Source organism: Phyllobates terribilis, unplaced genomic scaffold (assembly GCF_046119375.1).
Source record: "Phyllobates terribilis strain yellow unplaced genomic scaffold, ASM4611937v1 Scaffold_11__3_contigs__length_659146591, whole genome shotgun sequence".
Lineage (NCBI taxonomy): Eukaryota > Metazoa > Chordata > Amphibia > Anura > Dendrobatidae > Phyllobates > Phyllobates terribilis.
Genome location: NW_027362771.1, coordinates 620827162 through 620899250, shown reverse-complemented (window position 1 = coordinate 620899250; position 72089 = coordinate 620827162). Strand labels below are relative to the sequence as shown.

Sequence of the window (72089 nt, the reverse complement as noted above, 5' to 3'; positions counted from 1 at the left end):
ATAAAAGGGGACAAACTTATGGTGTGACCCCCATGCTCCGCTGACCTCTATCCCATTCAGAACCTCTGGAGCATCATCAAAAGGAGTGTCTATAATGGCGGGAGGCAGTTCACATCTAAGCAACAGCTCTGGGAGGGTATTCTGTCCTCATGCAAAACAATTGAAGCAGAAACCATCCAAAACCTGACAAATTCAATGGACGAGAGAGTTCAGAAGCTCCTTTCGATCAAGGCGTCCTATGTGCAAATGTAACATCACCTAGAATAAAGTTTTGAGTTGAAAACTGTTTGATTTCAGTTTCTAATAACCTGCTAATTAGTGTTGAGCCACCCCCGTAGTGTTCGAGTTGGGTTCGGTTCGTCGAACACCCGTGTGTTCGCCGAACTGTTCGTCGAACACCTTCGAACACCGTTAAAACCAATGGCAGGCAAACAAAAACACATAGAAACACATAGAAAACACCTTCAAAGGTGTCCAAAAGCTGACAAACTGCTCAGAAGACATAACTAACACATGGAAAAGTGACAAGTACATATAGTCATGCGAAAATAAAAGAGGTGGAGGAGTAAAAGGAGGGGGAGACACAGATATAGGCATGTCATGCCCTTCTAAAATCCAAAAAGTGAGAAGCCGACACGGCCAGTCCGCTCCTGCCCGTGCCACCTCCGTGTCGCCGGGTTTGTGCCAGAGCCGCGGTGAACCCTGATTGCCAGCCCCCCTCTCCCAATACTGGTGCCTGTCCGCTGGTGGGTCGAGCGAGCCCCCCTGTGGTGGAGGCAGCTCTAAGCTTTTTAATTTAAATTGTCTCTCTAATTTGAATGAATACACTTTAAATCCATTTACAAGGATCTATTGGAGGGCAAGTCTCATGCCAGCAGCCGCGTAATTCCAGCTCCAGTAGCGTCCACTAAAGCTGCTGCAGTTAAAAAGCTTTTATAAGGATCGAGCTCGGCTGTCCACCGCAAGGCATCCTACTGCCAGTCCCAGCCCCTATGCCTTGGGGTGCCTCCTGATGCTCTTCACTAAGTATCCCATGGTCCCGAAGCATTTCCTTTGAAAAAATTAAGTGTCTAAACTACAGGTGGTGTAGCTTGCTTAACAGCCGGGATAATCCGCTGACTAGCAGACACTGCTACTAGGCACAAAGTATTTCCTGGGCTAGATGCAGTTAAAAATTTGTAATTACATACTCTCGTTGGATGCTGAGAAAGCATTCCATAGAGTCTCCTGGCACGCCATATATGATTCTCTTAAAAAGCTTGGGGTAGGGGTCTAGGGGACCCTTTTATAGCCAAAATCACGGCCCTGTATCACAATGCGTCACCTAGGCTGAAGATAAATGGAACTGTAGCACCCTGAGGGCTCGGTTGCTACAGACGTATTGCACCTCACCCAGAGGTGTGATATCTCACTCTCAGGTAAGGATGGAGTGTGGATCAGGACCCGACACCTGCATGCATTACACCACATTGCCGTGGGGCAGGGCGACCAATATGCCCCTGAGATGGGCACGACAGTCCCTGTCCCTGGCTGGAGTGGTGGGAGGGAACACTGAGGAAGGGGAACCCTGTAGTGCAGGAGCAGGGAGGAAGCAGTTCCTGGGTGCATTGAGAAGGGAGTATAAAAGGTGGGCACCATCTTAGTTCAGTGCAGAGAAGTCTGAGCAGAAGTGGCAGGGAGCAGGGGCTCTGCATGAGCTCTGCTCCGGAGGCGGGCCTAGTAACAGAGGCCCAGGCCTGGAAGAGGGAGAAGGAAGGAAGAGGAGCGGAGAAGGCTCCAGGAACGAGGAATGAAGGGATCCCAGGGGTGCGGACGGGCGAGTCGCCACCGCACGCCCGAATCCACCTGCGTGGAGGGGTCAGGCCAAAGGGGGAGACCGGTCCCCGAACTAGTGGAGGCAGGAAATGACCCTCAGCTAGAAACCGGAGGCTCTGACATTTTATGTGGCGCAGCCCCTCGCTACACCCGCTAGGAAGGCACCACATAGGGTCAGGGAAACTGGCGCCAAGTTTACCAAGAGGAGGCCCGAGGCAGCAAGACAGAAGTGTTGGTAAGAAAGGCCAGACAAAGGACACACAAAGGGGGTCCTGTGAAGTGCTCCAAAGTTATCTGGGAGTTGTCTGAGCCCCTCACCTGGTGAGCACAGTACGACGTGGGCAGCCGTTACCTGCAGACGTGGTCTGGATAATAAGAACTGTGAGTAAAGGCCCTGAACTGCATCACTGACTCCGTGTCGTTACTGCTACTGCCCTGCACCATCACCCCCATCCTCCGCATACACTGCCCTGAGGCTATACTCCTCCCGTGGGGAGTTATGCTATGCTCTGCTGCACCCACAACACCAGCCTCAGCGGTCTGCCCTGTAGCGGCGGTTCACTCTGACCGCAATCCACGGGTGGCGTAGTCGTACATTTAAACATCAAAACCACATAAATAGTTCCGCCACTGATTTGACCGCCCTGAGCCACGGAACCGGGTCGCCGCCACGAAGACTACAACAACCAGCATCCACCAAAAAGGGTCCGGCTCCGGGTGTCCCAAGGCCCAGGGGGTGCGTCAGAACATTTTCATCACCTTTCACAATCACCAATGGGACAAGGCAGGGATGTCCTCTGTCCCCTCTCTTATACATCCTAGTGACGGAGCACCTGCTCTCATCAATTCGCCATAACCCCAATATTAGGTGGATTGAGGTGGGAGGCACCGAGTACAAGTGCTCTCTATTTGCTGATGATGTCCTAGTATATATCACTCAATCACATATATCCATCAATGCTGTTATGGCTGAAATAGATCACTTTGTTACATGGTCAAATTTTAAAATCAATGCAGCGAAGTCTGAGGCCCTCGATGTCTCCCTCCCCAAATCCATATAGGATTCCATCCAGTCCAACTTTCCCTTTGCCTGGCCCTCACAGGGTATCAAATACTTAGGAATTCCTATTCATAGAGACCTCTCCCATCTATGTTATCTTAATTTTGGGCCCTTTATTGAACAACTCCATACAGACCACGGTTGGCAAGTTAGAACTGTAAGATTCACTACGTGAACCGCTGGTGTTTTGTGGAAAAGCACATGTACACTGCGTTCCAAATTATTATGCAAAAAGTGTTTAGGAGTGATAAGGGAAGAATTTGTTTGTTTGTCAGTTAAACTCATTGATGGTGATGTGTGTCAGGGCTCTTTATATCACTGTAAGCAATTGCAGACACCTGTGCTAATTAGTTTGGCAGGTGTGTCCAATGAAAGGCAAGACTACTTAAGAAGGCTCTCTCACATTATTAAGCAGCCTACATTTTCTGCCAAAATGGGAAAGAAAAAGGATGTGTCGGCTGCTGAGAAGCAACAAATTGTGGTGTGTTTAGGTCAAGGCATGACTACAATCAACATTGTGCGATGATCAGGATGAAGTGTCTTGGCAATCAAGAAGTATGTAGCTGATTCACAGTACACACGTGTGCGTGCTGATAAGGGCAAATTGAGGACTCTTTCCTACAGGCAATTACGTCAGGTTGAAAGAGCAGCGGCAAAAAAGCCTTGTCATAGCAGCAGACAAGTTTTTGAAGCTGCTTGTGCCTCCAACGTCCCCCAAACAACAAGATGCAGGGTCCTTCAGAGGTTTGCAGCTGTGCATACGCCATCCTGTCGACCTCCTCTATCCACTTCACACAAGCAGAAACGGCTCCAGTGGGCCAAACATTACATGAAGACTGATTTCAAAACAGTTTTGTTCACGGATGAGTGCCGTGCAGCGCTCGATGGTCCAGATGGATGGAGTGGAGGATGGCTGGTTGATGGACACCCCACGCAAACACGGCTACAGCGCCAACAAGGAGGAGGTGGAGTAATGTTTTGGGCTGGAATCATGGGGAGAGAGATTGTCGGCCCCTTTAGGATCCCTGAAGGCGCTAAAGATGAACTCCATTATGTATGTGGATTTTCTCAAACAGCACTTCCTGCCATGGTTCAAGAAGAAGAACCGTGTATTTCACAGCAAGATCATTTTTCTGCATGATAATGCACCATCTCATGCTGCACATAAAACATCTGCATCTCTGGCTGATATGGGCATAAAAGGGGACAAACTTATGGTGTGACCCCCATGCTCCCCTGACCTCTACCCCATTCAGAACCTTTGGAGCATCATTAAAAGGAGTGTCTATGATGGCGGGAGGCAGTTCACATCTAAGCAACAGCTCTGGGAGGGTATTCTGTCCTCATGCAAAACAATTGAAGCAGAAACCATCCAAAACCTGACAAATTCAATGGACGAGAGAGTTCAGAAGCTCCTTTCGAACAAGGGGTCCTATGTGAAAATGTAACATCACCTAGAATAAAGTTTTGAGTTGAAAACTGTTTGATTTCAGTTTCTAACAACCTGCTAATGCTTATAATTTCAAAAATGACCATTTTTTTGGTCTTTATTAAAATGAAAAGGTTGATCGAAAAGTTTGGGGGATCTAAGAGTGTGGCAACCCAGTAGTCATGATTACTTCGAATTCTGACAATATGAGGGTCATGCTGCAGGTAGTGCAGCAAGAAGGCACTTATGTGCCTTGCGCATCTCGGAGCCCCAAAATTATTTTCTGGGCTAGATGCAGCTAAAAATTATTTTTAATTTTAAATCTGGTGAAGCTTTAGTATAGATGGCCTAATAGGATCAGTGCTGCACACTGCTACAAAGCCCAAATTATTTTCCAGTCAAGATACAGATAAACATGATTAGTAATTTGAAAGCTTAAAACGGTTGGTAGGGTGATTTTAACCAATCATCAAGCTTTTACTCTCCCCAGGATGACACAGGGGTAGAAAAGTCGTTTCGGATCCATGATTTGTTCATCTTTATGAACGTGAGTCTGTCTACATTATCAGTGGAGAGCCGTGTGCGCTTATCTGTCAGCACACCACCAGCAGCGCTGAACACACGTTCAGACAGAACGCTGGCTGCGGGGCATGACAAGATCTCCAAGGCGTAAGTGGCTAGCTCCGGCCATTTATCCAGATTGGAAGCCCAAAAAGAGCAAGGGTCCAGTGACACAGTCGTGGCTTCAATGTTTACTTGGAGATACTCCTGTACCATCGTCTCTAGGCGTTGACTATGTGTCAGACTTCTTGTCTCCTGTGGCCTTGCAAAGGATGGGCTAAAAAAGTGGTGAAATGATTCCGCAAAATTGATGTTACCAGCAGATACTGTGGTTCTGTTACGGTTTGAGTGCTGAATACTTGACGGTCCCACGGTTGGCAAGTTGGAACTGTGAGATTCACTACGTGCACCACTGGTATTTTGTGGAAAAGCACATGTAAGATTCTGCAACAGTCTCTGCTGATACTCCTGCATGCGTGCATCCCTTTCTATGGCAGGAATAATTTCTGCAAATTTACTTTTGTACCGGGGATCTAACAGTGTGGCAACCCAGTAGTCAGGATTATTTCTAATTCTCACAATTCGAGGGTCATGTTGCAGGTAGTGCAGCAAGAAGGCACTCATGTGTGTTGCGCATCCAGGAGCACCAAGTCCCTGTTGTGTTGGTGGCGAGGTAACAATCATGCTTCCTTCCTCTGTCCTCTCCCCCCAACCTCGCACAACAGAAATGTGATCAAGGTCTCCCTCATCTGATGAGTCTTCCATCAGTTCGTCCTCCACTTCTTCCTGGGCTTCTGCACCTTCCTCACTAGTTTGGCTGCTACCATGCGCCCTGGTAAAACCATCTCCCCCACCCTCACATGCCTGCCGCCTTGGTGTTGCCGACCGTCTGGACCTTGCAGATGTTAGCCCTTCCGCATACAACTCCTCCTCCTCTACTTCCTCCACCGCCTCTTGTGCCACCACCTGACTCCGAATTCTGTTTAACATGTGCTCCAGCATGTAAATCACCGGAATAGTCATGCTGATAATGGCATCGTCAGCACTAAACATCTTCGTCGCCATTTCAAAACTGTGCAGAAGGGTGCATAGGTCCCTGATCTGAGATCACTCCTCCAGCGTGATTTGCCCCACCTCTGAATCTCGTTGGCCCAGGCTATACGTCAGAACGTATTGCACCAGGGCTTGTCAGTGCTGCCACAGTCGCTGCAACATGTGCAGAGTTGAATTCCACCGGGTAGGCACATCGCATTTTAGCCGGTGAAGTGGCAGGCCCAACGATTTCTGTAGAGATGTAAGTCGCTGAGCTGCGGGATGCGAACGGCGGAAGTGAGCACACAGCGACCGTGCCCTCTGCAGAAGGCCATCTAGTCTGGGATAGTGGGCTAAAAATTGCTGGACAACCAGGTTCAACACGTGAGCCATACAAGGCACGTGTGTGACATTGCCCCGGCGAAGGGCCGCACCCAGGTTTGCAGCATTGTCGCACACGGCCTTCCCTGGTTTCAGGTCCAGTGGAGACAACCATTCATGAAATTGGTTCTAGAGAGCTGACCACAACTCCTCAGCTGTGTGACTCACATTTCCCAGACATTTCAATGTAAAAACCGCCTGATGACGTTGAGCCCTACTGCCAGCATAGTAAGGAGGTGTGCAGGATCCCTTCTGCGCAGTTAGAAAGCTTGTGGCATGACCAGACAGGCTTTGGGTGCAGGTGGAAGACCGAGAGGAGGTTGAGGAGGCAGATGCAGTGGAGGAACTTTGACATAAAGAGGATTGACGCACAACTCGTGGGGACGGCAAGACTTGGACAGCAGCCCCTTGTCCTGCTGTCACCATAGTTACCCAGTGCCCAGTCAGCGACATGTAACGCCCCTGTCCATGCCTACTCGTCCAAGTGTCTGTGGTGAAATGCACCCTGTCACACACAGAGTTTCTCAAAGAAGCGGTGATGTTGTGTGCGACATGCTGGTGGAGCGCAGGCACACCTTTCTTTGAGAAGTAGTGCCGACTGGGCATCTGGTACTGGGGCACTGCGACGGACATAAGGTCTCGAAAATCCTCTGTGTCCACCAGGCGGAAAGGCAGCATTTCTGTAGCCAAGAGCTTGCAGATGGTGAAATTCAACCTCTTAGCTTTCTCATGGCTAGGAGGAAATGGTCTTTTACTTGTCCACATCTGAGGGACCGAGGGCTGGCTATTGTGCTTAGACGGGGTTGATAAGGGTGTCCCCGGCAAACTGCCGGTCTGTGAGGAAGATGCAGGCGGACATGTTAGGTTGCCTTGATCCAAAGGTGGTGCTATCGATGTCGGACAGCGCTCAACACCAGCTGGTGTTCCCACCTCCAAAGAAAATGATGACCTGCCAATCATGCTGGCTGTTGCGGGTAAAGAGGTGGCAGATCTGCGCCCCAAAACAGGTGTCACTGCTGTCCCCCCAGTCACAGAGGATGAAGAGGCCGCGGATGCACAAGATATGGCAGACGGTGGTTGGCCCGGCCGGCTAGGCCGCATTGTAGCACACTGAGCTTCCCACTGCAACTTATGCTTCATGTCCATGTGCCGGTTCATGCATGAAGTACTCAAACTATGTATTTTTTGGCCTCTACTTAGCTTTTGCTGACAAATGTTACAGATAACACGAGTTGGGACATCTTTATCGATCTGAAAAAATGCCCAGGCTATGCAAGGCTTAGCACCCATGCGACCTGAAGAGCCACCACGACTTGTGGTGAGAGGCAGAGTTGTGTTTGAGGATGCAGTTGTTGACGTGCTTCCAGTACTACGTCTCTGTCCAGGAAGGCGCAACCTGACCTCGTCATCACTAGCATCTTCCTCCACCTCCTCTGCTGACCTCATCTCTTGGCTGACTGTGGGTTGACAGTAAGTGGGATCTCCAACCTCATCATCATCACGCTGTGCGTTATCACACCCATCGTCCTCAGAGCCAACCTGTTCCTGCCCTGACAAAAAACTAAAGTTGTCGCTCCAATCAGGTATTTGAGTCTTATCATCGTCTTCCTTATTGTCTCCACCAACAGGAGTTACAGTTTGGGAATGAGGGTCTACATTATGGTCAGAACCTTCTGCGTCTGGTCCTGGATCCGACTCATAAAGATTCTGGGCATCAGTGCAGATCATTTCCTCGTCTGGATTCACAGAAGCGCTGGAGTCGACCTCTGATTCCCAGGCTATAGTATGAGTAAACAGCTCTGCAGACTCAACCATCTGTTCTACCTCATACTCAGACGGGCAGCTGGAGATTTGGGAGCTGTGAGGAAGCAAGTGCGATTGGGGTGACACCTTTGAGGACTGGAGTATTTGTGATGTTGAAGTTGATGTGGAGGAGAGACCACTTAAAGGAGCACTTGATATCCGTTGAAGCACCTGCTGTTTTTGTGCCTCATCTGGAATTTGTAGCGATTTGCGTGGCCGTAAGAAAGGGATCTTATCACATTGTCCGCTAAAAGAAGTAGACATTTTAGTTTGGCTGGAAGATGGTCTTTCTTCTGCAGATGTTACTGTTGCTTTAACACCTACCCCACGGACACAACCTTTTTTCCCCTTCCCAACACGCCTATTCCCCTTTCCACCAGCAGCAGGCCTTTTTCCACTCATTTTGGTGGTTAACTAATTCACAACTCTGGAGTTGTTTGCACAAAAAAACAATGGATGGTGTAACATACCTGGCGGCGTCCTTGCATAGTGGTCCATCTCCCACTGTACAAGAGCGCGCACTTGATCTCCAGTCCAGGGTGTCTCTCTGGCTTCCCTCCATGCTGTCTGTTTGCTTCTGTGTCTGCTGCTTATGGGCGGCGCCCGATCACTTCCTGCTTTTTGTACCTGCTGCAGGCACACCCTTTGTGCGTCCTCAGCCTATTGCTGTCTGTCACCTGGTATTTAAACCAGCTGCCCCATTAACCCATGCCTGAGCATCTTGCTCTGTCAGTTGGCTTTTGTCTCTGACATGCCAGGTCCTGTCTATGTTACCTGTCTTGCAGTATCTGTTCCCATGTCTGTACTGTGTCCTATCTGTGTACCTTAACCTGCAGTTTGTACTCGTTCCTTGCCTGTTCGTTCTGCCTTCCTGGAGGCTGTATTTCCAGGCCAGTCTGAACACGCTCCTTGCCTGTTCCTCCCGCCTCTCTGGGGGCCGTATTCCCAGACCCGCTCCTGTATCCCGCTGCAGTGTCGGTCTCCTCCGTACACTCAGTTCCAGTCTGAACTCTCTCCCATCTTTTACCTGTTTTTTCTCTATGTCCGTTCCTTTCCTTTTTCTACAGAGTCTGAACTCGTACCTACTCCTGCTCGTTGTCACTGTACTTCCGTTTGTGAGTTTGTGGTCCACTCGCTACTTCTCTGCAAGTACCCTGTGGGTATCTGGTTCTGCCTTTCCCTTCAAGTCTGTTCCGTGTGAACAGAGCCCTGTTCCTTCCGCGTCTGCGGTTTTCGCTTTGCTCTGCTCTGTCCACCGCATCTGCGGTTTTCGCTTTGCTCAGCTCTGTCCGCCGCGTCTGCGGTTTTCGCTTTGCTCAGCTCTGTCCGCCGCGTCTGCGGTTTTCGCCTTGCTCAGCTCTGTCCGCCGCGTCTGCGGTTTTTGCTTTGCTCAGCTCTGTCCGCCGCGTCTGCGGTTTTCGCTTTGCTCAGCTCTGTCCACCGCATTTGCAGTTTTTGCTGTGCTCAGCTCTGTCCACCGCGTCTGCGGTTTTCGCTTTGCTCAGCTCTGTCCACCGCGTCTGCGGTTTTCGCTTTGCTCAGCTCTGTCCACCGCATCTGCGGTTTTCGCTTTGCTCAGCTCTGTCCACCGCATCTGCGGTTTTCGCTTTGCTCAGCTCTGTCCACCGCGTCTGCGGTTTTCGCTTTGCTCAGCTCTGTCCACCGCGTCTGCGGTTTTCGCTTTGCTCAGCTCTGTCCACCGCGTCTGCGGTTTTCGCTTTGCTCAGCTCTGTCCACCGCGTCTGCGGTTTTCGCTTTGCTCAGCTCTGTCCACCGCGTCTGCGGTTTTCGCTTTGCTCAGCTCTGTCCACCGCGTCTGCGGATTTCGCTTTGCTCAGCTCTGTCCACCGCGTCTGCGGTTTTCGTTTGCTCAGCTCTGTCCACCGCGTCTGCGGTTTTCGCTTTGCTCAGCTCTGTCCACCGCGTCTGCGGTTTTCGCTTTGCTCAGCTCTGTCCACCGCGTCTGCGGTTTTCGCTTTGCTCAGCTCTGTCCACCGCGTCTGCGGTTTTCGCTTTGCTCAGCTCTGTCCACCGCGTGTGCAGTTTTCGCTTTGCTCAGCTCTGTCCACCGCGTCTGCGGTTTTTGCTTTGCTCAGCTCTGTCCACCGCGTCTGCGGTTTTCGCTTTGCTCAGCTCTGTCTACCGCGTCTGCGGTTTTGAATTTGTCTCCCAGTCTGTACTGTATCCTACCCAGCTTGTGCTCTAGTCTGCCTGTTCCTGTATTCCCCGGTGTGGGTCAACAGCCGTGTCCGGAGTCTGACCTGGAGTAGACCCTGGTTCCTCTGCTTGGTTCCTCCCTGGTACACTGGCGTCATATGCCGTCGTGCGACCTTGGTCGGATCGGGCAGATACTTAGTTACGCCCCTCCAGGCACTCTCCGGTTCATGGCACAGTGGAATCACTACATAAACACGCACACGCCAGTCAGTCCGGGCGTGTGCATTACAGCATGCTCAGGCCATTGTTCCCGTTGAGCCCCACGGCCTTCGCTCTCTGAGAAGTTTTCCAGCGAATACATGCATTAAAATAAATAAGTAAAAATTTTTTTTTTTCCCTTTAGCTGAGTTCCAGGCGAATTGCGCACCCGTCCAGATGGATCTATCTGCTCTCGTTCCTGCGGATCCGCTACGTTATTATGGGGATCCAAGACAAAGTCGTGCATTTGTGGAGCAATGCATGCTACACTTCAAGTTCTACCCTCTATGTTTTCCCACCGATCGGGTTAAGGTGGCATTCATTATGTCTTACCTGGCGGGTGATGCCTTGGAATGGATCAACCCCCTATATGAAACACAGGATCCGATCCTCCTGGACCTAATGGCCTTCCTGGTGGCCTTTCTAATGGTCTTCGATGATCCTAACCCGGAGGCTCCTGCTGAAGCTTCACTTCCCAATATCCCGGAGCAGCCCCAATGGGTAATGTGTGTGGGTAGCGCAATAGTCCTCCAGCCCAATGAGACTACTGCCCACCCAGAATCCTCACAGGGTGACTACGCTTTCCGGAATACTTCTCCCAACCTCAAGAGGCAGTCCAGACGTGCTAGACGTAGAGGAAAGCCGTCACGCCAGGGTCTGTCCTCCCTGAGACCTCCTGACCCCAACCTTGAAGTCCCTACTGAAGCTTCATCTCCCTGTATCCCGGAGAAGCCCCAATGGGTAATGTGCGTGGGTAGTGCACCAGTTCTCCTGCCCGAAGAGACTTCTGCCCATCCAGACTCCACACAGGAAAACTTCCTGCACCCGGCATCAGATGCTTCACCCACTTTAACCGGTGTGCATGTCCAAGGATGCTCCAAAGCTGTGGTTACCTCAGAGTCTGTGCACCTCTACTACCTGGCGGAGGACCCCCTGTTGCCTCCTGAATCCTCCGGGATACCACTCGATGACAAATGGAGAGAGACTTCTCTACACCCGGTACTCGATACTTTGTCCGCTTCGTCCTGTGAGCCTGACAATGGGTACCCCAAAGTGGTAGTTACCTCCGAGTCTCTACACCCCTTCGACCAGGCGGAGGACCTCCAGTTGTCTCCAGAACCCTTCGGGGTGCTACCTGGTAGCGAAAGGACAGAGACTCTCCTATACTCTGTACCTGATACCTCGCTCGCTTCGTCCAGTGAGTCCAACCTAGTGTACTCCGAAGCAGAGGTTACTCCCGAGTCTCTACACCCCTCCGACCAGGCGGAGGACCTCCAGTTGTCTCCAGAACCCTTCGGGGTGCCACCTGGTGGTGAATGGATAGAGACTTTCCTATATCCTGGATCTGATACCTTGCTTGCTTCATCCAGTGAGTCCGACCTAGTGTACTCTGAAGCAGAGGTTACCCATGAGTCTCTTCACCCCTCCGACCTGGCGGAGGACCTCCAGTTGTCTCCTGAGCCCTTCGGGGTGCTACCTGGTAGCGAAAGGACAGAGACTCTCCTATACTCTGTACCTGATACCTTGCTCGCTTCGTCCAGTGAGTCCCACCTAGTGTACTCCGAAGCAGAGGTTACTCCCGAGTCTCTACATCCCTCCGACCAGGCGGAGGACCTCCAGTTGTCTCTAGAACCCTTCGGGGTGTCACCTGGTGGTGAATAGACAGAGACTTTCCTATATCCTGGATCTGATACCTCGCTTGCTTCGTCCAGTGAGTCCGACCTAGTGTACTCTGAAGCAGAGGTTACCCCCGAGTCTCTGCACTCCTTCAACCCGGCGGAGGACTTCCAGTTGTCTCCTGAACCCTCTGGGGTGCTACCTGATAATAAGTGGAGAGAGACTTCCCTGTGTGCTGTTCCTGGTACTCCACCTGTTTCGTCTGTTGCTGAGGATGGCTGGATAGGAGGTAGCATCCTAGCTACCCAGATGAGACCAGTTTCTCCAGTGGACAGTGGAAGTGATCTCCTTGAAGTAAAGGATTGGCCTTTGAATTCCCTGCGGAACATTCTGGCAGGCCTGAAGAAGAGGGGGCGTAAGGGGGGGGTACTGTAACATACCTGGCGGCGTCCTTGCATAGTGGTCCATCTCCCACTGTGCAAGAGCGCGCACTTGATCTCCAGTCCAGGGTGTCTCTCTGGCTTCCCTCCATGCTGTCTGTTTGCTTCTGTGTCTGCTGCTTATGGGCGGTGCCCGATCACTTCCTGCTTTTTGTACCTGCTGCAGGCACACCCTTTGTGCGTCCTCAGCCTATTGCTGTCTGTCACCTGGTATTTAAACCAGCTGCCCCATTAACCCATGCCTGAGCATCTTGCTCTGTCAGTTGGCTTTTGTCTCTGACATGCCAGGTCCTGTCTATGTTACCTGTCTTGCAGTATCTGTTCCCATGTCTGTACTGTGTCCTATCTGTGTACCTTAACCTGCAGTCTGTACTCGTTCCTTGCCTGTTCGTTCTGCCTTCCTGGAGGCTGTATTTCCAGGCCAGTCTGAACACGCTCCTTGCCTGTTCGTCCCGCCTCTCTGGGGGCCGTATTCCCAGACCCGCTCCTGTATCCCGCTGCAGTGTCGGTCTCCTCCGTACACTCAGTTCCAGTCTGAACTCTCTCCTATCTTTTACCTGTTTTTTCTCTATGTCCGTTCCTTTCCTTTTTCTGCAGAGTCTGAACTCGTACCTACTCCTGCTCGTTGTCACTGTACTTCCGTTTGTGAGTTTGTGGTCCACTCGCTACTTCTCTGCAAGTACCCTGTGGGTATCTGGTTCTGCCTTTCCCTTCTAGTCTGTTCCGTGTGAACAGAGCCCTGTTCCTTCCGCGTCTGCGGTTTTCGCTTTGCTCAGCTCTGTCCACCGCGTCTGCGGTTTTCGCTTTGCTCAGCTCTGTCCACCGCGTCTGCGGTTTTCGCTTTGCTCAGCTCTGTCCACCGCATCTGCGGTTTTCGCTTTGCTCAGCTCTGTCCACCGCGTCTGCGGTTTTCGCTTTGCTCAGCTCTGTCCACCGCGTCTGCGGTTTTCGCTTTGCTCAGCTCTGTCCACCGCGTCTGCGGTTTTCGCTTTGCTCAGCTCTGTCCACCGCGTCTGCGGTTTTCGCTTTGCTCAGCTCTGTCCACCGCGTCTGCGGTTTTCGCTTTACTCAGCACTGTCCACCGCGTCTGCGGTTTTCGCTTTGCTCAGCTCTGTCCACCGCGTCTGCGGTTTTCGCTTTGCTCAGCTCTGTCCACCGCGTCTGCGGTTTTCGCTTTGCTCAGCTCTGTCCACCGCGTCTGCGGTTTTCGCTTTGCTCAGCTCTGTCCACCGCGTCTGCGGTTTTCGCTTTGCTCAGCTCTGTCCACCGCGTCTGCGGTTTTCGCTTTGCTCAGCTCTGTCCACCGCGTCTGCGGTTTTCGCTTTGCTCAGCTCTGTCCACCGCGTCTGCGGTTTCGAATTTGTATCCCAGTCTGTACTGGACCCTACCCAGCTTGTGCTCTAGTCTGCCTGTTCCTGTATTCCCCAGTGTGGGTAAACAGCCGTGTCCGGAGTCTGACCTGGAGTAGACCCTGATTCCTCTGCTCGGTTCCTCCCTGTTGCACTGGCGTCGTATGCCGTCGTGCGACCTTGGTCGGATCGGGCAGATACTTAGTTACGCCCCTCCAGGCACTCTCCGGTTCATGGCACAGTGGAATCACTACATAAACACGCACACGCCAGTCAGTCCGGGCGTGTGCATTACAGATGGTAACCGAGCAGAGCTAAGTGGCCAAACTGTGGTATTAGGCCAAAACTATTGGCTGGGTTAGATGCAGAAAAAAATTATATTCAATTTGCAACCTGATGGAGGTCAGTATAGATGGACTAATACAACAAGTCCCACACACAGCTAGAAGCCCAATATTTTTTCAGAGTTCGATGCAGAAAAAAATATATTCAGTTTGCAACCTGATGGAGGTCAGTATAGATGGACTAATACAAGTCCCACACACAGCTAGAAGCCCAATATTTTTTCAGAGGTAGATGCAGAAAAAAATATATTCAGTTTGCAACCTGATGGAGGTCAGTATAGATGGACTAATACAACAAGTCCCACACACAGCTAGAAGCCCAATATTTTTTCAGAGGTAGATGCAGAAAAAAATATATTCAGTTTGCAACCTGATGGAGGTCAGTATAGATGGACTAACAGAGAAAGTCCCACACACTGCTAGAAGGCCAAATATTTTTTCAGAGCTAGATGCATACAAAAAATTATTTTGAATTTGCAACCTGATCGAGGTCAGTATAGGTGGACTAATAGAACAAGTCCCACACACTGCTCGAAGGCCAAATATTTTTTCAGAGCTAGATGCAGAAAAAAATTATATTCAGTTTGCAACCTGATGGAGGTCTGTATAGATGGATTAATAGAACAAGACCCACACACAGCTAGAAGCCCAATATTTTTTCAGAGGTAGATGCAGAAAAAAATATATTCAGTTTGCAACCTGATGGAGGTCAGTATAGATGGACTAATACAACAAGTCCCACACACAGCTAGAAGCCCAAATATTTTTTCAGAGGTACTGTAGATGCAGATAAAAATTATTTTTAATTTGCAACCTGATGGAGGTCAGTATAGATGGACTAATAGAGAAAGTCCGACACACTGCTAGAAGGCCAAATATTTTTTCAGAGCTAGATGCAGAAAAAAATGATATTCAGTTTGCAACCTGATGGAGGTCTGTATAGATGGATTAATAGAACAAGACCCACACACAGCTAGAAGCCCAATATTTTTTCAGAGGTAGATGCAGAAAAAAATATATTCAGTTTGCAACCTGATGGAGGTCAGTATAGATGGACTAATACAACAAGTCCCACACACAGCTAGAAGCCCAATATTTTTTCAGAAGTAGATGCAGAAAAAAATATATTCAGTTTGCAACCTGATGGAGGTCAGTATAGATGGACTAATACAACAAGTCCCACACACAGCTAGAAGCCCATTATTTTTTCAGAGGTAGATGCAGAAAAAAATATATTCAGTTTGCAACCTGATGGAGGTCAGTATAGATGGACTAATACAACAAGTCCCACACACAGCTAGAAGCCCAAATATTTTTTCAGAGGTACTGTAGATGCAGATAAAAATTATTTTTAATTTGCAACCTGATGGATGTCAGTATAGATGGACTAATAGAGAAAGTCCGACACACTGCTAGAAGGCCAAATATTTTTTCAGAGCTAGATGCAGAAAAAAATTATATTCAGTTTGCAACCTGATGGAGGTCAGTATAGATGGACTAATAGAATGATGCTATGCCCAAAAGATTTTACTTCACTAGGTGCAGTAAAAAAATTGGTATTCTATACACAGGTGGTATATCTTGCAACACAGATAGGCTACTCCACTGACTAACACACTCTGCAATAGGCCAAAAAGGATTAGCTTTGCTAGATTCAGCCAAATGCTGTGAAAAAAAACTTGCACAGCACTGGCACAGACCTGCCTGGCAAAAACTGATAGGAACTGATGTAACCTAGTCCTGAAAAGGACTCCAATTACAATTAGTCTTTACTCCCACAATCTATCTATTTAAGAGCACAGACCTCCCTGATAAAAGTCGTAGGAAATGCTGTAACCTAGTCCTTAAAAGAACTGCAATCACAACTATTCCCTACTCCCAAGCTATCTGTATATTTGTGCGAAAATTGGCTTGAAATTAACAAGGTATAGCGCACACAGCAACAGCGGTGCCGTCTAACACGCAGCTGCAGCAGTGAGAAAATGGTGGCGACGGGGAAAATGGCTTGGTCTTATAGGGCAAGGACATGTGACATACACTGCCAATGACACATGCCCTTGCTTGTGTGAAAAAAAGCACTTCGCTCCGTGTGTGCGCTGCTGATAGGCTGACAGATTGCACCTCCCCACTGCAAATGCGGGAAAGAGAAAAAAAAATGGAGATCTTCATTGTTCCTGCAGAGATCCATCCCCTGCCCCTCCCCCCACCCCGCTGTACACTCAAACTGCGTATTAACATTAATTTTCATCATTACTGAGAAAAAATCCAGTTATGATTTTGGTGCACGAACAGTTATCGAACATAACCTCGAACAGCCGAATTTTTCTCAAATTGTTCGTGTTCGCCGAACGGCTCGAACACCGCCCAAAACAGCTCGAATTTGAGATTGGCGAACAGTTCGAGTAGAACAACGCTCATCTCTACTGCTAATGCTTATAATTTCAAAAATGACCATTTTTTTGGTCTTTATTAAAATGAAAAGGTTGATCGAAGAGTGTGGGTGATCTAAGAGTGTGGCAACCCAGTAGTCAGGATTACTTCGAATTCTGACAATGTGAGGGTCATGTTGCAGGTAGTGCAGCAAGAAGGCAATTATGTGTCTTGAACATCTCGGAGCCACAAAATTATTTTCCGGGCTAGATGCAGCTAAAAAATTATTATTAATTTTAAATCATATGGAGCTTAGTATAGATGGCCTAATAGAATCAGTACTGCACACTGCTACAAAGCCTATATTATTTTCCAGCCAAGATACAGAAAAACAAGATTAGTAATTTTAAATCTGGTGGAGCTTAGAATAGATGGCCTAATAGAATCAGTGCTGCACACTGCTACAAAGCCCAAATTATTTTCCAGCCAAGATACAGATAAACATGATTAGTAATTTTAAATCTGGTGGAGCTTAGTATAGATGGCCTAATAGAATCAGTACTGCACACTGCTACAAAGCCCAAATTCTTTTCCAGCCAAGATACAGATAAACATGATTAGTAATTTGAAAGCTTAAAACGGTTGGTGAGGTGATTTTAACCAATCATCAAGCTTTTACTCTCCCCAGGATGACACAGGGGTAGAAAAGTCGTTTCGGATCCATGATTTGTTCATCTTTATGAACGTGAGTCTGTCTACATTATCAGTGGAGAGCCGCGTGCGCTTATCTGTCAGCACACCACCAGCAGCGCTGAACACACGTTCAGACAGAACGCTGGCTGCGGGGCATGACAAGATCTCCAAGGCGTAAGTGGCTAGCTCCGGCCATTTATCCAGATTGGAAGCCCAAAAAGAGCAAGGGTCCAGTGACACAGTCATGGCTTCAATGTTTACTTGGAGATACTCCTGTACCATCGTCTCTAGGCGTTGACTATGTGTCAGACTTCTTGTCTCCTGTGGCCTTGAAAAGGATGGGCTAAAAAAGTGGTGAAATGATTCCATAAAATTGATGTTACCAGCAGATACTGTGTTTCTGTTACGGTTTGAGTGATGAACACTCGACGGTCCCACGGTTGGCAAGTTGGAACTGTGAGATTCACTACGTGCACCACTGGTGTTTTGTGGAAAAGCACATGTAAGATTCTGCAACAGTCTCTGCCGATACTCCTGCATGCATGCATCCCTTTCTATGGCAGGAATAATTTCTGCAAATTTACTTTTGTACCAGGGATCTAACAGTGTGGCAACCCAGTAGTCAAGATTATTTCTAATTCTCACAATTCGAGGGTCTTGTTGCAGGTAGTGCAGCAAGAAGGCACTCATGTGTCTTGCGCATCCAGGAGCACCAAGTCCCTTTCGTGTTGTTGGCGAGGTAACAATCATGCTTCCTTCCTCTGCCCTCTCCCCCCAACCTCGCACAACAGAAATGTGATCAAGGTCTCCCTCATCTGCTGAGTCTTCCATCAGTTCGTCCTCCACTTCTTCCTGGGCTCCTGCACCTTCCTCACTAGTTTGGCTGCTACCATGCACCCTGGTAAAACCATCTCCACCTCCCTCACATGCCTGTTGCCTTGGTGCTGCCGACCGTCTGGACGTTGCAGATGTTAGCCCTTCCGCATACAACTCCTCCTCCTCTACTTCCTCCACCTCCTCTTGTGCCACCACCTGACTCCGAATTCTGTTTAACATGTGCTCCAGCATGTAAATCACCGGAATAGTCATGCTGATAATGGCATCGTCAGCACTAAACATCTTCGTCGCCATTTCAAAACTGTGCAGAAGGGTGCATAGGTCTCTGATCTGAGACCACTCCTCCAGCGTGATTTGCCCCACCTCTGGATCTCGTTGGCCCAGGCTATACGTCAAAACGTATTGCACCAGGGCTTGTTGGTGCTGCCACAGTCGCTGCAACATGTGCAGAGTTGAATTCCACCGGGTAGGCACATCGCATTTTAGCCGGTGAAGTGGCAGGCCCAACGACTTCTGTAGAGATGTAAGACACTGAGCTGCAGGAGGCGAACAGCGGAAGTGAGCACACAGCGACCGTGCCCTCTGCAGAAGGCCATCTAGTCCGGGATAGTGGGCTAAAAATTGCTGGACAACCAGGTTCAACATGTGAGCCATACAAGGCACGTGTGTGACATTGCCCCGGCGAAGGGCCGCACCCAGGTTTGCAGCATTGTCGCACACGGCCTTCCCTGGTTGCAGGTCCAGTGGAGACAACCATTCATGAAATTGGTTCTCCAGAGCTGACCACAACTCCTCAGCTGTGTGACTCACATTTCCCAGACATTTCAAAGTAAAAACCGCCTCATGACATTGAGCCCTACTGCCAGCATAGTAAGGAGGTGTGCAGGATCCCTTCTGCGCAGTTAGAAAGCTTGTGGCATGACCAGACAGGCTTTGGGTGCAGGTGGAGGACCGAGAGGAGGTTGAGGAGGCAGAAGCAGTGGAGGAACTTTGAGATAAAGAGGATTGACGCACAACTCGTGGGGACGGCATGACTTGGACAGCAGCCCCTTGTCCTGCTGTCACCATAGTTACAGAGTTCCCAGTCAGCGACATGTAACGCCCCTGTCCATGCCTACTCGTCCAAGTGTCTGTGGTGAAATGCACCCTGTCACACACAGAGTTTCTCAAAGAAGCGAAGATGTTGTGTGCGACATGCTGGTGGAGCGCAGGCACACCTTTGTTTGAGAAGTAGTGCCGACTGGGCACCTGGTACTGGGGAACTGTGACGGACATAAGGGCTCAAAAATCCTCTGTGTCCACCAGTCGGAAATGCAGCATTTCTGTAGCCAAGAGCTTGCAGATGGTGAAATTCAACCTCTTAGCTTTCTCATGGCTAGGAGGAAATGGTCTTTTACTTGTCCACATCTGAGGGACCGAGGGCTGGCTGTTGTGCTTAGACGGGGTTGATAAGGGTGTCCCCGGCAAACTGCCGGTCTGTGAGGAAGATGCAGGCGGACATGTTAGGTTGCCTTGATCCAAAGGTGGTGCTATCTTTGGATTTCCACCTCCAAAGAAAATGATGACCTGACAATCACGCTGGCTGTTGCAGGTAAAGAGGTGGCAGGTCTGCTTCCCAAAACAGGTGTGACTGCTGTCCCCCCAGTCACAGAGGATGAAGAGGCCGCGGATGCACAAGATGTGGCAGGCAGTGGTTGGCCTGGCCGGCTAGGCCGCATTGTAGCACAGTGAGCTTCCCACTGCAACTTATGCTTCATGTCCATGTGCCGGTTCATGCATGACGTACTCAAACTATGTATTTTTTGGCCTCTACTTAGCTTTTGCTGACAAATGTTACAGATAGCACGAGTTGGGTCATCTTTATCGATCTGAAAAAATGCCCAGGCTATGCAAGGCTTAGCACCCATGCGACCTGAAGAGCCACCACGACTTGTGGTGAGAGGCAGACTTGTGTTTGAGGATGCAGTTGTTGACGTGCTTCCTGTACTATGTCTCTGTCCAGGAAGGCGCAACCTGACGTCATCATCACTAGCATTCTCCTCCACCTCCTCTGCTGACCTCATCTCTTGGCTGACTGTGGGTTGAGAGTAAGTGGGATCTCCAACCTCATTATCATCACCCTGTGTGCTATCCCACCCGTCGTCCTCAGAGACAACCTGTTCTTGCCCTGACAAAAAACTAAAGTTGTCACTCCAATCAGGTATTTGAGTCTCATCATCGTCTTCCTCATTGTCTCAACCAACAGGAGTTACAGTTTGGGAATGAGGGTCTTCATTATGGTCAGAACCTTCTGCGTCTGGTCCTGGATCCGACTCATAAAGATTCTGGGCATCAGTGCAGATCATTTCCTTGTCTGGATTCACAAAAGCACTGGAGCCGACCTCGGATTCCCAGGCTATAGTATGAGTAAACAGCTCTGCAAACTCAACCATCTGTTCTACCTCATACTCAGACGGGAAGCTGGAGATTTGGGAGCTGTGAGGAAGCAAGTGCGATTGGGGTGACACCTCTGAGGACTGGAGTATTTGTGATGTTGAAGTTGATGTGGAGGAGAGCCCACTTAAAGGAGCACTTGATATTCATTGAAGCACCTGCTGTTTTTGTGCCTCATCTGGAATTTGTAGCGATTGGCAGGGCCGTAAGAAAGGGATCTTATCACATTGTCCGCTAAAAGAAGTAGACATTTTAGTTTGGTTGGAAGATGGTCTTTCTTATGCAGATGTAACTGTTGCTTTAACACCTACCCCACGGACACAACCTTTTTTCCCCTTCCCAACACGCTTATTCCCCTTTCCACCAGCAGCAGGCCTTTTTCCACTCATTTTGGTGGTTAACTAATTCACAACTCTGGAGTTGTTTGCACAAAAAAACAATGGATGGGAACCGAGCAGAGCTGAGTGGCCAAACTGTGGTATTAGGCCAAAACTATTGGCTTGGTTAGATGCACAAAAAAATTATATTCAATTTGCAACCTGATGGAGGTCAGTATAGATGGACTAATAGAACAAGTCCCACACACTGCTAGAAGCCCAAATATTTTTTCAGAGCTAGATGCAGATAAAAATTATTTTTAATTTGCAACCTGATGGAGGTCAGTGTAGATGGACTAATAGACCAAGTCCCACACACTGCTAGAAGCCCAAATATTTTTTCAGAGCTAGATGCATATAAAAATAATTTTTAATTTGCAACCTGATGGAGGTCAGTATAGATGGACTAATAGACCAAGTCCCACACACTGCTAGAAGCCCAAATTTTCTTTCAGAGCTAGATGCAGATAAAAATTATTTTTAATTTGCAACCTGATGGAGGTCAGTATAGATGGACTAATATACCAAGTCCCACACACTGCTAGAAGCCCAAATATTTTTTCAGAGCTAGATGCAGAAAAAATTATATTGAATTTGCAACCTGATGGAGGTCAGTATAGATGGAATAATAGACCAAGTCCCACACACTGCTAGAAGCCCAAATATTTTTTCAGAGATAAATGCAGATAAAAATTATTTTTAATTTGCAACCTGATGGAGGTCAGTATAGATGGACTGATATACCAAGTCCCACACACTGCTAGAAGCCCAAATATTTTTTCAGAGCTAGATGTAGAAAAAAATTGTATTCAATTTGCATCCTGATGGAGGTCAGTATAGATGGACTAATAGAACAAGTCCCACACGCTGCTAGAAGCCCAAATATTTTTTCAGAGCTAGATGCAGATAAAAATTATTTTTAATTTGCAACCTGATGGAGGTCAGTATAGATGGACTAATAGAACGATGCTATGCCCAAAAGGTTTTACTTCACTAGGTGCAGTAAAAAAATTGGTATTCTATACACAGGTGGTGTAGCTTGCAACACAGATAGGCTACTCCACTGACTAACACACTCTGCAATAGGCGAAAAAGGATTAGCTTTGCTAGATTTAGCCAAATGCTGTGAAAAAAACTTGCACAGCACTGGCACAGACCTGCCTGGCAAAAACTGATAGGAACTGATGTAACTTAGTCCTGAAAAGGACTGCAATTACAATTAGTCTTTACTCCCAACCTATCTATTTAAGAGCACAGACCTGCCTGATAAAAGTCGTAGGAAATGCTGTAACCTAGTCCTTAAAAGGACTGCAATCACAACTATTCCCTACTCCCAAGCTATCTGTAGATTTGTGCGAAAATTGACTTGAAATTAACAAGGTATAGCGCACACAGCAACAGCGGTGCCATCTAACACGCAGCTGCAGCAGTGAGAAAATGGTGGCGACGGGGAAAATGGCTGGGTCTTATAGGGCAAGGACATGTGACATACACTGCCAATGACACATGCCCTTGCTTGTGTGAAAAAAAGCACTTCGCTCCGTGTGTGCGCTGCTGACAGACTGCACCTCCCCACTGTAAATGCGGGAAAGAGAAAAAAAAATGGAGATCTTCATTATTCCTGCAGAGATCCATCCCCTGCCCCTCCCCCCGCCCCGCTGTACACTCAAACTGCGTATTAACATTAATTTTCATCATTACTGAGAAAAAATCCAGTTATAATTTTGGTGCACGAACAGTTATCGAACATAACCTCGTACAGCCGAATATTTTTCAAATCGTTCGTGTTCGCCGAACGGCTCGAACACCGCCCAAAACAGCTCGAATTTGAGATTGGCGAACAGTTCGAGTCGAATAACGCTCATCTCTACTAACGATGGCTGTAGACTGGCCTGGGAGTGTGAGGATGACAGGGAAAGTGGTGCTGTGGGTGGATTTAAACTGTGTCTCTGTACAACAGTGCCAGAGATTCTTCCATGGCGATCCTGTGAGGAAGCCAACCAGCTGTGTGTGAGCTGGAGGAAGAGGCTACAACACGAGCTGAAGGGGTGGTAGGTGGCGCTGTAGGTTGGCCTAGATCTTCAGTATGTTTTTGTAACTCCACCACGTGCTTAGTCCGCACATGTTTCCACATATTTGTGGTATTGAGGTTGCTGACAATTTTCCCTCTTTTCACCTTCTGATTACACAGCTTGCATTTGACAAAGCAAATGTCATCTGCAACTGTGTCAAAAAGGACCAGGCACTGCAAGTCTTGGGAGCGTCAGCTTTGGATTTTGGAAGAGCCATGCTCCTAATGGGTGCCGAAGTGGAGGCTACAGGCAACCAAGTCTGCCCCCTCCCTCTCCCTCCTTTTTGGGCCGTTCGGGGAATCTCTTCCTCAGAGCTGCTCCCACCACCTTCCTGTCCCTCACGCCATGATGGGTCAAGGACCTCATCATCTACACCACCCTCTTCAAACAACTGCTTCTCCTGGGTAGTCTCGACAGCACAGTACGCACCAGAAAGTGGCACCTGAGTCTCATCATCAGATGCGTACTGAGGTGTGCTGCGGACCATAGGCACTGGCCCATCCGCCTCTTCAGATTCAGAGAGACAAATCGGTTGCGCATCACTGCATACTACCTCTTCTTCAAATTCTCGAATTCTGCTTGGCTGGCCCCCTCTTTCCAAGCCAAGAGATTCAGAGAACAGAAGTAGAGATGGCTCTTGTCTAGGGCTCTCTGACTGCCTGGGCAATTTGGCAGGTGGTGAAGAGACAGATGGGTGCTCTTCAGTGCTCAGGACCTGAGAGGATCTGGAACTAATTGAAGTCGATGCGTTAGCTGCCATCCATCCGACAACGGCTTCAAATTGGTCCTCCCGCAGCAGTGGGGTACGGCTAGCTCCTACAAAGCTGCGCATAAAGGACTGTTCCCTGGTAAAACTGGGGGATGCTGAGTCACTGGTGCCCGCAGCAGGCACAGAATCCCCACGTCCTCTCCCTGCAGGCACAGAATCCTCACGTCCTCTCCCTGCAGAAACTCCACGCCCACGACCACGACCACATGCCTTACTTCCTGCCTTCTTCATCTTGGTAGACTGATAAAGATAGGCAGAAAAGTACTAAGGGCTTAGTGTGCTTATTCCTGAACAGCTGCTAACAGGTATAAGAAACACTAATTTTATAAAGTGTAGACTAGACTTTAATATGAGCTAATGTGGCCTACACAACTGTAAAGTGGAGTGTTTGGTGAACTTTATTTAGGTTTTTTTTGTCACAAAAAGACACTGGATGTGCCCAAAGATGTAATAGCGATAGTATCACAAACTTTTTGTAGCTATTACAATGTAGGAAGATAACCTACAATGCAATAGATGAGGCTACAAAAAATAGGCTAATACTAATCTGGCTGGGGCTGCAGGGCACAATGCTGCAGAAAGGCTCCTCTAACTACTCCTATATAGTGTGTTTGGAACCAGTTTAGCTGAATACGGATGGAACCACCACACTAATAGGAGAAATCAGGAAAAATGTTCAATTAGCAAAAAAGGACAATGTATGAGGCAGTGACGCACGCTGAGCGCACTACAACCAGACGTGGCTGAAGCACACACTACAGCGTGAGCTGCACTCACACACACAGACCTTGCAGACAGTGGTGAACAGTGCAGATGCAGAGCACTGTGCACTAGCGCTGCAAGACAAAAAAAAATTCTCTATCTACTCCTATATAGTGTGTTTGGAACCAATTTAGCTGAATACGGATGGAACCACCACACTAATAGGAGATATCAGGAAAAATTATGAATTAGCAAAAAAGGACAATGTATGAGGCAGTGACACACACTGAGTGCCCTACAACCAGACGTGGCTGAAGCACACGCTACAGGGTGAGCTGCACTCACACACAGAGACCTTGCAGACAGCGGTGAACAGTACAGAGAACTGTGCACTAGCGCTGCAAGGCACAGCGATTTATAAAGTAGCTTGGGTAAAGCAGAATAGACCAAATAGGTAGCTAAAACTGTCCCTCAGAACAACAGCATCCTATCCCTAACTGAATTCACAGCAGAGTGAGCGCAAAATGGCGGCGGCGGCTTTTATAGTGCATCATGACATCATTTCAGCAGCCAATCACAGCTATGCCATTAGTTAACATGCCTACATGCCTAACAGGATGTGCCCACACTTCTTAGGATCCTCATTGGTTGAATAAAATGAAACTGGCTCATTGCATTATGGGAACTTCCATTTCCGGTATACGAAAATGCAAAAGTATCGGAATTAAGTATCGGAATTCCGATACCGCGAATATCGGCCGATACCCGATATTTCAGTATCGGAATGCTCAACACTAGTTAAGATTCATATAATTTTAAAATCTGCATTGTCTGAACATGCGATTTTGTGATTTTCTTTACTCACTCTGTAATCTTTCCTTTCTTCAGCACACATTACCTTTTTTTAGGTAATTTACACTCTGCACTAATTTCAGTTTCTTTAGGAGGAACGTGAAGTACTGTACAGACTTTCAGTAGGCATTGGTCCAAGCTGCCATCTTTTAGTCTGTGGTTACGGCTATCTCTGCTCACGCAGGAATTATTAGGGTCTGCGGGTCAGTATCTCCAGTCCGTACAGTAATCATCTGGGTCAGTTGCAGTTTTTTAGTTTAGTTTTACTGATTTTCCCGAGTGAGTTGCTTCTCTAGCATAACAAATGTCTAGGAAATGAATATGATTGTATTCAGCAGCATATTTAAACACACAGTCCAGCTTCAGACTTTTTAAGCTACTTAAATTATCCCTCTTTCGGGTTTTTTGCCTTCATATAAATGCAATGCATACAGAAGAAGTTCTGTTTTTTAATAGAAGAAAGGCAAAAATTAACTGTTTGGGATAATTAAAACATATTGTTTCTATGCTGAATGTAGAAGTGATAGCTTTTTCACAGTGATTCCTTTATTTACGTAGACAAACAGGTGTACTGTTTTGAACCTGAAGAAGTTATGGCTTCGCAATGATCTAAAAATTATGCCTTTAGGGGTAGATATTAGATTGATATTGTTTATAGACAAGTGGTGCAAATAGAATAAGCTGTGGAATTTTCAATTGGTTTGGTGCAATAATTATTGTAGCGCTGGACTTCCGTGGCAGAGACGCCGGCGCACTCACTGCCACAGTCCCGCACATCCTTCCTCCTCTTCTGCTATCCGAGGTCTGCGCACACCTCGCAGATCCTTGAGCACTGTGCTTAGGGCACACGTGCGGTCCTGTCTTCTTAAAGGGAAAGTGCGCGCCATCCTAAAGTGTCCCCAGCCAATGGCTGGGAGACACCTATTATTAAAGCATCTGCCCCTGACAGGTGCTTGTGCAACGTTGTAAGTCTGTTTCTAACATGCTTGTTAGTTCTCAGGTCACAGTGCTTGTATTTCAGCATACCTGCCTGTCTATCAGCTATGCGCACCTCCTGTCTATCAGCCATGCCCACCTAAACGTCTGTGTATCAACCGTGTCCACCTGCCTATCAGCCAGGTCCGCCTGCCTGTCTATCTGCCTATCAGGCAGGTCCGCCTGCCTGTCTATCTGCCTATCAGCCAGGTCCGCCTGCCTGTCTGTCTGCGGTGCCAGCTTGCCTTCCTATCAGCCATGCCTGCCTTCCTGTTAATGTATCACTTGCCTACCAGGGTACCAGTAGTGTCCATCAGTACATGCCTGTATGTCTCTTGTGCCTCTCACTTTGCCAGCCATACCAGCCAGTGCTTGCCAAATCAGCCATTCCAGCCTCCTGTCCCTTGAGGTTCAGTTGCCATCCACCCGAGGTAAGTCCTGGTGTAGCATCTGGTCCCACGTTCCATGTCTCTCCTCGGATTGCAGTATCATCAATCACCATGCATTCGAGGTCGAACTTGTTGAGGCACCTAGGCACGCCCCTCCAGGCTCTCCTTGGATCATGGCTCTATGGTTCCACCACCCAGTCTGTTACTATTATGCTTGTTTGGGAAGTATAAAGAGCTCTGCACTTTGTTAATGAACAAAGAATAGCTTTTTCAAAAGTCATTAATAAATTATTCCTTTATGTAGGGAGTGAAAACTATATTATTTTGAATATGAAGTAATGGACTCTTAATTAGAAGTGAAAAAAGTAAAATTTTTCAGGAATCTGCAACAGGTTTAATATTAACAAGTCATTTGTCATGTCATCCAAAAACTATGCCTTTTTCTTACATAGCAGGAATAAGCTAGATGTAGGGATTGTTACAATAACTTTTTTTAAAAAATAGCCCTCTTTTGGGAGCTGTTTCATGCTTGTTTACTCACAAGAGAGTATGTTTCCCAACATTTATACTGCATAGTAGAGATAAGTGAACCCAAGGTTCATACCGGACAGTTAGTGTCCAGTGCTAAACACCAAACATGGACTTCTCCTGGAAGTCAATTGCAATGTTCGGCGCTCCAGGGAAAGTCCATTGCAGACAGAGTTTTTTTCCAGCTCAAAAGTTTGGGTCCCCACTGTTTTTCAATAGGGTTCGGGTTCTGGTTCAAGTTCGGGAACAGTTCTGGTACCCGACCTGAACTTTGAAACAAAGTTAGGCCCTGGTATCAGAACTCTAACTTCACAGGTCCACTCATCCCTACTGTCTAGCACTATAAAACCCATTAGCAGTCAGAAGATATGTGGCTGACATGGCTATGAAGTGGCAATGAAAGAAGCCACAATGCAGAAATGTAGGACAGGGTAGATAATGAGAAGTATGGCAGTGTAGGGCAGGTAATAGCAGTCATGGCAGCATCAGTATGATCTGGCACTATAAAAGATAGTGCGGAGCAATGAGATATGTTAATGGTGTGGTTGTACAGTGGCAGTGGTAGAGGTAGGAACCACATAGTGGAAAATTAGGACAGCGCAGGCAAGAAGATGTGTTTTAGATTAGGGATAACAATGGCAGCTATAACAACAGCAGTACTACAGTATAGATTAAATGAACAGGCAGCAACAGCATGCAAAATGGCATAGGGTGTATTTTTGCACAGTTGTTAAATCTGACAATAATCTTTTCAAAAACTACAAAGTGACTTTTCTTCAAAAGATTGTAAAAAACAGCCATTTACTTTTCAAAAATAAGATGGGACAATAAAAGCTAGGTGATTTCACATCCCAAAAGTAAGCCCCTGCAAAAGTCCACTGTATTCTAGTGGCATCTGTACGGGTCTATTCTTATATCACAACAAAGTGCGCAAAAAAAACTAAAAAAAAATGTTTTCAAAACGAACACTTTGTGAGGATGATAGTCATGTTTAAATTTCTGAATTAAGGAGATTTTTCTTTAGGATGGTATAAAAGACTTGCCCATCTTACAATGCAGATAGCGCACTTTCTGTGGCACAACCTTGGATTAAGGATATTGTTTTAGTATTGAAAATAGCACCGAGGTATTTCAGTGAAAACTGGAACTACTTCTTTGTAGTGTGCGAGGAATAAAAAAAAGGCTGTTATTAAGGTGCTGTTACTGCTGTATATCTCCAATCAATCTATTCACAGTCACCCTGAGTGACTATACAGCTACAGCACCTCCCTATATATCACTTGAATCCTTGGATTAGTATTCACAAACTGAAACTAGCACTCCCAATTCAAATCTGCTTTATCACTGAAGTAGTACATTACCAGCAGATTAGGTCTTTTTCTATACCTATTTATATTAACCTTTGCTCTCTGACCTCCAATCCCCGCAATGTACAAACATAAAATAGTGCTTCTGTGCTGGCCTCTATCTTTTATACTGCATGTGATAGCCTGAGATATGTTGTGCTAGACTATGTGATGTGATAGCTGAAGGTCATTATAATAATATTGGATCCTGACATCATTATTTTACTCTTCAGCAGGGTGTAAAATGGCACTGGGCATTATTTTTTTGTTGGGGGAGTAAATATTCGCAAATCGAGTCATTCAGTATTCAAATTTATGGGAACTTGTGCATTTCAGGAAGTTTGATTTGAAGTGGATCCTCATCGGATTGGCTCACATGTCTCTAGTATTAACACTTTTCTGACTTCTGCTGCTCATGTATGACAAAAGTCAGAAGTGGCTGCATGGAGTGGGCTCAGAAGCTGAGACGACATACCCAGCTGGCTGGATTTGGAGTTCAACTCTCCCAATAGTTGTTAATCTCTAAAATGCTACTATTCAACTCTGACAGCAGTATTTAAGGTGCATGGTCCGGGAGACGGACAATTGTAAGTGCCCATCGGCCCATTCATGTCTAAAAAATGTGGTTAGCCAGGGGCTTGCTGAAGGCCTCTGTGCCTGCTGTGAGCGAAGGTGCTCCTGTCAAATCCATCTTCTCTCTGGGTTTGATAGAAGACTGGGATTTTCTGTGTACAGTATTGTAGGATTTAGTACAAGCGATGAGATAATCACATGTTCAAGTCTAAGGGTATTGAAACATTAAAAAGTAGAATGAATCATTTTAACAAATTTTAGAAAAAATTGAATTATTAAAAAATGTAATCAACCTCCTTTTGCCCATTTGAATATAAAGATAAAAGTTGAAGAGTCATACAGAAAGTGCTGCAGTGAAAAAAGATAATTGAAATGCTACAATTTTTTGGTTATCGTATTGTCGCATATGTGCAAGAAATGATACAAGAAGTGATCAAAACAACAACATACTCCAAAATAATATCAATAAAAACATCACAGTTTGCTTTGCAAAAAACAAGCCAAAACACTATTCCTTTTACGAAAAATTAAAGTTTTTACACTAGTAAACTAATTTAAAAAAAATAAAAAGTGGGAAAAAAAGCTGGCAAGTTTGGTATTACCAAACTTCTACTAACCTGGAGAATCTTGGCGTTAAGTCATTTTTAATATACAATAAATATATTTTTTTTCAATTTCAGCATACTTAGAAGTTTTTTTCCCATTATCCAGACATCTTATGAAAAAAAAATAACGCTTTCATTTAAAACTACAACTCGTCCCACAAAAATGCTAAAGTTATGCCTCTTGGAAGAAGACGAAGAAAAAAACAAAAATGCAAAGATGAAAATTGACTGCATCTAGAAGTGATCAATTTTGGTTTTGCCCATCATTCTCTCATTTTTATCTCAGGTAGTAAGGTCACAGGTGGCTTTTAAGTAATCCAAGGATTTTACATTCAAGAATTTTGTTTCAGAATATAGGCATAACATTCTGAGTTGGTTTCATTGGTTTTGACATCTCGGATTTGTGGCACAAGGATGAATGTAGCAGTGGTGTTGCTAGTATTGAATGTCCAGGGCAGTTCACGTGCCCTAGGGTTTTGGACAGGTGCCACAAATGTTTGCGGAGTACCACTTTTATCTGTATGATCTTCAACAGAATGCAAATACAGCTGAATCTTGTGTCAGAGCAAGGAGCCATGAGATCCCTGTGCCACAATTCTTTGTCTTGTAGGCTGAAAGATGCTGTAGGTTTATGGCAAGTAAGAGGTCTAGGTCCCAGCACGTGAAGAAAAATTTGGTCACAGCATTGTTTTGCCTGTTTCAGCCCACTCTATGTGTAGGGGATCAGAGGAATCAATCGCTTGAATTACGTGCATACAAACTTTTTTGGGGGGGGTCGGGAGGCACAAAGGTGACAGTGACACTTTTAAGAGGGCATTAATTATTTGTTTTAAAGATAAAATCATGAACTATTATTTGCTTTATGGTTGCACTCAGGGGCCATTATTACAATGTTTGAGGATGAAAGTCTTACCTTGGCAGCACCTTGTTATGCCACCGCTGAGAATAATATCAACTTCCCATAGCTTAGCTTCTTGAACCACTGTGGGTGTGAGGAACTGGATGACCACAAAAAGTAATGGATAAGACGGTTTATTTCATATTTTTTATAAAAGTGAAATCTACAATTTATTATTGATTTAGATATGTATTTAGCCTTATAAAAATAAATTATAATAGAATATAGGCATTTTACATTGTATTGAGCTCTCATAATCAACATCTCTATCACAGACTGTACAGGTTGTAATGACAACTTGTAACCTTTTGCAAATATTATAGATTTTTGCTGCATGAATTCTGACTGTATCATGCTTACCTGTCTAGGATTATGCTGATGGAACATTAATGTTAATATATGTTATGATCTATAATTAAATACTTATGCTTAATGTTATACTATGCAATGTGTTTATATGTACGATGCAACAATTGCACGACAGGTCCAATGAAATGTCTGGTGTGTTTCAAGCAAGGACTTTCCCCAGTAGATTTTGTAGGAGAAACGCATTGTGCATAAAATGCCCAAACATGGGATAGTTGAGTTACAAGACTGAAGTCTGAAGTGATGATTACAGCACATAAAGAGTTAACACACTGAGCTTGCTATGGGAAATTCTGAGTAATGGAAGAGTGGAGTTAGAATTAGCATGTCAAACAATTAGTATGTCAGACCATTCAGGTGAACAACCAGCATGAATCAGGAGTGTATAGAAGCCTAGAGGAAGGTTTATGCAAGTTGGAACATTAGCAGGTAAGGGGTCAGTAACAATTATCAATTAGTATGATATCACAGGAGACTAAATGTAACTGAAAGAGGTGGAGTTAAATCCACACTCTTCCAGTTGGTGAAAGTTCTGTTAGGAATATGTGGGAAGTTTAAATGCGGTTATTATTACATCAACGCGCTTCGAACTTCACTTCGAAATGCATTATTATGTAATAAAAATAGCATTTAAACTTCCCATGTTTTCTTACTGCAACCTACACGACAGGCAGCACGGATTTAACTCCACCTTATCCAGTTACATTTGGTATCTTTTCTGTGGATCTGCAGCAGCCAATTTCTTCAGCTGATATAGGGTTTGTGACTGCCACAACCCTCCAAGGTTTTGTTTTTCTCTACATGAAAAAAACGCCGGTACGGAGTTGAAACGCGTTGTTAATAAAAAGCCTTTTCTTCATCATTATCTCTGAAGAATTGATTTACTTCAGCAGTGCAGGCCACGTATGTGTTCATCCAGTTGGATCCAAACCCTCCAAGGTGAGCACATTTCTTGCTTGTATTTCTCATCTAACCCAGATAAGACCATATTGCACTCATATTCTTTCCAGTTTTTCCTCATTATCACAAGGGACTAGGTAGGGGCAAAGATGCACACATAAGAAGCTCCAGAAAACATTGAAGCTGACAAGGCCTGACCCCAGGAGGTCCATGAGGTCCATCTAGATGAGAGAGGGTCTTCACATTTTAAGGGCAAGAATTAACATTATGGAAGAGAGAATAGAGTCTTATTCTTGAGAATGAAGAGTATATCTGCCAAAATGGTAAAGATTATCCCAATAGGCATGAAGAGTAGCAACAGCAAAGGTGAGCATAAGCATTCCTGATAGTGAGGAGACCTTCAGTGCTTAGACTTGAGATTGAAGAGAATTACAGCATTACAGTTATTCAGAAACAAGTTTGAAGAATTTTAAAGCGGTAAGAAAGTAGGCACAAGACCAGAGCTATTTCAGGGCATTGCTGCCAAAAGATGTGTCCACGAGAAGAGACTGTCACCAACTCCATGATAGTGTTTTGTTCTCCATTTTGAAGGAAGCAAATTTTTGGCCTAACTGAAAGAGACATTTCTGAGGTTCTTGTGAGCGAAGTGTCAACAATGTTAACTTTTTGCTACATATTAATTGTCTGCCTCTGATTAATCCTATTGCCTTTTACAAAGATTTTGTAACCATCAAGCATGTTGACTCCAGGTAAACAAAAATCCACTTGACATGTTGCTTATTTTTTCCTGCATTCATTTTGTTATCCAAGGGCAAGTATATAAAGTCTATTTAAACGGGCACACCACCCAGCACAGGTGCAGTACAGTACACCCCTTACCAGATCGGAATTATCTAACAGCATTCATGGTTAAATATTGGTGTGAAGTCAACTTACGATTTTTGAGAAAGGCCATATTTTATGACATTCAGCAGACAAACATTAAAAATAAAAAAAATAAAAAATATTGCATATTACAACTTTAACCATTTATTGTATATGTATGGTGTTATCTTTGTTTTTTCTCATGATATTTTCCCTGGAATTCATCTCAGGTCTGAATAGTATGAAAAAACATTTTGGAAGAAACATACAGATGAGAAGAGCCCAACTGGATGCTTGAATAGCAAAGATCTCCATAGCCACTATGTATTTGCCTTGAGCACTGAGGGAGGCCGGGATATACGATATCCAGACACTGAGGAAGGCCAACATGCTAAAGGTAATAAACTGGGCTTCATTGAAGCTGTCAGGAAGTCTTCGAGCCAGGAAGGCTACAATAAAACTAATAGTGGCTAGAAGAAAGAGATAATCCAACATGGTCCAGAAAGCAATGGGTGATCCCTCATTGCAGTCAACAATGATGATTTCTGGTTTAATATCAGTGTTATATTGTGCAAAGGGAGGAGCATTGGTTATCCAAGTGATGCACAGGATGAACTGTAAGAGACAGCAAATGAAAATAATAGAGTAGGAAACTCTAAATGTTGTCCATTTTCTCAAACTGCTCCCTGGTCTAGTGGCCATAAAAGCAAAAACAACCATTACCGTCTTGGCCAATATACATGCAACACAAAGTGTGAAGACCAGACCAAAAGAAACCTGACGTAGGAGACATTTATCATGATCAGGGTAACCAATAAATCCTAAAGAGCAGAGGAAGCAAAGACTAAGAGATATCAGCAGGAGACAACTTAGGAAGTAATTGCTAGCTTTTACAAGAGGTGTATTTTTATGGTGGATGAAAAGCCCCAAGATAAGGATTGGAATTATCGAGGATATGATGGCGGTTGCAGTTAAGGTGGCTCCTAATAAATCATCATAAGACAGGAACTCCATGGATTTTGGGAGACATTTGGATTTTTCAGAATTTGGCCATTGGTCCCTTGGACATCTGAAGCAATTCAAGGAATCTATAGATAGAAAAGAATATTTTTGTATCTCATAGTGAGATGTGCAATAACAGCTAAGTTACAGAATAATGAAGTATAGGTAATGAGAGGATCTTGATCCAAAACCACAAACCTTTTTAACTTACCATATAGAGGACGGAAGCACATGAGTTTGAGGGGCAAAATTAACAGATTATTGTGAATGGGTTCAAGAACTAAGGGAACCAAGGGGCTAACGTGTCACTGAAATGTTGGTTGCTCTCAACTTGCAATGGTTAGTCTTATTTCTGATTGTATAGCTGCTTGAAGTGTTAGTAATGAGCCTCATGTTCTACAATACTTCTCCTTCCCCAACACTTGTCAGTTAATCACACTCAGGTCTGCTGTTCTCCAGCACATGTCATCACTACAGTGAGTAGAGCGGACTGTTTGTCAATGTTATTATGGGGCCGTGTTCTTCTTTCTCCTGTGTATTGCTGCATGCTTATGATTGGTCAGAGTTAGAAATACGGCCCCAGTGACTCTCTTGGTTAAGCCCACTTCTACTTACTTTTGTTTTTAAAAAAAAATATTTAGGTACCAAATAATTTGATTTCTAATATCTCAACGAAAAGGTGAGATTAATAAAATAAAGTTTTATTGTGCTCTGCAGCTCCTATTATATTGTGTGTCCCGTTCAACATAAAAAATTTGCTGAAAGGTCCTCTTTAAAATTTACTTTAGGGGAAAACAGAAGAATGTAGTTTGAGTATGAATGTCTGAGATTTTTAATGTATTTGATTTTGCCTCCATGGATCTCCGCTAAGCAGTTGATAAGAGAGGTACTGATACTGAGCTGAGCCAGGGTAGTAGGTATAGCCCCTTCAGATACTGAAGTTCCCCCACAACTGTGGTAGAACCTTTGACCACCTGAACCATATTTACACAAAGGACAATAATGGAATGTATTGGACAACCTTTTTAAAGGAATTTCTTACATTTTTATTCTGTGTAAGGTAGCTTGGGGTCAAGAACAAATTTTTTTTTTGAAACTTGTGATAAAGTGAAACTACCTGTGTGATTTGAGATCTCTCCTTGCAGACATGGTATACAGGCATAGCAGCATGATGGTTTCCCTTGTAGGACAGCCTTCCAGAATCCCATGGTGCAGTTCTCACTACAACTTGAAGTTGGGACCTGAAGACATAAAAAAAATGTTTTCTGACTTTAAGATGTCATGTATTTGAGATGTAAAATCTAATGGACAGAGTGTGCTGCAGATACTGGATAAAATTAAATCATGTTGTCATAAGAAAAAATAATTTTAATTAAGCAAATATAATAAACTTATTAAGATTTTACATTGCAGGTAATTAATAGACATGGGGTAAAAAGAGTCCTGTGTAATTGCTCTTCTCTTCATAAATCAGTAAGGATGTTGCTACTTACCTTCCCTCCCTAATCTGTCCTTTCTTCACTAAGTCACTCCAACCTTCACTCATTTTCTCTCTACCATATTCTTACGCTAAGTCACTTATGATATGTGAGGAGCTGAAGGATATCTTTAAAATAATCATTTTGTGATAATATCTTAACCATCTGGGGGTTGTGATTAGTGATGAGCGAGCACTAAAATGCTCGGGTGCTCGATGCTTGGGTCAAGCTCATTGGAATACTCGGGTGCTCGGTCCAAGCAACGAGCTCAATGTAAGTCTATGGGAAACTCGAGCATTTTTCTGGCGGTCCCCCCTGGAGAATTCTCCCACGTTGGGATGGCATTGAGTTAGCAGGCTGGATCGTAGCAGAATGCTGCCATCAACCTTGTCATCCTTCAGACACTGTGGAGCACAGGCATGCTTGCACTCCACAGTGTCTCGCTGCGATGGCATCCAGAACAGCGTGGGAGAATTCTCCTGCTCACGCGGTAACGTCATTTTCCGGCACCCTATGCACAGGAGAATTCTTCCACGCTGTCAGTAACGTGCATGAGGTGAGCCGAGTTCATTGGACATGAACTCGGCTCATCTGGATGCCATTGCAGAGAGACACTGTGGAGCGCAAGCATGCCTGCACTCTGCAGTGTCTCGAAGGATGACAAGCTGGATGGCAGCGTTCTGCTACGATCCAGCCTGGGCGATATGGTAAGTATAGTTTAAGTTAGAATATTAAAGTATTGTGTGTTTATTTCAATTAAAAGATTTTATTCTGGGTGTTGGTGGTTTTTTTTCACTTTCACTATGGAGTTAGTAATGGGAGTGTCTTATAGACGCCTCCCCATTTCTAACCTGGGCTTGATGTCAGATAGCATTATAAGCTGACATCCACCTCAGCCCTATTACCCCAATGCCACTGCTACAGGGCAGTGGGAAGAGCTTGGCTAAGTGCCAGAATTGGCACATCCTATGGATGCGCCATTTCTGGGGTGGCTGAGGGCTGGTGTTTCTAGCCTGGGAGGGGGCCAATATTCATGGCACCCTTCCTGTGCTATTAATATCAGCCCCCAGCTGTCTACCTAGCCTTTGCTAGCTATTAAAATAGGGGGAACCCACATCATTTTTTTGGGGGTCCCCCATTTTAATAGCCAGTAAATGCTAGGTATTCAGCTGGGGGCTGATATTTGTAGCCTGGGAAGTTCCGTGGGTATTACCCACTTCCCAGGCTTCAAACATCTGCCAGAGACATCTGCTTAACCTCTTAGAGACTAAAATTAATGGGAACCCCATGCCAATTTTTCTTTAATAAATCCTTTATTTTAACCCTAAATGACAAGTACAGTAACCAACACTTATTATATATGTGACAGACATGTTTCTATCTATCTTATCAATGTGTGATGCTCTATTCTTTCTGTTCTAAATTGTCAGGTACCGATGTTATAACTGTATGGCGCTGATGAATTGCCGGCTTTTCATGTTTCACTGAGCACTGTTCCCATCAATTTGGGCAATTGCTGTAATGCCACATCCAACATGGCTGCGGCACTACAGTGAGTGGCAGGAAATCCCTGCATGTTGATTGGCACACTTAAGAGCGCCAAACATGCAGGACGGGGACCCGATCTCCCGCCCAAGCATCGCGCAAATACTAGGTGAGCTCCGAGCATCTCGAGTACTGAGATGCTCGGTCGAGTACTGTACAGAGGCGAGCATGCTCGCTCATCACTAGTTGGGATATGAATTTCAGTCTGTCATTGTTTTGTTATAATGTTACTAGATTGTATTGAATTTGGTGAGAAATTAAGAGATCAAGAATAGGTAAATTTGGACACATTCATAACTATTGCTACATCCATCGACCTCCTCCTAAATGACTAGTCTTCTTTACTTCCTCATTTTCTCTTCCTCTTATATTCCCCCATCTTTCTTTTTTTTTCTCCATTTATTCTTTCATTTTTTCTTTTCTTTCTCATCCACTCCCCCCAATATTGATGCTTCCTTGTTCTCTCACCAACTCTCTTCCATGTCACTCCATACTCTATTTCTCACATGTCCTCTATCACAGCTTTCCTATCACCTCCTCTATGATTTTTTCTCCCTTTTCCAGAGTTGTTCGTTAAATTAGTTGTTCCCTATTAGCTACAATTCATTCCTTAATGTAGTTTGCTGTTAAAAAAGGACTTTACTCATCTTCCAAGGTTCCACTGGTAAATCTCAGCTGCGGCTCTTAGTGTCCGGTGTTAGCTGTGACACTGACGTCATGTTGGCAGCACAGCAGCCAATCAGCAAGCTCAGTGGTGGTGAGAGGGACATTCCCCTTTAAACATAATGCACTAATAAGAGCCGCTGAGCTCACTGATTGTCTGCCGCTCAGTTGAAGCGACGTCAGCACCACAGCCAATGCCAGGCACCAGAAACAGTGGCAGAGGCTCAATAAGATAAGTAAAGTGCAGTTTTTTTTTTTTTTTTTTACAGGAAACTGCATTATGGGTCGAAATTTTACAGAGAGGGAAAAATCCCTTTTTGGCTCATGAGTCCTAAATCAAAATCTGTAACAGGGTCCCCACCTAACTTGTGCTGTTGAATATAATGGTGTCATCTTGAGGACATTATCAAGCTCTAAGAACCAGATATGACTTCTGCTTTTGTATCCCTATAAATATTTCCTTGCCTTTTCCCTTACTTTGCTCCCTATCCATGGCTTTCTTATCCTTCTCTCCCTTTTTTTTCTATATCCCTCTTTCTCTCCCTCTTTCAGTCTGTACTTCCTTTATTGCCTTCCTGGCTCCCAACAGATGTAGCCATGGTCAAAAGAACACAGATAACACAGCACTGAGATATCACGACACAAAAAGGTGTAATCTGATATCTAAGTAGAGATCAATCAAAGGCTTTTGCAATATTTTCATTTTTTAATCCACTTAAGTGAGATACCTTTCTAAGAAAATGTATCATTATGGTGCCTTTATTGTTTAGTTACATTTGGCTACCTATCTCATTTCATACTTTATTTACTCTCTTTTTCAATCTCTCCTTTTTCTTCATTTCCTCTCTTGTTCCCTTTACCCATAATTTCACACTTTCCCTGTCTCTTTCTTTCTCACCGCATTCTTATCTTTTCCTCCTTCTCATTGTATAGTATGTCCATCACCAAAGTTGGAACTTAAAGCACTTGTGCAAAATCTGTATATAATGAAAAATGCCAATGCCAATAGAGCTGAGCAATGGAGAAAAAAAATGAAAAATTTCTGAGATTCTAGAAGGACCTTCATTTTCCCAGTGAGAACATTTAAGAAACCTAAAAGTAACCCTTTTTTGATAAAAAAAAGCACTGGCTTTAAAATGTACCAGTTGAAGTAGATTCAATACTGGAAAAACTCTTGTAAAGTATTGGAATAAAAAAATAACTCTATGCCAAATATCAAAAAAGAACAAATAGTAACATAATTGTTGACAGGTAGATGCTTGGCACAAATAGCTTAGCAATAACGTCCACCAATTAAGAAATAAACAAAGGGAGACAAATGTTGGTCCCAGCAGGCAAGAACATGAAATTCAAAAATAAAGACAGAAAAACTTTCCTTATAGTTTTACAGTATTAAATATAGAAAGAAAACACAAGTCCATTAAGTTCAATTTATAACCTAACCAGTTTAAACCCTATGGGACTGATGCTAAATCGAAATGAGCAAACTCAAGCTGTAAAGTTCCAGGTACGTAGGTGACCAGTGCTGAACTCCGAATATGGACTTCTCCTTGAAGTCTGTTTTACTGTTTGGAGTTCCGCGCAAAGTCCGGAAGAAGAGAGAGTGACAGAGAAAGAGTGACAGAAAGAGGAAGAGAATCTGTAGGGATTATTCGGCTTCCTTTTGTATCCCCCTATCACTTACCATGACCATTTCAGAACTGCAAAGTTTGTATTCCCATTGACTTCTATGGTGCTCAGGTTCTGGTTAAAGTTTGGGTAGAGTTCTGGTACCCAAACAAAACTTTGGACTAAAGTTCCGAACCAAACAAACCCTAACTTCCAAGGGTCCGCTCTAAGTAATTGATTCATTTTAGGGAAAAACATTCCTTTCCAACTCCACATATGTCAATGAGATAAATTCTCTGGATTAGATTCCGGTCTTCAAAATCTAACAGTTATACCCTAATATTGTATGTTCCAAGACAGCCATCCAGGTCCACCATGAGCTTAAAAAATATTATCTCAAATTAAAACCTTGAAATATTGCTGACGATATTATCTTATTCATGAAAGATCCAAGAAAAGATTTAGGGAATACGCTATCTTTGATAGAGAAATTTGGAGATGTTGCAGGTTTTAAAAATATTAACATGAAATGCGAAATTCTACTACTTATTGATGAAGGGAAACAGGAGAGGCGAGCCGACATGTGTGGGATCCCAATAGCGAAAACATCTATTAAATATCTAGGGGTTCATCTGGGCCGCTCCGCAGATACAGTAAATAACCTAAACTATTCGCCTCTAATATCCAAAATGGAGAAGCAATTGCAGGGCTGGAGTGGTCTGCCACTAACCTTGTTAGCAAGAAATCACTTAATTAAAATGATGTGCTTTCCAAGATTGCTATACCCCTTATAGACAATTCCTTTACTGCTTAAACGCAAAGATATTCGTAGATTACATAAAGCATTCTCATCTTTCTTGTGGAAGGAAAAAAAATTAGGATTAGTTTGAACACTCTAATGCAAGCTCCTGAGCGGGGATGACTAAATGTCAGAGCATACAATTTAGCTTGCCTCACCAGACACGTAATAGATTGGCTTAGGGGATCGGAGAGACATTCGGATATTAAACTAGAGGGCGAATTTTGTAGTCCTTAGGCCCTGGCCTCGCTGCTACATTCCCCTACGTCATGTCTCATGCAAAGGATGAGAACATTGTTCTTCCACTGTACAAAGCACTGGTCAGACCACACTTGGAATACTGTGCTCAGTTATGGGCCCCAATATATAGAAAGGATATAAATGAGCTTGAAAAGGTACAAAGGAGGGCAACAAAATTAATAAGGGGAATGGAGGGACTGCAATACCCAGAGAGGTTGGCAAAACTAGGACTATTCAGCCTGGAAAAGAGAAGGTTGAGGGGGGACATAATAAATGTGTACAAATATGTTAGGGGACAGTATAGAGACCTTGCCCGGGATTTGTTCAAAAGGAGGGATATTACGGTAACAAGAGGGCACTCACTAAGACTGGAAGAGAAAAGGTTTCAGCACCAGCATAGGAAGGAGTTCTTTACGGTAAGAGCAGTGAGAATATGGAATTCACTGAGTTAGGAGACGGTAATGTCGGATTCACTAAACCAGTTCAAGCGGGGACTGGATGCTTTTCTAGATACCAGGCAGATTTCTGCATATACTTAAAAATAGAATAAAATAGTAGGTTGATACAGGGATTTATTCTGACTGCTGGTTTCAGAGTCGGGAGGGAATTTTTCCTCAGGTGAAGATTGGCTAAATCATTTGGGGTTTTTGCCCTCCTCTGGATCAACTTTAGCAATTACAGAACTAACAGGTCGAACTTGATGGACGCAAGTCTTTATTCGGCTTTACTAACTATGAGCACTATGAGTACTATGTATTGGCCCGAAAATTAGAAAATCCATAATATGTTGCGACACGCTGTTAACTTGGAAAGCGGTACGGAAAAAGATGGGGCTTTCGTGGAAAGTGTCTAAATACTTGGAACCTTGGGCATATTCGAATTTTAAGCTGGGAAAGGAAAAAAAATCTTTAAGGTATGGAAGGAACAAGGGGTGAGACGGATGAAAGATATCATGCATGTGACAGAAAAGAGATGGATGACTGAGAAGGAAGTGGTGGAACAATTTAATCTCAGTCCCTTTCAAAGTATACAATACGCACAGCTTAAAGGCTGGATTATGAAAGATTTGTGTTCGATTGAGAGGGAGTTATGTAAAAATGTTATAGACAAATTACTAGAGGGTGATCTATATGCTTTGAATGTATCAAGAATCTACGGCACGTTGAGAGAAACTCTATTCCCGACAGGCGAGCAAACAATTTTCAAGGGCTGGGTGAAACAGCTTATTGACCCGGACATAGCTGGTAAGATCCTACAAGGATGGGCAACAATGAAAAAAAACGTGATTAATGAGGCATGGAGATACCCAATTTACGATTATTCATAGGGCCAATTATGGGTTCAATGTCCCGATTCGGGGGGAGAGTGGAATCCGACGGAGGCCCTGCCCGAAATGTCAAGAAGATAATACTGACATGTTTCACGGGTTATGGAGATGTAAAACAATTCAAATTTTTTGGAAGAGTATTAGGAGTCTGGTTAAGAGGATCTGGGGGAAATTAGGCATTAGATCCATACTTCTGGATTTTTCATTACAGAGGAGAAGGGTCTGAAGGGGAGGATATAGGTCAATGGGGACGCAGACACACCCTAATACACAGTATCATGATCTTGGCAAAAAAAATGCATTCTACGAAATTGGATATTGGAGAAGGTTCCCTCCGTGAAGGAAGTGGTGTCCAACCTAAAACAGCTGATGCTTTTAGAAAAATTGGAGGCAGAAAGCCATAAGATCAAAGTGACTGGGAAATTCATTGAAAAGTGGAGACAATTACTAGAAAGGAAATGCTCACAAGAAGAAATCGTGGGAGTGGTTCAGCCATTTTCTCATTCCGAGTGGTACTTATTAAACGACATTCAAGGCACTTTGGGGATCTTGAAGGTCTAGTTAGGTGGTTCCGGGACACTTGCAACCATGTAACATGGACAATAGGGCAGACAAAAATTAAACAAACAGAGTTGCTTGGCTAGATGAGAGTTTTATTTCAGGTATGGAAGACGTTATACATTACATAAAGTGCTGCATTTTGGGAGGGGAGAAGGGTAGGGGGGATTTTATATCTTTGAGTATTATTGTAAAGATTTGATGTGAAATCTTTATACAGTACAGACCAAAAGTTTGGACACATCATCTCATTTAAAGATTTTTCTGTATTTTCATGATTTTGAAAATTGTACATTCACACTGAAGGCATCAAAACTATGTATTAACACATGTGGAATTATATACTTAACAAAAAAGTGTGAAACAACTGAAAATATGTCTTATATTCTAGGTTCTTCAAAGTAGCCACCTTTTGCTTTGATGACTGCTTTGCACACTCTTGGCATTCTCTTGAAGAGCTTCAAGAGGTAGTCACCGGAAATGGTTTTCACTTGCCCTGTCAGGTTTAATAAGTGGTATTTCTTGCCTTATAAAAGGGGTTGGGACCATCAGTTGTGTTGTGCAGAAGTCTGGTAGATACACAGCTGATAGTCCTACTGAATAGACAGTTACAATCTGTATTGGCCATCATTACTTTAAGAAATGAAGGTCAGTCAGTCCGAAAAATTGGGCAAACTTTAAAAGTGTCCCCAAGTGCAGTTGCAAAAATCATCAAGTGCTACAAAGAAACTGGCTCACATGAGGACCGCCCCAGGAAAGGAAGACCAAGAGTCACCTCTGCTTCTGAGGATAAGTTTATCCGAGTCACCAGCCTCAAAAACCGCAGGTTAATAGCAGTTCAGATTAGAGACCAGGTCAATGCCACACAGAGTTCTAGCAGCAGACACATCTCTTCAACAACTGTTAAAAGGAGACTTTGTGCAGCAGGTCTTCATGGTAAAATAGCTGCCTTGAAACCACTGCTAAGGACAGGCAACAAGCAGAAGAGAAATGTTTGGGCTAAAGAACACACGGAATGGACATTAGACCAGTGGAAATCTGTGCTTTGGTCCGATGAGTCCAAATTTGAGATCTTTGGTTCCAACCACCGAGTCTTTGTGCGACGCAGAAAAGGTGAACGGATGGACTCTACATGCCTGGTTCCCACCGTGAAGCATGAAGGAGGAGGTGTGATGGTGTGGGGGTGCTTTGCTGGTGACATTGTTGGGGATTTATTCAAAATTGAAGGCATACTGAACCAGCATGGCTACCACAGCATCTTGCAGTGGTATGCTCTTCCATCCGGTTTGCGCTTAGTTGGACCATCTCTGGGAACTCCTTGAAGATTGTTGGAAGACCATTTACGGTGACTACCTCTGGAAGCTCATCAAGAGAATGCCAAGAGTGTGCCAAGCAGTCATCAAAGCAATAGGTGGCTACTTTGAAGAACCTAGAATATAAGACATATTTTCAGTTGTTTCACACTTTTTTGTTAAGTATATAATTCCACATGTGGTAATTCATAGTTTTGATGCATTCAGTGTGAATGTACAATTTTCATAGTCATGAAAATACAGAAAAATCTTTAAATGAGAAGGTGTGTCCAAACTTTTGGTCTGTACAGCACTCATGCTTTATCCAAATGTTAAAACCTTTAATAAAATTTATTGTTCAAAGAAAAAAATACCTTGAAATATAAACACTCCATAATAAATTGAGATAAATATCCTTAAATATTCTTATATTAGAGGGTAATTCTCATCTCCATAGATAGATGGAACAGTGCTTGTAAGAAAAACACTTATGAAACTTACTGTTTATTAGAATTCATGACTGTTCTGTAGATATTACCACTTTTTTTTTTTCTTTACAGATTGTTGCCTAGGAATTCAACCATCATTGCTGTCTAGCTTGTAAGCACTGGGCTGAAGTTGGCCAGGATTAAGAGGTAACAGTGCTCTCCAGTAATACTGACCAGTTTCAAAACAGTGCTAACAAGCTCAATAGAAAAGAGCTTGTAAGCACTGTGCATGTTTTGTTACCTAACAGCAACGGTCGGTCTTCAATGTATCTAGTTGTAATCAGAAGAAAAGTGTACTCAATATCAGTTGAAAATTTTAAAAGACAAAAAATTGCTAAATTCTTTTTATATACAAACTTCAAACAAAATTAATTTATAAAATTGTGAATAATCATTTAAGCAATACAGGTAGATTTGCCCAAGATGAATAAAATATGTTGGAGACAAATAATTTAAATGAACAAATTCCATTGACCTTCAAAATGAGAAGTCTGCGCTAAGACCGGACTTGGACAGAACTAATATCAAAAAGACTGACCAGCACCTCCAAACAGAACAAGACTAGTGTGAACAGGTGTAAGCTGAGAAGACCAAGTCAATAAAGCTAAGAAAAAACAGCTGCACTATGAAATTCTATAAGATGCACACATTGAATATATGAAATTGGAACTGCATGACTGCTATAGAAAATATAGTAAAAATGAAGGTACTTAGCGCACAAATTGGCCAATTTGTGAGAGCCCAACAGCCGGTGACAAGATGTACCCGTTTGTTGGGAGCCTAACTTAATATCATGTCTCTCCGGGGACTAAGAGTCTACAATTTTAAGGGCTGATAGAAAGATACGAGTGAGGAGAAGGGGAAGGGTGACAACTTGAAGCTTGCTCTGATTGCGTGCTGGGTTGCTTTTCCAAAATGAGCAAGTGATGTGTTTATGGAGAATCCAGATGTCCACAAGATATTTTCCTTCTGAGGAACCTGTATAGTGCCAAAAATTATTTGGCGGTAATATGCAAAAGAACTCCCATGCACAAGTGATCGCAGCACCACAACCAGAGCTTGTTGCGCCTCCTGAACCAGCAGCATGTGCTGATCACCTGTTCCAGTTTCGACAGAAGAAAAATTAAATTTGAATTTTTTGGCAAGCGCCCTCCACGTCAAATAACATCACCTGTTCAGCATATCTCATTATCATCATCATCCCTGACTCAGCTGACATTTGACTCTGTGTGGAAAATGTCCTTAGCTCCTTGCTTCCCTACCACCCCACCTGTTTCCTACATTGAGATTTGAATTAGGTCAGGGTTCTACTGTCCCTGCCAATGTCAATGCCCCTACTATAATGGATTGCAGAACCAGCAACACATATAGGCATTTGAATTGTGTCCAAATCTCTTCCAGCCCCATTTATTTGATGGAATTGAACTTCCGCTAATTAGAACATTAAAGGGAATCTATCAGCACGATTCTGTAATGCAAAGACGTTACTTTAATGATGCAGTAATGCAGATTCAATTGAAACCTTTAATGAAAAATCCCCTTTGTGGTTTTTCTTTAATTGCAATTTGAAGTTTTCGGCTATTTATATTTCGGTGCACAGGGGCCGAACTGTGCACTGGGCTTTCTCCTCACTTCCTGTGAATTCTCAGCCTATCTCCCTGTCTCTACATTACTACTTGTAGCTCATGTTTTATTATTGTATGCCATTTGCTTTAGTTGTCATGATTGATATGTATAAAAGAAGCTCATACTTCCCCTTTTATAGTTATAATGGTGGTCATTGTTAAAAGACAGAATACTAGGAGTCCAAAAACGAGGACCTACAATGATCCAGAGAACAAGGAACATTGGATGTTTTTGAACAGATAGATGTATGGCTGCCATTCCATGCTAATGGTTCATTTAGAGCCCCATTCTTTGGATAAGCAAAGGTCCAAGCGGCCACCCCTGTATTCTCATGGGATATATTCTTGGGATCGGTCCCTTGGTCACATTCCCAAAGATCAGCAAATTATCATATATCCTGTGGATAATGAAAGATTGTCATGTCCACAATCCTAAAATCACCCACATTCGTCTCTTCTAATTATCATTATTTGCTTTATTTCCTCCCACCTGTGTCCTTCCTGAACTCCACAAAATGAGACCTGTGTTCAGGGTTAGAGCCCAAGGAGAAGGGGCAGTAATATTATAGGTGCCAATCTTATCTTGAATCAGAGTTCCATCTGCCTTCAGCTGCCAGTTGACAATGGCATACAATCCAGGAGCATTTCCATTTTCATCAAAATATTTTTCATTTTCCCCATTTATGTTAACCCTGACTTTCCGCATATAGTATGTGAGCTAATGTGGGAGAGAAGATTTGAAAAGTATTAATAAAGTCTTTCTTAAATATCATTAACACTGCAAAAATCATAAAGACATGACACTAACACTCTTGTTAATGACATTCAAAAAAATAATTTTGCTCAACATGCATGAGGGATTTTCCACTTTCAGCAAAATGGGCTCCAAATGGTGTAGAATACCTAATTTTACAATCAAAGCAGGTACTCACGGTGCCAGGGTCCAGTGCCAGTATTCCAACTCTGCTTAGGTCTCGGTGTCATGGCTACAGTAGTGATTTCATGTTGTCCTCCATTGTCTATCTCGGCACAGATACAGAGCTCAATGGTAGGCTGCAGAGTAGATTCGCACTGTTGAGGTGGCGTCACCACTGGAGCCAAAATACCAGAACCCAAACAGTGGCTGCGAATGATTACTGATCCCTGGAAGGGTGAGAACCTGCTCTGTTCAAGCATCTTTGAACATTTGGGGTCCATTTTTCTAAAGTTGGAAAACCCTTTCAAGGAATAAAATAAGTTCTACTACTTGTAACTGTAATCATGACTGTATATTTTCCAGTTTTAACAGCATTGCTCTCATTTTGTAAATTGCCATCTGGTATAACAGCAAGACTCCTCAAAATTAAACAATGGTTTCCACAACTGCACTTGCAGCATTGTCCAAAATTTATTAATACATTATATTAACCCCGAGTCAGCATTTTTCCTCGCGACTGATCGCTGTGTTATTTAATTGCCTGTAACAGCTGCTGGAGGAGCAGAGATCCGCCCGCGACTGATAACTACCAGTGTCTATCTCTGACAGCGGCATTTAACGCACGCCGGTAGGGGGAAACACGGTTCTAAACCCTTATTGACGTCCCCGCGATGCAATCGCAGGAAGCCAATGGGTTGTCATGCCAGCCAGGTGTCTGCTGAGGAACCCTATGTCTGTCATCATGGTACTCATGTGAAAACCAACCCATGGATGGCATTCATGGGAGACAGTGAGTTCTGATATATACAGCAATGCTGTGGTATTTCTGCATAAAACAAAAGCAATCAAACAATCTCAAGTTCCAGTCCCCTAAAGGTTCTAAAAAATAAATTGAAAAGTAGAAAAAAAAGAATTTCAAAAATTATGAAAAAATGAAAAAAAAATATAAAAGTTTAAATCACCACCTTTTCCCCTATTAAAAATGAAGAAATAAAAAATACACATTTGATTTTTCTGCGTTCGTAAAAGTTTGACTTAATAAAATATATTAATCTGATTGGTAAACGGCATGACGAGAAAAAAAAAACTGCTATCATTCGGGTTTTTCAGCCGCCTTAACAACAGAAAAAAATATAATAACAGTTGATCAAAACATCATATCTACCCCACAGTGGTATCAATAAAAATAGTGACTTGGTGTGCAAAGAACAAGCATGCACACAACCGTATATCCCAAAAAAATGTAAAACGTTACGACTCTCTGAGAGTCCCGTTTTTCACAAATTTTTTTTTTTTCTCATCACTTAAATAAAATACACACTATACATGCTTGGTATCTGTGTAATCATACTCACCTAGAGAATTATATTGCCAGGTCAGTTTTATGGTAAAATTAACATTGTAAATAAAAAAATTGAAAAGTTGCACTTGGAAGACTAAAAGAGCTTGTCCTGTTCCTGAAAACAGGTTCCTCTTTCTCTGGAAGTCACAGTAGTTCTCTTCTTCAATTTTTTTTTGCATCTGCAGCCATGATTTCCTTTCCCTATTTGTCACAACAGTAACATAGTCTTACTATTCTCCACTAGAGAAAGCAGATACTCCCATTCTCTTCAAATAAATGCAATTGTCTTACTCTAATATTCATAACAATTTACCATTTTACCCCATTAGTCTCAGCAGTTCCTACCATTCTTACATGAAAATCAAGAATTATTGATAATGAAGCTAACAGATGTTTTACCCAATGTATTAGGACATTACCCTATAGTACCTATGGCCAAGGAGAAATCCACAGGTTTAACTGACATGATGCAGATTAACATCTTCACTGGAGGTCAATTCACATGTGGATATTTTTTTCCCAGGAATAGAATAAATGAGCACCTTGTCATCTAGTACCAGCAAAGTTAAAGACATTTGTTCCAAGACATAGTATGAAAGACTAGGCACTCTTGTATATACAAGTTATGAAGGCAAATAGTTTATTTTGTGCAATCCAAAATAGTGTAACGTGTGCTGTCCTTGGTGCACACAGAGACTACAAGTCCATTTTGTGGAATCCAAAATAGTGTAACATGTGCTGTCCTTGGAGCACACAGAGACTACAAGTCCATTTTGTGCAATCCAAAATATTGTATATTGTAACGTGTGCTGTCCTTGGTGCACACAGAGACTACAAGTCCATTTTGTACAATCCAAAATAGTGTAACATGTGCTGTCCTTGGTGCACACACAGACTTCAAGTCCATTTTGTGCAATCCAAAATAGTGTAACGTGTGCTGTCCTTGGCGCACAAGGAGACTACAAGTCCATTTTGTGCAATCCAAAATAGTGTAACGTGTGCTGTCCTTGGCGCACACAGAGACTACAAGTCCTTTTTGTGCAATCCAAAATAGTGTAACATGTGCTGTCCTTGGTGCACACAGAGACTTCAAGTCCATTTTGTGCAATCCAAAATAGTGTAACGTGTGCTGTCCTTGGCGCACAAGGAGACTACAAGTCCATTTTGTGCAATCCAAAATAGTGTAACGTGTGCTGTCCTTGGCGCACACAGAGACTACAAGTAATTTTTGTGCAATCCAAAATAGTGTAAGGTGTGCTGTCCTTGGTGTACACAGAGACTACAAGTCCACTTTGTGTAATCCAAAATAGTGTAACGTGTGCTGTCCTTGGTGTATACAGAGACTACAAGTCCACTTTGTGCAATCCAAAATAGTGTAACATGTGCTGTCCTTGGTGCACACAGAGACTACAAGTCCACTTTGTGCAATCCAAAATAGTGTAACATGTGCTGTCCTTGGTGCACACAGAGACTACAAGTCCATTTTGTGCAATCCAAAATAGTGTAACGTGTGCTGTAGTTGGTGTACACAGAGACTACAAGTCCACTTTGTGCAATCCAAAATAGTGTAACGTGTGCTGTCCTTGGTGTACACAGAGACTACAAGTCCATTTTGTGCAATCCAAAATAGTGTAACGTGTGCTGTCCTTGGTGCACACAGAGACTACAAGTCCACTTTGTGCAATCCAAAATAGTGTAACATGTGCTGTCCTTGGTGTACACAGAGAATACAAGTCCACTTTGTGCAATCCAAAATAGTGTAACATGTGCTATCCTTGGTGTACACAGAGACTACAAGTCCATTTTGTGCAATCCAAAATAGTGTAACGTGTGCTGTCCTTGGCGCACACAGAAACTACAAGTCCATTTTGAGCAATCCAAAATATTGTAACGTGTGCTGTCCTTGGTGCACACAGAGACTACAAGTCCATTTTGTGCAATCCAAAATAGTGTAACGTGTGCTGTCCTTGGCGCACACAGAGACTACAAGTCCATTTTGTGATATCCAAAATAGTGTAACGTGTGCTGTCCTTGGCGCACACAGAGACTACAAGTCCTTTTTGTGCAATCCAAAATAGTGTAACGTGTGCTGTCCTTGGTGTACACAGAGACTACAAGTCCACTTTGTGTAATCCAAAATAGTGTAACGTGTGCTGTCCTTGGTGTATACAGAGACTACAAGTCCACTTTGTGCAATCCAAAGTAGTGTAACGTGTGCTGTCCTTGGTGCACACAGAGACTACAAGTCCACTTTGTGCAATCCAAAATAGTGTAACGTGTGCTGTCCTTGGTGCACACAGAGACTACAAGTCCATTTTGTGCAATCCAAAATAGTGTAACGTGTGCTGTCCTTCGTGTATACAGAGACTACAAGTCCACTTTGTGCAATCCAAAGTAGTGTAATGTGTGCTGTCCTTGGTGTACACAGAGACTACAAGTCCACTTTGTGCAATCCAAAATGGTGTAACGTGTGCTGTCCTTGGTGCACACAGAGACTACAAGTCCACTTTGTGCAATCCAAAATAGTGTAACGTGTGCTGTCCTTGGTGTACACAGAGAATACAAGTCCACTTTGTGCAATCCAAAATAGTGTAAAGTGTGCTATCCTTGGTGTACACAGAGGCTACAAGTCCATTTTGTGCAATCCAAAATAGTGTAACGTGTGCTGTCCTTGGCGCACACAGAAACTACAAGTCCATTTTGTGCAATCCAAAATAGTTTAACGTGTGCTGTCCTTGGCGCACAGAGAGACTACAAGTCCATTTTGTGCAATCCAAAATATTGTAACGTGTGCTGTCCTTGGTGCACACAGAGACTACATGTCCGTTTTGTGCAATCCAAAATAGTGTAACGTGTGCTGTCCTTGGTGCACACAGAGCCTTCAAGTCCACTTTGTGCAATCCAAAATAGTGTAACGTGTGCTGTCCTTGGTGCACACAGAGACTGCAAGTCCATTTTGTGCAATCCAAAATATTGTAAAGTGTGCTGTCCTTGGTGCACACAGAGACTACAAGTCCACTTTGTGCAATTCAAAGTAGTGTAATGTGTGCTGTTCTTGGTGCACACAGAGACTACAAGTCCATTTTGTGCAATCCAAAATAGTGTAATGTGTGCTGTCCTTGGTGCACACAGAGACTACAAGTCCATTTTGTGCAATCCAAAATAGTGTAACGTGTGCTGTCCTTGGCGCACACAGAGACTACAAGTCCTTTTTGTGCAATCCAAAATAGTGTAACGTGTGCTGTCCTTGGTGTACACAGAGACTACAAGTCCACTTTGTGTAATCCAAAATAGTGTAACGTGTGCTGTCCTTGGTGTATACAGAGACTACAAGTCCACTTTGTGCAATCCAAAGTAGTGTAACGTGTGCTGTCCTTGGTGCACACAGAGACTACAAGTCCATTTTGTGCAATCCAAAATAGTGTAACGTGTGCTGTCCTTGGTGTACACAGAGACTACAAGTCCACTTTGTGCAATCCAAAATAGTGTAACGTGTGCTGTCCTTGGTGCACACAGAGACTACAAGTCCATTTTGTGCAATCCAAAATATTGTAAAGTGTGCTGTCCTTGGTGCACACAGAGACTACAAGTCCACTTTGGGCGATTCAAAGTAGTGTAATGTGTGCTGTTCTTGGTGCACACAGAGACTACAAGTCCATTTTGTGCAATCCAAAATAGTGTAATGTGTTCTGTCCTTGGTGCACACAGAGACTACAAGTCCATTTTGTGCAATCCAAAATAGTGTAACATGTGCTGTCCTTGGTGTATACAGAGACTACAATTCCATTTTGTGCAATCCAAAATAGTGTAATTTGTGCTGTCCTTGGTGCACACAGAGACTATAAGTCCATTTTGTGCAATTCAAAATAGTGTAACGTGTGCTGTCCTTGGCGCACACAGAGACTACAAGTCCACTTTGTGCAATCCAAAATAGTGTAATGTGTGCTGTCCTTGGTGCACACAGAAACTACAAGTCCATTTTGTGCAATCCAAAATAGTGTAACATGTGCTGTCCTTGGTGTATACAGAGACTACAATTCCATTTTGTGCAATCCAAAATAGTGTAATTTGTGCTGTCCTTGGTGCACACATAGACTATAAGTCCATTTTGTGCAATTCAAAATAGTGTAACATGTGCTGTCCTTGGCGCAAACAGAGACTACAAGTCCACTTTGTGCAATCCAAAATAGTGTAATGTGTGCTGTCCTTGGTGCACACAGAGAATACAAGTCCATTTTGTGCAATCAAAAATAGTGTAACATGTACTGTCCTTGGTGCACACAGAGACTACAAGTCCATTTTGTGCAATCCAAAATAGTGTAACATGTGCTACAAGTCCATATGGAAGGCACAAACGTCTGAACGAGCTCTAAGGGAAACATATTTGGTTTCAAAGTTCAAAACAGAAATGTAACAAATGAACAATACTTTCTGTCTGCTTTGAGGGTGAAATGGGGCTTACAACCCTTTTAATTGCTACCCACAGCTGCATCAGAAAAGTAAGAAAGGCTTTCAAATAAGTTATTTGAAATCAAGTGTAAATTGATTGAATATTGTAGATTCAAATCAATACACTCATTTATTTACCTATACGATGCTGCATCTTTTGAATATTTTACTTAGAACTAAAGTAACATAATTGGATCTAACAAATATGCGTGTTTACCTGCCATGGTTTAAAATTTCGAATTTCAGCACAGACACTGTTATAAAATGGCCCTTCACCTTCTTTGCAGGTTTTCAAATCATCTAAAGCTTTGAATAAGACATGAACGGCAGCAAAAATATTATAAGTCGTTTTAAGGCTGATGACATAGTTTGAAGTGTTCTTGATATCTTCTAAATGTTCTGATCCCATACAAACCTTCACCGGGTTCTCAAAGTAAACAGTCTGGTTCTTAGGAAGAAATTGGCATTTGAACACCATCTCCCACATCATCCTGGTCCACTTTGCTGTCATAGTAGCAGATAGATTTATCCTGTCCAAGTACTGTCTCAAACCTGGGACAGTGTAATCATAGGTGGTTAAACTGATACTACCAGATAACGTCATAAAATATTTATTTATGGACAATAACAATGACCTCGACCAACCAGAATTCCCAATGAAAGTTCTTCCTGTGACATTTTGCTTCAGCATCTCATTCAATATAGGAACAAATTCAATTTCAGTAGCAAAAACAACTACAACAGTAGCAGTGGACTCTTTCATGACCTTCACTACATTGGGAGCATTACGATCTGGTTGGCCAACTCTAATATATTCCATGAAGGCCACACATGCTCCAGCTTTCATCAATTCTTCCTTTATTGGCTGAATACCACGAAAGCCGTAATCATTGTCTAGAGCAAGTAGGCCAATCCAGGTCCAGCCAAATCTGAGTATGAGCTGAGCCATGCCTGCAGACTGATATTTGTCATTCGGAGAGGTCCTGAAGAAGGATGGAAACATTTTCCTGTTACTTAAGAGGGAAACGCTGGAAAATGGACTGATCTGGAATTTAAAAAAATGCATATTTAACTTATTAAAATAAGAGAAATGAAATCAAATAAATTAATTTTTTTACAGGGTTGTAAAGAACATCTCTCTTTAGAAACCATACTCACCACAACAAGATTGAGACAGGTGCCACATTTTACTTTCAGGACATGTACCCATCTTCCAAAGTACCATTATTGCTTACAGATATTAATCATAAAATAGTGTTTAAAAAAATAAATATAGTACGTTTTACTTTTTTGCTGTTTTTCTAGTTCTATTTAGTTGCTGAAAATCCCTCAGTGAAACTGCTGGCTGGTTCTACATTAGGCTTCCTGGACATGAACTTACTTAGCAGTTGTTATTATGGTATCCTTTTTGGGAAGGGGAAATTAATATGTGTACCAAAAACATCCTCATGTAATACCTCAGGTTCAGTGCTAATCATGGGGCAGCTACCTTTCGCTTTCTCTTAGTCCGTTGTGACATTGGCCAGATGCATGTGACTACCTGCCTCATGGTCCTCATGCCTGTCCCTATCGCCCTTAGCACTGATTCTCATTCCCAGTAGGGGATCCTCATCAACATACCCCTAAGCATGACATGGCTGAATTCCCTTGTACAACGGAACATATCATCATCATGTACAACATTTACATTCCCATTGTCAACATTTTGGCACACATAACTCACCAGATCTGGGAAGGTTGTCAGCAATGTATTGAGTGGCCAACAATCTCAGATTGGTCTCCAATAAACTTTTGTGATGAGGTTCTCTGACACCCCTACTTCCCTTAATCTCCTCCCAGCGCCCCAGACTAGGAAAACCAGAGCCAATTTGAGAGGGATGAGAGCTCATTTGGCTGTGTCCTTGAGCACCACAGTGACTATGTTTCCCACAGTAACTGGCTGCAAGTTGCCACCAGCCCTCCTAACGGGTCCACACATGAACAGAACAGCTCCATTAGGTCTATGAGATTTGCATGTGGCATTCCCCATTTTCCTTCCAGCCAGGCGATACAGATGTGTCCAGTCTGGTTGAAGGTAAAGCACCTGCGGAAATCAGGAATGGGCTTGCTAGAGTCAGCTGTGGTACACCCCACAGTTGAGCCTTTGGCAGGTGTGGCAGAGCAATTGGTTAACTTAATATATTTTTAATAAAAATTTTCAAGCTCCTGGGGCTACAGCTCCCGATTGGCCACATAAGAGTCCACTATGCTTGCTGCTTAAGTTGTGTCCTTGGGTTCATAGTCAAGATTGGCGAGGAGAGGTTCAGAAATTGCTCCTTTGGAGACAAGTCTTTTATGGTTTTGACAGTGGTGGCAGAAATGCCGCTGGTCCACAGTTCCATGGCAACCATCTAGTGGCCAGAGAGGGCAGAGTAGGTTTCTTTAGGGCCATGCTGGATCTTGCGGAACTTCTGTCGTTACATCTCTGAAGGGAAGTTAAACTCTTTGCTCATGGCCTTTTTGATGGCCTCATAGTCCCCACTTCTCTTTAGGTTGGGATACAAACATCTACAGGACTGCACTTGTCAGTCTTGAAGTTAAGTGGGAAAAATCCAGCAACCGCAGAAAAAAGTGAGAAAATGTTTAAAGATCACATTTATTTGTTCCAATAAAAAGAGACACTGGGTCTACGTGTTTCGAGCTGCGAGCTCTTAGTCCTGATGAGGTATGTCTGCAAAAATGAGGAATTTATAGCTGAAAAAACCCTGGAAGGAGGCATGTAGGAAAGGGGGGAGAAGGAAACACCTATAAAGTTTTAAGATTAAGACAATTTAGAGATCTAGTGTCTAGTTTTAATATCCAGTAAGCTCCACGCTTTAAGAGCAGTTTAGCCCGATTACCACCTCTGACAGGGCGATAGCAGTTTAGCCCGATCACCACCTGACAGGGCGATACACCCTTTCAATAGCAGTAACAATTAATGACACCCTGATGTTTCTCAAGGAAGTGTCTAGATAGTCCTGGCATTTTATTTTTAATGGGTCAGTATTGGCATCGTGTATATGTTCTGCCATCCGAATTTTTAGCTTATGAGTGGTAAACGCTATGTACTGCAAAGTACATATATTATTACACTGAGGTGAGTAAACGGTGTGTGTAGTGTTACAACTACTGAATAACCTTATGTCACATACAGTATATGTCTAGAATTATGTGAAGTAAAAAGGGATGTTTTATTCGTGTATTTGCATAAATTTCACCTATGAAATTCGCATTTGAAGAAACCTATAACTGAACCTTATAATAGCATGCTCTCCTAAACTAGTCTAAATCCTACAAACAATAAGGAGTATAATATCAAAAATTAATAAAAATTTGATTTTATTAAGTAACATAATATAACAAATACAAATAAAAATTAAAAAAGAGATGTTAAAACACATATATTGAAATCAAGTAGTCCGCTATAGACTTTAGTCTGTGTCCATCGCCTTAAGTGTCCCATTACTTAAGTGTGAGATATGAATTATACCTGAATTTAATATGATGTAGACAGACTGCATCGCGTCTTCTACAACCATCGCATTCTAATCTGTTTCTCCATTCCTCCTACAGGTATGAAACCCAGCTTTCCTCCTACTGTGATTCCCCCATACCTCTGCTAGCTGTATGCTTTGGTATGAAACCCAGCTTTCCTCCTACTGTGATTCCCCCAAAACTCTGCTAGCTGTATGCTTTGGTATGAAACCCAGCTTTCCTCCTACTGTGATTCCCCCATACCTCTGCTAGCTGTATGCTTTGGTATGAAACCCAGCTTTCCTCCTACTGTGATTCCCCCATACCTCTGTTAGCAGTATGCTTTGGCATTAAACCCAGCTTTCCTCCTACTGTGATTCCCCCATACCTCTGCTAGCAGTATGCTTTGGTATTAAACCCAGCTTTCCTCCTACTGTGATTCCCCCATACCTCTGCTAGCTATATGCTTTGGTATGAAAACCAACTTTCCTCCTACTGTGATTCCCCATACCTCTGCTAGCTGTATGCTTTGGTATGAAACCCAGCTTTCCTCCAACTGTGATTCCCCCATACCTCTGCTAGCTGTATGCTTTGGTATTAAACCCAGCTTTCCTCCTACTGTGCTTCCCCCATACCTCTGCTAGCTGTATACTTTGGTATGAAACCCAGCTTTCCTCCTACTGTGATTCCCCCATACCTTTTCTGGCTGCATGTGTGTTCTGGTATGTCGCTCATCTAATCACTGCTCTACCCCACCCTTATTTATGATCTTGCTTGCTCTGCCTTACATACCCTGTATATGGCTCAGTGTTACCTTTCTGATATAGATGAGCAGGGACCACTCCCCTTTGGTTCACACCTGACTGCATTCTGTAGCACATATTTTGTGAACAAGGAGTCTGCTATAGACATGTCTGCAGTACATTGCCTTGAGTGTCCCATTGCTTAAGTGTGAGATATGAACTATACCTGAATTGAACCTTAAGGGAACTGAAGTTAACATGATACTTTGACACTGTAAGCAATATTTGTGTTTGATTTCACTCTCACCCCCTTAATCCTTCACTTCTCACAGCCACCCCTAATCCCTACACCTAGTAAGGAACACTTCATCTCTCCCTCCATCCTCCTCATTCATCTCACCTCCTCCTCAGAACTATTTCTAAACACTCAATCCTGTGTCTCTAAGCACAGACAGCCACCTCATTCTCTCTCTTGCAATCACCTACAAACACTTTCTCTGCTCCTCCTCACTGCTGGCGATATCTCCCCAAATCCTGGCCCTCCTCACCACATCCCCACAGTCACTTCTACCTCCTATCCACGATCTATCCCAAACTCTCACAACCTTTCTAACCTCATACACATCCAACCAGCCCCCGGTTCCCCAGGCCCACTAACAGGAGCTCTCTGGAACGCTCGATCCGTCTGCAACAAACTTTCCTACATCAATGATCCCTTCATAACTAACAAACTTTCCTTCCTCGGCATCACTGAAACCTGGCTCACCCCCTCTGACACAGCCTCTCCAGCTACACTTTCATATTGTGGATTCCACCTTTCCCACACCCTCCGCCCCATTGGCAAGCATGGAAGCATGGTGGAGGAGTTGACTTTCTCTTGCCAAATAGCTGCTCCTTCACCCATATCCCACTGCCACCCTCCATTACTCTTCTCTTTTGAAGTACACTGTGTGTGCATCTACTCCACCTCCAATTGGCTGTCATTTACCGACCCCCAGGATTAGCCACCACCTTCCTAGACCATTTCACAACATGGCTACTTCATTTTCTTTCCGCTGCCATCCCCGCTATCATCATGGGCGACTTCAACACCCCCATTGACATTTCTCTCTCAGCTGCCTCTAAGCTTCTATTCCTCATTTCCTCCTTTGGCATTCCTCAATGGTCTTCCACAGCCACTCAACAAGATGGACACACTCTGGACCTCATCTTCACCCACCTCTGTTCCCTGTCCAATGTGTCTAACTCACCCCTCCCTCTTTCTGACCACAACGTACTTTCATTTTCCACCCTCTCCTCTCCAGGGCAACAATACCCACTCCACAAACTAGCATACTCTCGCAGAAACCTCAAACACCTTGACCTACACTCACTCTCCGAATCCCTCCTACCTCTTACAGACATCAGTTCCTTACATGACTCAGATTTTGCTGCCGCATTATATAACACCACAACAACTGCAGCTCTCAATTCGGTCGCCCCCTCACACATACCAAAGCTTGCACAATCAACAGGCAACCCTGGCACATCAGTCTAAACAAGGAACTGCGACAGGCCTCCAGGGTCCTGAGCGTAGATGGAAAAGGTCCCACTCCAATGAGCAATTCATCGCATTGAAACAGTCCCTCACTACCTTCGAGTCCAAACTCACTACAGCAAAACAAACATACTTCTCATCTCTCATATCCTCCCTGTCTCACAACCCCAAATAACTATTCAACACCTTCAATTCTCTCCCCTGCCCCCCCAGCGCCTCCTCCCTCTCCTCTTATCTCAGTCGAAGACTTTGCCTCATTATTCAAGCAGAAGATTGACACCATAAAACAAAGTTTTTGCCTAAAATCCCCCAGCCCCTCCTCACACCTACTCAATCCTCCTCCAAAACCAGCTTCTCCACCAATATGGAACATCAACTTTCCTCTTTACTCTCCAAATCACACCTCAACCCCTGTGAACTTGACCCAATCCAATCCCACCTCATCTCCATCCTTACCACTATCTTCATCCCACCCCTAACCCACCTTTTCAACCTGTCACTAACAACTGGTGGCTTCCCCTCATGCTTCAAACACTCGGCTGCCCGACTAATCCACCTGTCTTCCAGCTATTCCCCAGACTCTCCTCTCTGTCAATCCCTTCACTGTCTCCCCATTGCCCAGAGGCTCCAGTTCAAAACCCTAACCATGGCATACAAAGCCATCCACAACCTGTCTCCTCTATATATCTGAGACCTAGTCTCCCGATACATACCTACACGCAACCTCCGATCCTCACAAGATCTCATTCTCTACTCCCCTCTAAACTCCTCTTCCCAAAATCGTATACAAGATTTCTCCCATGCATCCCCCCTACTCTGGAACCCTCTACCCCAACATATCAGGCTCTCGCCTACTGTGGAAGCCTTCAAAAGCAACTTGAAAACCCACCTCTTCCGACAAGCCTACAACCTGCAGTAACTCTCGCTTCACCATACCGCTGATTGACCAGCTCTGCCCTCACCTACTGTATCCTCACCCATTCCTTGTAGACTGTGAGCCCTCGTGGGCAGGGTCCTCGCTCCTCCTGTAACGGTCGCCATCACGTTTTGTTCAAGATTACTGTAATTGTTCTTGTATGTATATAAATGGTGCTATAATAATAAATAATAATAATAACAGAGGTGAACTCCACACTGTGCACCTATTTAATATAATTACCAGCAAACAATGTATATATGAACCATATCATATTTAGGGTATAAAAGATACATGTACACCGAAATATTACAGCAGTGGTAAAATAAATATCATGATGAGACCCTTGAATGATAAGTTAGGAAAAAGCTAAACGTAAAATGTGCGTCAGGGGTTTTCTTCTTGGCTGGAAATCCACACTGGTTTGCCTCTTTATTTTATTGTTACTTTTCCATATATATTGTTGCTAACATATTTATATTTTAGCTTATACTGACTGTCCTCTCTGTTTCTTGGATGCCTCCTGTTTGCTCTGTGCACATCATAGGGATTTATCCTTGTGTTCATTTGGACATAGACAGTGTATCTGAATTTGTGTACAATGTATATTCTAGCTTTAACCCCTTCGCGACCTTGAGTTTTTCCATTTTTGAGTATTCGTTGTATTTGTTGTATTATGTGTTATTTAATAGTGATGAGCGAGCATGCTCGCCACTGCTCGGTACTCGCCTGAGCATCTCAGTACTCGAGATGCTCGGAGCTCGCCGAGTACTTTCGAGATGCTCGAGCGGGAGCTCGGGTCCCCGTCCTGCATGTTTGGCGCTATTTAGAGCACCAATCATGCAGGGATTGTCTGCCACTCACTGTAATGTCACAGCCATGGTGGTTGTGGAATTACAGTGATTGCCCAAATCGATGGGAACAGTGCTCACAGTGAAACATGAAAAGCCGGCAATTCATCTGCGGCATACATCAGTACCTGACAATTTAGAACAGAAAGAATAGAGCATCACACATAGATTAGATAGATAGAAACATGTCAGTCACATATATAATAAGTACAGTGACAGTGTTGGTTACTGTACTTGTCATTTAGTGTTAAAATAAAGATTTATTTAAAAACAAATTGGCGTGGGGTTCCCCGTAATTTTAGTCTCTAGCGGAGGTTAAGCAGATGGCTGGGGCAGATGTTTGAAGCCTGCGAAGCTCTGCAGTATCTCTGAAGGATGACAAGCTGGATGGCAGCGTTCTGCTACCATCCAGCCTGCCATCTCAATGCTGTCCCAGCATGGGAGAATTTTCCTGCTCAAGCGGTGACGTCATTTGCCGTCAATGCTGGAAAAACAGGTATTCCTCACATGTATTAAATCTGTCAAACAGTTGCAAATCATGTTCACGGAGCTACGAAAACTTAAAGCCCGAGCATTCTATAAATACTCAGTGCTCGGCCGAGTATACTCGGCGAAAGGGTTAACCGAACATACTCGCTCAACACTAAGTGAGACATGATGTCCCAGATGTGCTCAATGGGATTCAGGTCTGAGGAACGGGCGGGCCAGTCCATAGCTTCAATGCCTTCATATTGCTGGAACAGTTGACACACTCCAGCCACATGAGGTCTGGCATTGTTCAGCATTAGGAGGAACCCAGGGCCAACCGCAGCAGCATATGGTCTCACAAGGGGTCTGAGGATCTCATCTCGGTACCTAATGGCAGTCAGGCTACCTCTGGGGAGGACATGGAGGGCTGTACGGCCCTCCAAAGAAATGCCACCCCACACCATTACTGACCCTCTGCCAAACTGGTCATGCTGAAGGATGTTGCAGGCAGAAGATCGCTCTCCATGGCATCTCCAGACTCTGTCACATCTGTCACATGTGCTCAGTGTGAACCTGCTTTCATCTGTTTAGAGCACAGGGTGCCAGTGGCGACTTTGCCAATCCTGGTGTTCTGTGGCATTTCTTTGGAGGGCCGCACAGCCCTCCATGTGCTCGCCAGAGGTAGCCTAACTGCAATTAGGTGCTGAGATGAGATCCTCAGACCCCTTGTGAGACCATATGCTGGTACGGTTGGCCCTGGGTTCCTCCTAATGCAGGACAATGCCAGACCTCATGAGGCTGGAGTGTGTCAGCAGTTTCTGCAAGATGAAGGCATTGAAGCTATGGACTGGCCCACCTGTTCCCCAGACCTGAATCCAATTGAGCACATCTGGGACACCATGTCTCGTTCTATCCACCAACGTCACGTTGCACCACAGACTGTCCAGGAGTTGGCGGATGCTTTAGTCCAGGTCTGGGAGGAGATACCACATGAGACCATCCACAACCTCATAAGGAGCATGCCCAGGCGTTGTAAGGAGGTCATACAGGCATGTGGAGGCCACATATAATACTAAGACTCATTTTGACTTGTTTTAAGGACTTTACATCAAAGTTGGATCAGCCTGTAGTGTTTTTCCACTTTAATTTTGGGGGTGACACCAAATCCAGGCCTCCATTGGTTAAAAATTTGATTTCCATTGATGATTTTTGTGTGATTTTGTTGTCAGCACATTCAACTTTGTACAGAACAAAGTATTCAATGAGAATATTTCATTCATTCAGATCTAGGATGTGTTATTTGAGTGTTCCCTTTATTTTTTTGAGCAGTGTAATACCCAAAGAAGGAGCATTTCATGAAATAGTTTCTGCTTGAAATGTTTGCTGCTTTTGATCTTCTTAAAAAACTCCACCAACTCAGAGCCTTAAGGATGCTCACTGTCACTTGTTCACTCAAGGACTGCAATAGAAGTGAGTTGGGCTGGATAACTGAACAGAAGACAATTACGATGTGCTGCCATGTTCTGCCTTTTAAAACTGAATTTTAAAAGCTTCTTACCTGTGGATATCTGAAGGTCCCCAAAACATGAGCCAAGATGATTGAATTGGCGGAAACTGTGGCCCCAATGACAGCAGGAAATTGTAATTGAGAATTACACTTGTTGTCGGATATAGTTGTTCTAGAGTCAGTCAGGAACCGTAAAGCTCCTTGTAATTCAAAATGAGGTATATCACAAGTGTCATACATCTGAAATCCTACTGTCATGTTTGGCAGAATATTTGGGTCTCTGTTGATTTCCTCAACTGTGAACAGGAATGTCTGAAACCGATGATAATATTCCAGGCTGAATCTTCAAAAAAGCAGAAGAAAATTACTCTAATGGTAAATTTACCCAGGGAGCGAATTAATATCCCAGGGGAATTTATAAAGACTTGCTGTTCTTTCCAGGCTTAGCTATGATTAATGATTTCATAGGAGAAGCAGAAAATTATCAAGGAAGAACATACTACTATACAAGACTACCATCGATGCTCTACTCTAATGGATAGAAAATTCTCTAGGTCATTTGGAATATTATCTCATTGACAAATACTGTAATCACAAATATAGCTAAATTATGTCTGACAGGACTATAATAATCCTTTAAAATATTTAACTAGATATGATACAAAGAGTCTGGTGGTTGCTAGAAATAGAAATTTGTTTTCACAACCTATGGCAAAAACCTATATCGTAGGCGCCGGTGCAACACATTCATTAAATCATCCCTCCATTCTCCATACATCTTTTTTATTCAAAAAGTATCTGTGATATATCTTATAGGAAAACAACTTATCCAGGAAAAATGAGACTTGCTCACAGACTAGCGGATGTCACAGCTTTAATATACTTTAATTAAAGGGGGTTTCTCATATTGGATCACCATCTTATGGAAATTTTGGATTATCCTTCCAAAATGCTATTCAAGAGACAGATGGAACAAGTACTTTAACTTATATAAGGACTTCTTACTTAACTTATTTTCATAATAACCTAGACTTTAGTTGATAGAAGTACTATGATGGATGTAAATTGGCAATCACTGTAAACCGATTAACAACTAAACAGGGGTTCCACTGGTGTAACCTGCACCCTGTAGGTATTTGCGGCATTTATAAGAAATGTATGTGAGCAAAAATTTAAAATGGGATGAGCATGGCCTCCATATATATGGATAAGCCAAGGTAAGCTATCAGCTATGCCACCACTTCATACATAAAAAGATATGGCAAGACGTGAAATGAGCAGTTCATTTTTGAAAACTTAACCATGAGGTTTATATTTAAAGTGTAGCACATGGACAACCATTTGTTTGACTCACACCAGATGCTGCTTCATTGGTTTCTTAAGCTTAACCCTTGGCAAATATGTAGCTAAACAATGGTTCAATCAAGCTAAATTAAAAGCTCAGATACAACATTCCTGAAATCTTTTAGTGAAAAGACACAATTTCAACTGCAGTAACAATTTGAGAACATTGGGGCTGCAAGAAAGAGATGAAAACAATTTTGAGAGGTTTGCAGAACCTTTGATTGGAATTCTAGAGATAAGCAATTAGACAATATTCTAATTTGCCTGTTCACGTGTTTTATTTCCCAGGAAATTATAATTGTGCAGAAGTTATTTTCCGTTAATTTAATGTCCCTTATTATACTCAAGGGTCTCTCTTGAGCACAGAGCATAATAAATGTAACATGTAAAAAAAAATATTTATGCTCAGATTACCACTCATCTCTCCAGCCCCTCCACTCCTCACTGTGACCCATTGTTCCTCGTTACATCTTCTGATCTCTGATATTTGCACTAAAATCACAAGGACTCTCGCACTAAAATCACAAGGACTCTCACAATAAATCAAAACCTCTGGCATTGAAGAGACCTGAGTTGGTTCTACTCAAGTGCACAACAGGCCACGACATTATGACATCACAATGTGCAAGTTGAGCTTTCGCACACATTCACAGAACTGCCGCAGGCGTTATCAGAGCCGGAAGTCCTGGCCTACCATGAGAGGTCTTCGGTTTTCAGCACAAGTGGTGGGAATCAGAAGATGCAATGAGGACAGGACAGTAAACGTTGGAGAACGGAGAGGTGACTGATAAGAGGAGTATATATATATTTTTTTAACCTTTTGTTGGCTCATTATAGGTTCATAAAAAGACTTTATCCCCGGATCCACGATGAAATCTTTGTATAAGAATTTACTATAAATTAACCTAAACTGGTACCCATTGGTTTGGACATTGAGCTGGCTCATTAATCAATTTTTTATGTTGATTTTAATCCATGACCCCTAACCATTAAAAAAAAATAAAAAATGTAAATTTCTTAAAGGTCACAAAATATTGACAACTTATCTCTGTGAGAGGTTATCAATATTTGATCGGTTGGGGTCAGATATCCAACACCCCAATGATCAGCTGTTTTTCGGTTCAGCCACTGTCGAATGCAAAGCATAGATCTATTCACTGTGTAGTAGCTGCTGCCAATACTTCAAAATTCAGAATTCAGAATGCAGTATGCGGCAGAGCCTGCTACACATTGATTGCTGCTTCAGATGTATCTTGTGGCCACTAAAGCAAATAATTGTTGATCGGTGTGGGTGTTTAAGGTTGAACCCCGACCCACCTCATTTTTTGGGACCAGTGGAGAGGTCATCAATATGCTGTTTCAACACAAACTATTTACATTGCTATTTTGTTATACATATTTAGATATGGAAAGCATGATAATTGATTTTTTTCTGAGACTTACATATATTACATTAACAATAAAAATTATGGCTTAAGCCCTACTTACAATCTGCAGGTAGTCTTGGGTGGTTGGACATCGAATGTCAGTTTTTGGTAGATTTTTTCAGAGTTAAGAGGTAGTAAGACTCCTAACATGATATCTCCAGGTTGACGTATCCCCTCTTGGTCTGACATAGGAGGTAATCTACACATCTGACTCATGGAGTAGATAACTGACATATGGTGAAACAGAAGAATCTCCATAACCAATATACACATTTGAGCCATAATACAGTAGCTTTCGATTGACAGCTGTGGAAAAAAATATTATCACCTACTGTATACTATACCATATGTCAATTTGTCATACATATATTCAGCATATTAAGAGACATTGTCAATTAGACTGGTAGGACATAATCAGAATTTAGTTAGGGGAACATCATTTAAAAAAATTATAAAAATAAATACATTTATATTTTGCTTTTAATTTCTTTTGGATATTTGTATATTTGAATTTATTATTATAATTTATCCAAAATTGTAATCCTGACAAGAATTGGAATTATATATCACTGTTTTGTAATTATATCCAAATTTAATTTTTTGATAAAAACAAATGTTTTCTTTAAATATATTGTATTAGAGCATTTAAATTTACATCTTAGTCACAGTTAAAAATTCTATAATTAAAATGGAAAAAACAACATAAAATACATAAGAAATTTTTATAAATTTTATAAAAGTTTTTTCTCTTAAGTTTAAACATTTTTAAAATTATCCCAAATTATGAATCTTATAGTTTAAATTGTTAGAAAAAAGCTGCTGATTCTTTAATACTTTTCTTTAATAATCTATTATTAGTTATGAATTCAGATATTTTAAACATTTTATATTTTTGTTTCATTTTTCTAAACATTCAGAGTAATATGAAATTTTAAGAAAGTTGAAGTTTGTAGAAATAACATTTAATATTTATTGATATGATAAAGAAATAGCAATATGTTATTAAATGGTTTTAAATATTATTACATTTATGAATTCATCAAAATAATATTTTGAGCTAATTGGCAAAATGTTAAGTCATTTTTAGTATATGTTTATGATATAACTGGTGAGTAGTGACAGTATAATTTCTTATATCATTGCAGAATTAGATTATGTGTGTAAAAATAGTTGTATCACAGTCGTACTAAGAATGTATATCTTCTACTTACAATTCTCACGGTCATCTGCTTCACACCTGTATTTGATATAAAATCCTTTGCAGACAAAATGTCTTATATACAGGAAGACACTTATTTTACAGTAGTCCCACTAGGGCAACAAAAGTAATTAATTGTGGTAATGAAATTATAACTATAATAGTCATTGAGACCTTGGTTTCTCAAAAGGTTATTTCTTACTTGAGGATAATTATGTGATAATTATGCAGATGGGACCTCATTTTTGTGTACTCTACAAGCTGTAAAGTCAGATAATGGCTGATGCTTCAAAAATGTAATAAAAATAGAAAAATCAATATCCTAGATGATCATTGGAAATCAGGTAACCAAAACCCACAGAAAACAGTTGGGTTTGCAAGAAGAAAGTCTGCAGTGATTGCTTAAATGTAATATATAGGTTGTATTGGGGCTAGAGAAGAGCAAACACATTCGAGTGGAATTGAATTCTACTTGAATATTACAAAAATCTGAGGTCGAAAAATTGTCGATTTTTTTTTGGTAATTCTGGCCACCATTTTTTGCTGAATCGTAAAGGGCCATCAAAAGGTTAAAAAAAAAAAAGATACTTATGCTTACAATGATGCTCACCTCTCCTGCCCCTCCAGTCTTCTTTGTCTCTCTTCTGGTCCTTGGTGCATCTTATCACCACTGCTAAGCACAGAATCCTCATCAGAGCACCAAGTACTGGCCTAGCATAAGAGGAGCAAGATGTTTCCACCCATGCACGCACAAGGTCATGATTTGTTGTGATGTCATAACATCAAAACTATTGTTGAGCGAGTATGTTCTGTCCGAGTATGCTCTGGCCGAGCTCCGAGTATTTACAGCTGCTCGGTGACATGTTTGAATCGCTCCCTTGTGCATGATTTGCAACTGTTTGGCAGCTTTACTACATGTGAGGAATGTGTAACAAATAGAAATTCCTCCCATGTAATAAAACTGTCAAACAGTGGCAAATCATGCACACGAGAGCGATTCAACCATATCACCGAGCAGCTGTAAATACTCGGTGCTCGGCCTGAGCGTACTCGATGAAAGGGTTAACAGAACATACTCGCTCAACACTAATCATAACCTTACACACACTTGAGCAGAATCGGGAGAATTGGTGGCAGTTTTGGCAGGCATGGAGGAGCATTTTAATATGACATATAAACATGACTGCATAGAAACAGTCAGCCAGAAGAAGGTCGATATTGTTTAAAATAAACCTGTTCCTGCTGCAGATTTTGAGTTTTCTGTAGATGGCTTCAAATACAGCTTGGATAAGTGATTCTACATTGGATAGGCGGTAATTATCACATGAGATAATCTAAGCTGAACCATATTCTACTCACATGTCAGCACAGTAGACAGAGCTGATATGTGAGGAAAGGGGGCATGAGAAAACAGGAGAAATCGCAGGTGTGAGTGGAGGGACACGGATCCCACCTTACAGTCTGTGAATTAGAAAAGTTATTTCTGCTAGACATTATTTATAGTAAGGACACTATCACTTATGTGATATATCATACACACGGTTGCTTAATGTATAGGAAGCAGTATATGACAGTCCCATATACTTTTTTGTTTAGTTGGCAACATTATTATTACACCTTGACCACTATGTCTGATGAGACATGAAGTTGAGTCTATTTTGTGTGAGAAAGATAGAGTCCAGCTCACCCGCATGCACTGTTTGAAGATCAGGAGCACAGGAAGCGTCCGTGCCTTGGATGTGAATGAAAAATCCAGCTTCATGAAAATCCAAAAACTCAATAAAGAAGAGTGTTTGCATTTTCGTGAAACTGGAATTTTCTTTTTTTTTTGTTTCTCTCATATTAGAGGTATTTGTATTTTGTATTTTATATTTCAACATTTTTGTATGCATTTTATGGATTTTTGCTCACTCATTTGCCATGAATATGCATAATAATTTATTGGGGAATTGAGATATATTACCATTTTAGAGACTGCAGATTTACTACATACAACTACCCAATGTGGGAATGTATAAATATATCCTGTAATGTGTAGATCTTTTACAGGATGGCCAGAAGTCTACCCAGTAAAAAGCGCAACTACAAAAACAACTTCAGAACAATTAATGAAAGAACTAATCTACATGGTGTCCCAGAAACCTTAAAAATATTAGGGATACACACTTTATGGGGTGAGTAATGAGGGAAATTATGCAGGTCATAGGAATAAAGCAGACCTTTCATACCCCCTATCATCAACTAAAAAATGAATTGTAACATTTAAAGGGATGCCTAAGCTACAAATTCCAAATGCCATGTTGGACACAGCAAAGAACTTGGTAGAGTGCTGTTCGCTTGCATTCTTTTAATTCATAGTCAAAACAAGAGAACAGGCTAATCCTAATTAGAAGTCCTTTTTGGTAGTTCCCCATAGATGGATCTACAGGGTGGGCCATTTATATGGATACACCTAAATTAAAAGGGAATGGTTGGTGGTATCAACTTCCTGTTTGTGGCACATTAGTATATGGGAGGGGGAAAACTTTTCCAGATTGGTGGTGACCATGGCGATACCATCTCGTATCTTCACAGCATAAGCAATTGCCTTCAGAAGACCCCAAAGATAAAAGTCTAAGGAGGTCAGATCAGGAGACCTTGCTGGCAATTCAACTGGTCCACGATGACCAATCCACTTTCTAGGAAACTGTTCATGTAGGAATGCTCGGACCTGACACCCCTAAGGTGATGGTGCACCATCATGTTGGAAAAACTCAGGGAACGTGCCATCCTCAGTGCATAAAGAGGGCAAAACATCATCATGTAGCAATTTCAGATATCCCGTGGTATTGACGTTTCCATTGATGAATAATGGCCCCACTATCTTTGTACCCCATATACTACACCATACCATCAAGATACGAGATGTGCAGCATCTGAAACAACGGATATTGGAAGCCTGTGCGAGCATTTCTTCTGCGGTGTTGCTATCAGTGTGTAAAGAGTGGGAGAAGAGGGTTGTATTGACAATCCAACACAATGGGCAGCACTTTGAACACACAATATAAGTGGTCATAAACTTGTAAAAAACTTATGAAAGAATAAAGTTACGTTAAAACTAGTGTTGAGCCACCCCCGTAGTGTTCGAGTTCGGTTCGGTTCGTCAAACACCTGTGTGTTCGCCGAACTGTTCGTCGAACTGTTCGGCGAACACCTTCGAACACCGTTAAAACCAATGGCAGGCAAACAAAAACACATAGAAACACATAGAAAACACCTTCAAAGGTGTCCAAAAGCTGACAAACTGCTCAGAAGACACAACTAACACTTGGAAAAGTGACAAGTACATATAGTCATGCGAAAAGAAAAGAGGTGGAGGAGTAAAAGGAGGGGGAGACACAGATATAGGCATGTCATGCCCTTCTAAAATCCAAAAAGTGAGAAGCCGACACGGCCTGTCCGCTCCTGCCCGTGCCACCTCAGTGTCGCCGGGTTTGAGCCAGAGCCGCGGTGAACCCTGACGGCCAGCCCCCGTCTCCCAATACTGGTGCCTGTCCGCTGGTGGGTCGAGCGAGCCCCCCTGTGGTGGAGGCAGCTCTAAGCTTTTTAAGTTAAATTGTCTCTCTAATTTGAATGAATACACTTTAAATCCATTTACAAGGATCTATTGGAGGGCAAGTCTCATGCCAGCAGCCGCGTAATTCCAGCTCCAGTAGCGTCCACTAAAGCTGCTGCAGTTAAAAAGCTTTTATAAGGATCGAGCTCGGCTGTCCACCGCAAGGCATCCTACTGCCAGTCCAGCCCCTATGCCTTGGGGTGTCTCCTGATGCTCTTCACTGAGTATCCCGTGGTCCCGAAGCATTTCCTTTGAAAAAATGAAGTGTCCAAACTACAGGTGGTGTAGCTTGCTTAACAGCTGGGATAATCTGCTGACTAGCAGACACTGCTACTAGGCACAAAGTATTTACTGGGCTAGATGCAGTTAAAAATTTGTAATTAGATACTCTTGTTGGATGCTGAGAAAGCATTCCATAGAGTCTCCTGGCACGCCATATATGATTCTCTTAAAAAGCTTGGGGTAGGGGTCTAGGGGACCCTTTTATAGCCAAAATCACGGCCCTGTATCGCAATACGTCACCTAGGCTGAAGATAAATGGAACTGTAGCACCCTGAGGGCTCGGTTGCTACAGAGGTATTGCACCTCACCCAGAGGTGTGATATCTCGCTCTCAGGTAAGGATGGAGTGTGGATCAGGACCCAACACCTGCATGCATTACACCACATTGCCGTGGGGCAGGGCGACCAATATGCCCCTGAGATGGGCACGACAGTCCCTGTCCCTGGCTGGAGTGGGGGGAGGGAACACTGAGGAAGGGGAACCCTGTAGTGCAGGAGCAGGGAGGAAGCAGTTCCTGGGTGCATTGAGAAGGGAGTATAAAAGGTGGGTATCATCTTAGTTTAGTGCAGAGAAGTCTGAGCAGAAGTGACAGGGAGCAGGGGCTCTGCATGAGCTCTGCTCCGGCGGCGGGCCTAGTAACAGAGGCCCAGGCCTGGAAGAGGGAGAAGGAAGGAAGAGGAGTGGAGAAGGCTCCAGGAACGAGGAACGAAGGGATCCAAGGGGTGCGGACGGGCGAGTCGCCACCGCACGCCCGAATCCACCTGCGTGGAGGAGTCAGGCCAAAGGGGGAGACCGGTCCCCGAAACTAGTGGACGCAGGAAACGACCCTCAGCTTGAAGCCGGAGGCTGTGACATTTTATGTGGCGCAGCCCCTCGCTACACCCGCTAAGAAGGCACCACATGGTGCCAGTTTCCCTGACCCTAAGTTTACCAAGAGGAGGCCCGAGGCAGCCGGACAGAAGGGTTGGTAAGAAAGGCCAGACAAAGGACACACAAAGGGGGTCCTGTAAAGCGCTACAAAGTTATCTGGGAGTTGTCTAAGCCCCTCACCTGGTGAGCACAGTACGACATGGGCAGCCGTTACCTGCAGACGTGGTCTGGATAATAAGAACTGTGAGTAAAGGCCCTGGACTGCATCACTGACTCCGTGTCGTTACTGCTGCTGCCCTGCACCATCACCCCCTTCCTCCGCATACACTGCCCTGAGGCTATACTCCTCCCGTGGGGAGTTATGCTACGCTCTGCTGCAACCACAACACCATCCTCAGCGGTCTGCCCTGCAGTGGCGGTTCACTCTGACCGCAATCCACGGGTGGCGTAGTCGGACATTTAAACATCAAAACCACATAAACAGTTCCGCCACTGGTTTGAACGCCCTGAGCCACGGAACCATGTCGCCGCCACGGAGACTACAACCACCAGCATCCACCAAAAAGGGTCCGGCTCTGGGTGTCCCAAGTCCCAGGGGGTGCATCAGAACATTTTCATCACCTTTTACAATCACCAATGGGACAAGGCAGGGATGTCCTCTATCCCCTCTCTTATACATCCTAGTGACGGAGAACCTGCTCTCATCAATTCGCCATAACCCCAATATTAGGTGGATTGAGGTGGGAGGCACTGAGTACAAGTGCTCTCTATTTGCTGATGATGTCCTAGTATATATCACTCAATCACATATATGCATCCATGCTGTTATTGCTGAAATTGATCACTTTGTTACATGGTCAAATTTTAAAATCAATGCAGCGAAGTCTGAGGCCCTCGATGTCTCCCTCCCCAAATCCATACAGGATTCCATCCAGTCCAACTTTCCCTTTGCCTGGCCCTCACAGGGTATCAAATACTTAGGAATTCCTATTCATAGAGACCTCTCCCATCTATGTTATCTTAATTTTGGGCCCTTTATTGAACAACTCCATACAGTCCACGGTTGGCAACTTAGAACTGTAAGATTCACTACGTGAACCACTGGTGTTTTGTGGAAAAGCACATGTACACTGTGTTCCAAATTATTATGCAAAAAGTGTTTAGGAGTGATAAGGGAAGAATTTGTTTGTTTGTCAGTTAAACTCATTGATGGTGATGTGTCTCAGGGCTCTTTATATCACTGTAAGCAATTGCAGACACCTGTGCTAATTAGTTTGGCAGGTGTGTCCAATGAAAGGCAAGACTACTTAAGAAGGCTGTCCCACATTATTAAGCAGCCTACATTTTCTGCCAAAATGGGAAAGAAAAAGGATGTGTCGGCTGCTGAGAAGCAATAAATTGTGGAGTGTTTAGGTCAAGGCAAGACTGCAATCAACATTGTGCGATGATCAGGATGAAGTGTCTTGGCAATCAAGTAGTATGTAGCTGATTCACAGTACACACGTGTGCGTGCTGATAAGGGCAAATAGAGGACTCTTTCCTACAGGCAATTACGCCAGGTTAAAAGAGCAGCGGCAAAAAAGCCTTGTCATAGCAGCAGACAAGATTTTGAAGCTGCTGGTGCCTCCAACGTCCCCCGAACAACAAGATGCAGGGTCCTTCAGAGGTTTGCAGCTGTGCATACGCCATCCTGTCGACCTCCTCTATCCATTTCACACAAGCAGAAACG

At 43.5% G+C, this 72089-nt stretch overlaps 1 protein-coding gene across 1 annotated transcript; it reads right to left on the bottom strand.

The window, feature by feature from the left end:
• Nucleotides 1-32960: 32960 nt before the first annotated feature.
• LOC141167405 (extracellular calcium-sensing receptor-like) lies at nt 32961-64673 on the bottom strand. The gene is made up of 5 exons (XM_073654812.1): nt 64477-64673; nt 61696-61987; nt 52345-53172; nt 34915-35038; nt 32961-33883 (listed from the first exon to the last, which is right to left on the bottom strand). The coding sequence occupies exons 1-5, from the start codon at nt 64671-64673 to the stop codon at nt 32961-32963; spliced, it is 2364 nt and encodes a 787-aa protein (XP_073510913.1).
• Between the last annotated feature and the right edge of the window lie 7416 nt (nt 64674-72089).

Excerpts from the sequence above, each read along its gene's own strand:
- LOC141167405 (XM_073654812.1), bottom strand. The coding sequence starts at position 64,673 with ATGGAGATTCTTCTGTTTCACCATATGTCAGTTATCTACTCCATGAGT. Across the intron at positions 61,988-64,476 it reads CCCAAGACTACCTGCAGATT|ATTCAGCCTGGAATATTATC; the intron begins GTAAGTAGGGCT and ends GCTTTTTTGAAG. Across the intron at positions 53,173-61,695 it reads GGACCTTCAGATATCCACAG|ATCAGTCCATTTTCCAGCGT; the intron begins GTAAGAAGCTTT and ends TTTAAATTCCAG.